The 72089-nt window shown below is 42.4% G+C and overlaps 1 protein-coding gene across 2 annotated transcripts; it reads right to left on the minus strand.

Annotated features, from left to right (window-relative positions):
- Window positions 1–1051: 1051 nt before the first annotated feature.
- On the minus strand, window positions 1052–55629 carry PRIMA1 (proline rich membrane anchor 1). Of its 2 annotated transcripts, none has more exons than XM_067295622.1 (4): window positions 55481–55629; window positions 48658–48808; window positions 23057–23186; window positions 1052–1151 (listed from the first exon to the last, which is right to left on the minus strand). In XM_067295622.1, the coding sequence occupies exons 1-4, from the start codon at window positions 55571–55573 to the stop codon at window positions 1052–1054; spliced, it is 474 nt and encodes a 157-aa protein (XP_067151723.1). In that variant the 5' UTR covers window positions 55574–55629. The 2 variants fall into 2 exon arrangements, with proteins under 2 accessions (XP_067151723.1, XP_067151724.1); XM_067295623.1 differs by lacking the exon at window positions 1052–1151 and adding an exon at window positions 18877–18957.
- Between the last annotated feature and the right edge of the window lie 16460 nt (window positions 55630–72089).

Genomic DNA, 72089 nt, shown 5'->3' on the forward strand with positions numbered 1-72089 from the left:
ATGGTCCTCTAAGCCAGACCTAACGATGTCCTTGGTGGGTCAGTTCTGGAGACTCAATGCTTTCAAGAAACAACACCTATCAGTGAATGTAGAGGACTTCTTTTTCAAAGTGCTGCTAGTCCTTTCAACACAATTCCGCCCAAATAGTCACTTCAAAATGTAAACAAAATCTTTCCTGGAGGGGTCCCTGGCAAATCAGTGTGATGCAAACACAGAGAAATGTAGAATTTCATAAAGAAAAAAACTTGTTAAAGATAAAAAATAAAATGTGATGCTAAAAAGGAGGCTGATTATGAAGTAGTAATGTTCAAAGCACCTCTTAATATTATGTCTCTTTCATTAGCAATGCTAATTGCTAAGATCATATATCTTGATTTCTTTTGCCTGGAAAGTCTTCAGCCATGGAAATTGCATAGTCACGAGACTGCAGATGAATTTCCTGGGTTAAGTCACAAGTTCATGCAATTTTTGGTTGCTTGATGGCTTAACAGAAACCTTTTCCCCTTTTTTAATAACAAAATAATAGGAATGATAAGAATGAATGAACTAAGCATACAAAGCTGCTAGCTTGTAAGTGAAAGCACTGCACAGGCTGGAGAAGCATGTAGGCGGCAACTTCCACCCTTGAATCTCAGACCCACTTATAATAAGTTGCTGCCACTCTGGTAGATCACCTCTCCATCAAAAGATCCTATTTAAGCAGCTTTTGCTTAATCAATCCAAAATAAAAAGCGGGTGGAGAGGAGAAGAAGAAGAAGAAGTGGGAGTCATTGTGACGATGCTTTCAAGAGATGCAGCATGCAATGCTTATGCCTTTGTGAGGCCTTTTCTCCGGGTAGCCTACGTGGGCAAGTTTATCCTCCCTTGGACAAGCAGCAGGCCTGAAGAGCAGCCTGCTTTTCTCTTTTGAATCACTGATGCGGACGCTATTTCTGAAATGAAGTCCTTGGCCACAGAGCGCCTTTCGTTTCCTTAGTTCACCCACCTTGCATACTTTGTGTGTGTGCTTTTAAAGTTTAACACCTCCTGTGTCTTGAAGGGCTTTCAGGAATTATACAACTGCATTGTTATCAACTGTTTTGTTGTTCTGGGAGGAGGTCATTGCATATTCAGCTCGACTGGTTCCGTTCTCCTCTTTTCTCAGTGGTTTCCTTGGATGATCACAGGTTTGATGGTGTATAGGTGGGGTGGGGGAAAAGAAAGGACAAAGATAAATATCTTCTTTATCAATATAGTTTAAAAACAAGGACATTTAAGATGTCCTATAAGATTGAACTTTTCCACTCTATTTCTTTCTTTCTGAACACAGGTCAAATCAGGAGTTAAATTTTTTCATTCCTCATGATCTGCCTAGAGCATGTGGGTTCTGGTACTGAGGCCACATCATAGTCTGTTGATTTCTCCATGCCACTCAGAGCAACAGAGTGGGTTTTGAATCAGATGAAGGTTGCTGGAATGAGAACTCTGTTGTCTGGGCGCTGGTATGGTCCTGGCTCTACTACCACCTCCATACCTGGCATGAAGGGAGCCACCCAAGGCTTAGACAGCAGTTCAGTTCTTTTGGTGGTCCTAGGCCTCTCTCTTCCAAGTGCCACATAATTCAAACTGCAATGAGGGCGAATCATGTCCACTGAGGACCCAACTCACATCATAAAACCACCATGTTCAGTCACTAGGAGCAGGACTCATCTGATCAAATATAGATATGTACAGTTGTGATGACCACCCCGAGCTCCCTTTACAGTTAGTGGAGAGAAACAAGTAATTTTAAAACATGAATCAGATCTACTTAAAGTGGATACTTAAAATAAGTCAAATGCATTGTGCCCAAGGCATTCCTATTTCTTTTTATTGTCCTTAAAGGAAGTCCAATTTAGTAGCTCAGACATAAAGGTCCATGTTGTAGATGTCTGAGTTAGCTAAAACAATATGCTCAGTGACTGGAAACACAGTGCCTGCTGTGATCTACCGGTCCCCCAACACCAACCATAGAAGCATCCCCTTTTTTTTTTGTTTAGTAGCCACTGTCACCATTTGGTGACGCAGTCCAGACCCTTCAATAGTAACTGTGAGGCAATTCAGGAAATGCCCAGCAAGTTTATAAAACTAACAAGAATCTGCAAATCACTGAGCAAATGCATCTTATTTGGTATTTTAAAGTGACTCTGAAGAGAGGAACCTGAGCACAAATCCTGTAAAATACCATGTTATATCATTTAAGTGTATCCCTCACAACTTCTTTCCTCAAAAGTGGTATGATCTTTATTTAAAGCTGAAGCTTTGCATATAGTAAGAGCAAAAAACTTCGTGTTTTCCATACAGGTATTTCATATAGATGTTGGACCCAGATGTTAGTGCCTTGAGTTTAAGGTGCTTCTAAGGGCAAAAAGAGGACTAGATAAACAAATGTAATATAACAGTCAATCTAGGCTATTGTTTTTGACACAGTTTAATAAAAAAATAGCAATTAATACAAAAATAGTTAATGACATTTAATTTCAGCAGAGAAAAGCATTAGTGAAAGATTTATGGAGTATAAGAAGATAAATGTGTTTTGACTGTAATCACAAAGAGAATACTTCTCATTGTGATATCTTACATCCCTCTTCAGCTGGTAAGACTTAAGGCTTGTTAATATTAACTGTGATTCCAGCTGTTAGAGAACAGAAATGGAATTGGAAGGGAAGACTAAAAAGCTTTGCTGAACTCTTTTTGAGCAGTTAACATGCTGTGCCTGTCAGTATCTGACATAACTTCCTGCAGCTCTGTCTTTCATGACATTATAAAGCATCCATCCACCTCACCACATCTCTGACAAGAGGAATGGAGAATCTGATGGCAACATTTCTTGTCTCGTTTCTTCCTAGAGAAGAAAACTGTTGTGACTGTCTTTAAACTTCCTGTTTTCAAAATTCTGTGAATGGTCAACAAGTGAGAAAGTTTTGGAGGTTCCTAGTTTCTATCTTTTCCATCTCCTGCTTACCCCTTCTTTCAATATTTTGGTGTCCAATGTCTTTCTGCTCCTCTCCAGCTCCATTTTCTGTCCCTGTCTAGCCTTGATCTTCTTTCTTCACTTTAAAAAGTGCCTTCGTCTCATTTTTATTTACATTTTTTTCTATAAGAGTTTTCAAGAATGACTTCTTTATTCCTCCTGAAACTCTGCCTTTTTTCCTTTCTTCTCCCTTTTTGCTTTGTTTTCTCTTCCCCAAGAACACGTTTTCTCTTGTCACATCCCTAGGTTTGTCTCCCAGCATGAAGCCAGCATGCCATCTCACTGGGAGTTTCAGAGACTCACTTACAGTGGTGAGATCTCTCTGGAGACACTGCTGGAGAGGTAGCCAGTGATATCCTACAACCAGTACTAGATATGCATTGAAAGTGTATTTTTTCAGAGCTTGAAAACAGTGGAATGGAGATTTTATCAGGGTTCTGCTGGCTCTCTGCATCCCTGAGATCCTCTTCTGTCTTATCAGCTGCTCAGGGTTAGAGTTAGTAAAACAGAGCAACTACTTTCTTGGGACTCAGTGAAATGCCAGTTGGAGGCATTTATTTATTTGATTTTGGCAGACACTAAAGTTCAGTCTTGAGGAATGCTCCGTTTAACTCCTTCACTCAGTTTATTTCCAAGTGGATGACAGACATGGATTTTGGGTCAAACTTGCCTCTCTCTTATACCATTTAAATCACTGGCTTGATGGAGGTTTATGCACTTATCACAATGATTAAAATTGACCTATGTATTTAGATATGCAAAGTCATTTTGGTCTGTTGAAATTTTTAAACTGCCCTTTTGTGTTAGGGCACTAGCTCTTTTTGTGTCACTACCTCTGTGTGTCACTAGCTCTTTTTTCTCTCAGATTTTAACTTTGTTGAGATCCAAATATACATGTTTTTCCTCTTACACACCAAGGGGAACTCTTTTATCCCATTTTGTGACTGATAAGCTAGGTAATGCATGATCTTCTTACATGTAACACTCTAAGCCCCCTTTCAGAAGTAGTGCAGCCTTGTATTCATACGTTTCCATTCCAGTGTTACTCTTCATTAGTAAGATGGATGTTTCAAATTAGTGAGGAAATAAGCAGGGAATAAACATTCATGTCTGTGATATACTCACTTGGTGGCAGGCGAAACAGGCTGTTCACTAACAAGTGATTTGCATTGCTTTACAGTATGATTTTCTACACATTGTGCTTTGATGTTTAGCAAACAGACTGGTGCATTCTTCATGCAAAACGTCTGCAAATGAAAGGTACATGCAACTCTGCATAGCTTAGTACACGCCTGAAATGATGTTTCAGAGTCCATAATGACCTCTCCATCATGTATGCATTAATTTGCATGTATCCTACAATCAAGAAAGCATCAAATAGCCATTTAATAGCGCACTTCACATGTTAAGCTTCAATTTCAGATCAAGTTCTGATCACATTACACGATAAATCTTATTTGTCAAAGAAGTTCATGCTGGTTCTGTACCAGCTCTCTGCAGAGTCCTGTGTAAAGGTCAATGTAACAATGCACATTAAACAGAATTTGTATGTTCTGTCTTTAGAAGATTTCTTAAAGAAAATGAAGTTTTGGGCCCTTGATCACATTGAGTCACGAAAATCAGTTGGTATGTTTGACAAAGCCCTCCCTGTCAGCTTTTGCTGTTGGTGTAAATTTGGCATAGCCCTACTGTCAGAAATGCAGTTCTGCTCGTAGAGAACAAAGGGGGGGTCTCAAATGATTTGTCTCACATTTACACATTTAAAAAAAATCTCTTTATATGACTTTCTAAACAAAATCAGACAAAAGCTGAGAGGATTGTTCATTTAATCAATCAATTATTATGCCTTGTTACTCAAGGCTTATTAAAGCTTTGAGGAGGAGAAGACTACCTAGAAATGGGAATAAAAATTTGTTCAGATTATTAAATAGTAAGAGGGTTTAAAAGACACAACCCAGCCCCATGCAACATTCACATTCTTCCAGTTGCTTTGAAGAGAGAAGTTAGAATCAAAATATGACTTTTTCTGACTAGCTTGAACTTTGAGAAGCCCCTTTCCTAAGCACCTGCCTCTGTAGCAGTGTCACTGCTCAGCATCATGCCCATGACCAGCAGCCAGGAAGGGAGAAGCAGCTGAAGGTGGGACCCAGGGAAACCCAGCCTGGGAAGAGGGGGTGACCTTGTGCTGGCAGCAGAGAAACAAAGGGATCTTAAATTCACCTCCTTCTGGGGTTCAGATACCTTACTCAGCACTGCCAGGAGACGCCTGCCTCCACTTGCAATTTGCTGCCCTGATTTTTCTTCTGGGGGAAATACCTATCTCATTTCTTACAAAATAGGAAGAGAAAGTGTCATTTTTCTTTCAAAATGCAGTTAGAGGAGAAAATGCCACTTTGTTCTCCCTTTCATCAGTTGTTAGAGGAAATGCCCAGGATTCAGAAGACTGTGGCTGAACACTGTTCTTTCCTGAACAGTGGATACAAAATTGTAAACTGTACTTAAAGTTATCTGCAAAATTAAAAAAAAAAAAAAAACAGACTTGATGGTATTTTAAGTGTACCAGTATTAATTGCTAGTGATTTCTTTGACATTGAAAGCTACCAGGCACCTTTATATTGCCTTTGTATAGCAGGAACTGAGCCAAGTAGGCAGAGGGGGCCCTTGATCAGGCCCTGAAAGGAAATTTCACAGTGAGAGGGAGGCAAAGAATTGAGCGTTCCCTGAAGTGACAGAAAGCCAGGATGCAGCAGAGCCATGTCAGGACTGAACCGTGACATCTGCGAGCTCAAGGCCACCTGCTCTTGATGAAGGAGGAAGACGGACTGTGATAAGTAAGCAGGTGGTCTGATGAATGAAAAATCCTTCTGGTTTCTCAATCTTTCCATTAAGGTGTTTTTAGTAACATCTAAAGAACTTATCTATCCTTCAAAGCAGTTTTGCCTTGAGGTAGCTGTTATTATGAACAAAGTTACTACCGATTTCTACTAATGTAAATGCAGAAAACCTCACTTTTGTATTTCACAGCACAAGTCTATGCTATTGGAAAAGATAAATAAGAGAGCTGTTCTGTTGCCAAGCTTGTTTATAAGCTGAAAGCTGAAGCCTTGGTTTGTGTGTCTCTCCTGTGTTTGCAATGACATGTTTTTGCTTTGAGGAACATGCTGCCGACTGCCCATCAGCATCTGTGTGTGTTACCTGCCTCTCACCAAGACAGAGTGACAGCAGGGAAGTGGCAGTATCAGGAAGACAAAGAAGTATCACTTATACATGCAATGACTTCGAAGATATTCTCCACCACTAACATACTGATGATACTTCAGTAGTTAGCAACAGATAAAAAACAAATGATTTTCAGTAAAACTGGGTCTCATATGATACACCCATTTACTGTCTGTCTATCCTGATGTGCCTTCAGTATACAGTAGAAATATCCAAGTTACCATGTACCGGTAGAGAACCAATGGCAGCAACATCCTCCTGGGTTATAGAAGTTGTTCAAGAAACAGGGTAAATATTTGGTAAATATATTTTCACTTAACTTCATTACTCTCTGGTTAGGCTGTTATCAATACCTGTAGTAACTATGTTTAGAGGTCTTGAAGCCTTCTATCCTGGAAGCCCAGAGAAGATGATATATAGGCTATAGTCACATTCTAAAAGCATCTTTATTTAGCAGATACAGGATAGGAATGGAAGAATACATTTTGTAATGTTATTCAGTGATGTTACAATTAGTGGATCATTTCTCTCTGTGACCTGAATGCTTATACAAATGTAAAGAAAATGAAGGGAGGATGTTTACATCTCAGTAATGTGAGTGTTCATCAAACAACAGTTTGATGCATCTGGACATTAGCCATTGGAGGCGAATCAGTTCCTGGGACAGCAACTTATCAGAGATGCAAACTTGCTTTCTAAGACTGGTTTGTGAACAGGACCCATCCTAGAGAGGCTCAGTGCACTGAAGACAGTTGTTGTCTAGGCCACAGCCATCAAACTTTGTGTGCAGCCTCCCACTGCAAGCCCTGCTCGGGGACTGACCTGAGCTGGCTAGTCTGGCATTATGGCCCACGCATACAGGCTCATGTTTCAAAATCAAAGGAAGGGAAAATTCTCTGGAAATATTTTTCAGGCTCATGGAAACAGAGTCACATTCTGAATTTTCCTTTTGACTGTCTCACAGGGATCAGAAAAATTTCATCTGGGTATTTTTTATTTGAAAATGTAAAGACAGAAATTAAAGAAGAAACACTAAGGATGCAAATTCTTTGAAACCTTAATTTTTCTCTGTTAAATTAGTTAACAGCCATATGTAGACCATCAATCTGTCCAGAAAACAAGCAGCGTACTATTCATTACTAGTAGGAAGAGGTTACTGGCTCAGCTACCTCCCACATACAAAGCACATGTTTTACAGTTATAATAAAAAGTAGCTCCATCTGGACAAGTTTCAGCTACACATTCACTACTGTTCAACTGTTTGTCAAAGACCAGAATTCAATATTCTGAATCTCCCAAGGCTTTTACATGTATTCCCTGTAATTCTGTTTCCAGTCTAGTAAGTTAGGTAGACCTACATCTAAAAGACAAACAAACTGTCTTGCCCCAATATTTATTATCTCACTATGTGACCTTTTTGACTTATTCTTCCAAACTAGAAGCGGTTTGGAAGAGTAGGATAACACAGATGTTATTACCTGCACAGTTTGAAAGCAATATGTACACTGGATTACTTTCTATTCTAGACTTTTGTGGAGGTTTCCTTCCTTTAGCTGCATTGCCCCTTTGCTTTTTATCAAAAAAGCTAGGTGCCTCCTCTGAATCAGAAAATGCCTTTCTTTCCCTAGGGCCTGTTGAATACTTCAGTCTTAGCCAACAATCTTCGATGGTGGGTTGATAGATCAGATTTGCAGGAGGAAGGCAGCACAGTTTTAACATCTTCAGACCTTCTCTGTTTCTCATATGCAGAGAAGGGGGGGAGATTTGCATAAGTGCATGTGCTAGAACCATTATGAAAAATGGGAAAATCTCTTTCAGAGCACTGCAAGTTGTATTTCATCTCACATTTCAATAGGCTTTGATCTAGCCTCAGGATACCATCTCCTAAGTAGTTTCTTTTATTCAGGCTGAAGCCAGAAGCCTTGTTCGCAGGGGTATTTTCAAGACTGCAATTTACAGCTAACTCAGCTCTCCTCACAGCCATTTTTAGCTGACCAATTTCTGGAATATATCTGAGCAGGTTCTGCAGCATGTGGGCAATTTCCATTTTGGGATGTTTCACACTTTCCTGTGATAGTCAAATCCCCCTCGCTGTGCGCAGATTGACAATCTAGCCTTTGCTGAGTGTTTCTCTCAGGGGATGAAATATTCCATACAGAGCCACGCCACAGCCGTTCATCAGCATTTACAGGTTCTCTGAGCTTGTGTGTTCAGAGTGCAAGATGTGAGGGGCAGATCTCTTTCTGTACAGATGCATCTACCCCAGCCTGCTGAAAACACTTTGGGTATATCTTAAGGGAGGATTTAGCCTGTTCAGATTGCAAGTAATGGCAATAGATTGCTGAGCCATATGTGAAATTGAAGAAGTGGAGTTTAGTCTTCATTTATTTTAAGCAGTGAAAAGTCAGAGTAATTCCACAAACTTTAGTGGACTTTAGCAGGATTTATTCCAATGTAACAAAGCAAGATCTGTCCCTGGGAGACTAAGATAATGCAATCACACTTCCTACTAGGCCTTCAATTAAACCAATTTCATAATTATGCTCCTTACTTATCCCCTATACAAAACCAATCTTACAGAAGGGAGGCAGTTTTATTATCATAATACTGGACTATTAACCATTGTAATTGATAAAAACACCTTCAGTAACCCTGTGTGTCACACCCCATTCTTTGCACTCCCTATAATAATCTTTAAAAGGTTTTATTGACTGGAGGAATATGATTGATAGCTGATGTTATGCATCGGGTGTTTTCAGTGCAGAATACATCTTTGATACATTTTGATGACAAAAGGAAAAAAACTGAATGGGCCTAATGTAAAAAATGAGCTCATTTTGCTGGCCTTTTGGCCTGGCAAAAAGCCATTAAAAGAAAGGGATCAGCATTCTCTGCTAAGGAAGCAGTGGCAATGAATCTAATTAGTAATACGTGTGGAATGAAGGCACCCTTCTGCTAACAAAACTGAAACACACCCACAGGAGTGAAACCCTGAAATCTGAAGACACTCCAACCCACAATGTTATCCGTCAGCAATTTGAAAGATGGGGGATGACACTTACCTCCTTGGAAGGAAAGTTGCTGTGATGGATTAGTCGGGTACCATAGGTTATACTCCCAGTTCTGCCATGGGGTCCTGATCTCAGGGCTATCCAAGGACAACACTTCAAGCCTGGGGCTGAGCCTGTGCTTCTCATGTGGCCTTACACAGGTGCAAACTTTGACAGCCTCTGAAGCATGACAGAGGAGAAAGCTGGAGCTTTAGCTGCTGCTGTGCTTGACTATGTCTCTAGCTGCAGCATGTGGAGGATGGCCATGGCTATGCCTAGCAGAGTGTGCCGAGTGACTGCAGTGCCTGTGGGAATGGGGTGGCTGCTGATGAGCCAGGTGTGCTGCCTCTCCTTGAATGCCTGCCCTGCCACAGGCCAATATAGATACATGTGTGGAGCTCGGTTCCTGGCACACAATGATCTGCCAAGCAATGTAGAAACAGCCTGGCATTATCCATATGTGTGTAGTGCCTAGGTGACAGAGAGGGCTCTATTGCATGAGGCAATATCTGCCCTAACTAGTCTATAATTTAAACACAGAAACCACCTCGAATTTCTGTCCTAATTTCTTTTGGAAGACAATAAAAGAGGTTGAATTATTTAGTGTAATGAAAAGAAAGAGGAGATGGGATTGGTCTCAAGGAACACCAGAAAAGGAAAAGGGCTATTGAAAGAAACAGACTGAAACAACTGGACATGGACAAATTTAGTCTGGAGATCAGAACAAGGTTCCTTATTCTCAGAAGAATAATGGTTTGCTGGAGGAGGGAGCAGGGAGAGTAGGAAAGCTACACAGTTTCAAGAAGGTTGACATGTTTATGAAAGGGATCAAATGCCACAGTGACTACAATATCAGGGGACAGACAGGTTGATCCAAGGGACTTGTTACAGTCTCATATTACTAAGCTGTCTAAGCTGTCAAACTGAAGAATCAAAGAAGAAATACGGACTGCTTCAGGGAACAGAAACAATCACTCTTATATGAGAAATCATTTCAGCAAAGTTGAAGTACAGCCATAGTTTCACTGGGATTGATTCTCAGTGATCAAGACAAAACCTAAGATCACATCTCAGACATGGGTGAGTTGCTCAGCCACACCACCTGGGTCTGAGTGACAGCTAGGAATAGGTAACAGCTCAATAATGAAGGCAGTAACCCTTCCTGCTTTGCTTTTTTCCATTTCATGCAGCTCAGAAGGGGGAACAGAGTAGCATTTTCTGGAGCCCACCTATGAATATCCTCCAGAAAGACCAGCACACATTGGATACATTACTGCAGCACTGGTATGCTGCTGGCATCTCACTAATATCAAAGTCATGGGGTGCATGCAATGATGGACAAAAATTTAATCCTGCCCCCCAGATTGGATTGTGTGCACCCTCCACACTTTTGAGCCCAAAAGTTGAATGTATATGCATGTTTGGTCCTTCACTCTCTGTGACCCACACAAAACTGAGACGTACACATTCTCACAAGTGCCGGCATGAAGGCAGCAAACACTCTCCTCTGCTTTTCTGTCACTCATTGGAACAGTAAAACAAAAATATGAATGAAAGCTAAAACTAAGATCTTTTTTCTCTTAACCCCATAAAATTCTCCAGTCTTTTTGGAACAGATTGAACTACAACTATCACTATTCAGTACTTTCTATCTTCAAAGTGCTTAACAAACATTTATTAAGGAAACCTGGAGAAACATGCTTTTCAAGCACCTAACTCTATCAGTACTAATGAAGACCTTGCTCGCTTTATGCAGAAAAGACATCTGAACATATACATTGAACAAGGCGTAAGAACTACCTAACTCTTTCTGCTAAGCTGCAGTGAGGCTAGTAAAAGATATTTATAAACTATTACTTAGCTGGGCTCCCAGTTAGAAGTTGCCTTACAAAAGTATGTCTATATTGGAGGGGAAAACAGAGGAGAGAAAGATGCAAGAATCCTGTACCACATCTGCAAACTGGCTGGCCATTGCCCAGTGCTCTGGGTCAGTGTGGCCATCATTACCAGAAAAACATGGGGTTGTAATAATAAGGTGGCAGAGAGAGTTGATGAGCAAGGGCTACTCTTCACCACACTCTCACCATTTCTGAAGGCCAATCTGTCTCTGACCAGCCAAATGGCTGTAGATATTGCCATCCTAGGCATTGGGCTTCTCATCCGCCAAAAAAAGTTGATCTTTTAGGCTATTTTGTGCTCAGCTCTTTTTCCGCATGTAGATAACTACCTTGCTATTTGATCCCTTGCAAACACAGGCAACAGCTTGAATGATGGAGGTGATACAGACAGAAGAGCAAGGCTCCTGTTTAAATACTAATGGCTACTTTCTCTGCAGATGAACCAAAATTCTCTGCAGATTTTCCCTTATAGATATGTCTTTTACAAAAGAGTGTCTGCACCAAAAATTAATGCAAGGAACAGAGAAGAAAAACAAAATTTGTAAGATAAACTGGTCTTTGCAACTATGTGGATCACTTTGCATTTCAGGCAATCTATCCCTGCCACCAGCTGGTGTAACACTGCTGACTTCTAAGGAGCTACTTATGCATTTCACCAGTAACCAAGAAAAGTCTGCAGAGGCAGATCCTGCTCTTTGCAGGATCGATGCAACCCCATTTAAGTCAGCGTGGAGTGTGGTATTGACTGCACATGGTGGTCCCAGCCTCCCCACGCTCCAGGCATGCAACTGGGCAAATCCATACAAAGGACAGAGCAACCAGCAAGTCCTGCACGCCTTTATGTCTACACACAGATTTGTTTTTGTGCAATTTGGGAACTGAGCTTAGGCAGTTGTAACTGGGGACAATTTCTGAGGAAGAACTTGAATTCAGCCAGGCTCCATACTCAGAAGGACATAGGGGTCCCCAAGGTTCAGAGCAACTGAAGGGAAAAGCCAGGTTAGCCTTCAGCTACTGTTGCTTGGGAGTGTTAATATCTTTCATGTTTCATGCAACTCAAAAAGCAGACACCAGAGAAGGAATTCTCCATTTCCCCATCTGGAGCATCTTCACACGGTTGGTTTATGGCAAAGGCCAGAATGAGGAATGATCCTATTTTCCCATTCTTGCCAGTTTTCTGGCTTGCATACAGTTGTGATCAGACTCTTCACTTCTTTCTGTTAGTGCTTTACTCCATCACCTGGCATTTGTTTAGAGTTTGGATGTTGTGATACTATTAGGACAGCAGATCTCCACAAATACCCCTGACATGGCTATTTAGCAAACAGCTCTCTGAGTCAGACAAAGTGGAAGCCTTGTTCTCCAGCCCTACAATACCAGTGGGGGTAGCCACATGCACACTGACGGAGGTAACACCCAAGCAAAAGCGAGGTAAGCAAGTGGCAAAGCAGGACCACTACTAGCAGATGCTGGCTTTTCCCACCCCCAGCTCTGCCCACGCTGACCTACAGTGTGTCTTGCCTTCTCGGCAAGGCTCTCTTCCGAGCCGGGAGCTATGTGCTGCTTAGCAACCTAGAAGCATTATAAATATTTAGCAGTAAGTACCGGGGGGGCAGGGAGGGAAGGACAGAAGCAGCAGAAATAAGACCATGCAATCACACAAGTGGCTGTAGTACAGCTTCAAGGGTTTTGAGGGTGGGTCCAAGCAACTGTAAGTACAGCTGTGGTGTGACCAAGGAATGACGTAGCTCTGCATGGCAGAAACCTTTCCTGCAACCTTTGTGCCCTGGCCACTGTGGCTGAGTGGCAACGAAGACCACAGCAAGGCAGCAGGGCTTATAGTGTGACCTTCCTTCTGAGCAGCATGGATCACAGAAGCACAGCATAGTTGGGACTGGAAGGGACCTCTGGAGATCATTTGGTCCAACCTCCCTACTCAAGCAGGGTCAGCTAAAAGTCTGCCTAGGACCAAATCCAGTTGAGTTTTGAATATCTCCAAGGATGTGCTCTTTACACCCTTCCATCAGATATTTATAAACATTGGCAAGATCCTCCCTGAGCCTTCTCTTCTCCAGGCTGAATGGTCCCAGCTCTCTCAGCCTCTCCTCATATGAGAGATGCTCCAGTTCCTTTATCATCTTTGTGGCCCTTTGATGGACTCACTCCAGTATGTCCATGTTTTTCTTGTACTGGGGAGCCCAGATTCCCCAACGTCCCCATGTCTGTTGGTGTGGACAAGACCCCAAGCCTTTATAAACACCCTTTTGTTTCAGCAAAACATGTATACCAAGTTGTGACTAATTAGATAAAGGTGTGAAGCTAGTGCACATACATTACAGTGGGAAATAACACTATAGGGATCAGATATCTGTTTATGTCTGGCTGAGATTCCCTGCACAGGATGTAATGCACCCTACCACAGTGCCTGCAGTTCCTTGAGCTTTAACAGACAGCACCGTGCAAAGACTCTGAGCCCAACAGAGCGGCCAGGTTAAGGTTGGAAATCACTGGAGTTCTGGAGGTTCACCATTCTTGGGCCTCTCTTAGAGCCTTTCATCAATCAGCAGTGGTGACTTGGCCCTGTTGCCCTTGTAAGTACGGTTAGGGGTAACTAAATGGGACATGAAGAAAGTCAATATACCTATTCAGAAGAAAAAGCAGGGTAATGGAGAGGAATCAGGCCCATACTCTTCTGGCTTCCTCATTCTAATTTTCAGATTTTTCAAGCTTCTGCAAATCCACCGTGTCATCTGAACCCACTGGGAGCTGCAATTGTGTAGCCCCTGGAGAAATCAAGCTCAACTGATTTTACTCCAGATGCACTGGAAAACCTCCATGGAATGGAAAAGGGAGCAATAAAAGCACCTGGCAGGTTCCTATGGGGTTCAGTTTGTGCAAGGGGAATTTCTGGATGATACAGAGTTGGAGTAATTGATCTCCCTGCCACCCCAATACAATGAGTACGATTTCCTCTGAGACATAAAAGAGATTGTCCTGGGTGTCCCAGGGGTGCTGCTGGTGGATTCTTGCAGGCCATAACAAAAGCAGTCCTAAGACTAGATACTACAGATAATCATGATGAAAGCTTTCTTCAAATATCCCTACAAACTATGCTGGGTACATCTCAGTCACAGCTGTGGATTTTCACCAGCAGAGTCAGCCACAAGTGCCATCATGTCAGCTTGCAAAAAGTAAGACTTTTTGGCTTAAAAAATAAATGAATTTCTGACAAACAAAACTTTATTTCTTTGCCTTGTGAGGTTTTGAATATATAGGAGTCTTGAGTTTAAAGTCAGTTTTTAGATTTGTAGGTGAAGAGAACAGATGAGTAAACTAAAAACTGATTTTAAACCCAAGACTGATATTCAGATTACTTCAGAAGTTAGGACTTCAAAAAAACCACCATGCAATAAAAAACTCACAGTAAAATTGCTCAAATTGGCAATTGCCCTATTGATTTCAAAGCTTTCGTATCAGCCTGTATCTTCTAGTTCTGCTAGGGTAAATCAGGAATAACTATTGAAGCCAATAGAATCAGAGTAGCATGAGGATTATATTCTGGCATGAGTCCGTAAAACCCACCCCGACTATCACAGGATTGCACTGAGACAATAACTGTAGAATACTTCAATTTATTACCCAAGTTCTGCCAATTCAACATAGTATCCTCACTGCCAGTAGAAAACAGAGAAAAATAGCAGGTTCATTTGTGCTGACAATGAAAAGTTAATTGATCACAGGATTGACCATAATGCTCTACAGACTTCTGTTAGCATCTTCATTAATACATCACAAACTAGGAGTGAATAAGTGAAAGCGATCTATAAGAGAGTATTCTGTGAAACACTTGGGTATTTGTTTAATATGTTAGAGGCAAAAGCATTTGTCAGGCTTCTAGTGTTCCTGGTTATGAGGAAAAATGTGATACTTTATCCACTTATGACAGCAAACTTTCTCCCTAGTGGAATGTGACTTTGGTATAATTTAAAGGAGACAAACAGAGGAGGAATCCTCCCCTGTAATAGTTTTGCAAAGATGCGGTGATTATAAAAATCCCAGACTGACAGCCCTGGAGAACAGAGCCTTCTGCTTATCTGCAGAGCCACACACTGCGTGGAAACAGCCACGCAAACCTGCCTGCACAAAACTGCCAATGTGGCTTGGCTCAGCCATCTCTCAGGGCAAAATGATATTTTACACCCCTTACTCATCAGTCCGTGATCTATCAAATGAACCTGCTAACAAGTGGCAGCAATACTTTTCATATCCTACTCACTTGTCTGTCTAATTCAAAAATTAGGCCAACCATCTTTCATCTTGATGCACCCAAAAAATGTTGGACTTCACCAATTTTTAGTCCTCCTGTGCAAAATCCCCAGTGATGCCACTGAATCAGCAGAATGAATATAGCAGGGCTCTGGCAACTTCAGTGGGCTTGGATCAAGTTTCAAAGCTGTTCAACAGCTTGTCTTGTATATACTCCCCTGGAAATCATTGCACAACTAATACCCAGATTTTAGGGCTGATTGGAAGAACAGTTGATTTTCCTTTTACTAGTTCTCAGTTTTCATCAAACAGGGCTGCATTTACTTTAATAAGCAGTGAAAGCTTTGAAAGAACACAAGAAATTCAACAAGAACTCATTTCTTCATAGGTAAAAAAATGACATCTCATGCAGCAAGGAAGATTGGCTGCTCAGAGTATTTAATTTGTGTTTAGTAGATCATCTGCAAGCCACATTCCCAGGATGGGAGTAAAGTCACAGGGAGGTGGTTAGGCATGCAGGCTGAGCAACCCATGGGGGCCACTGGGCTTTGATCAGCAGATGCAGAGTGCCTGGCTGGGCATGCTCAGTGGAGTGGATGCAGATAAACATCAACATGTAGCCAGTGGAAAAGGTAATCACACAGAATTTTTCCCCAGGTTTTCAAAAGGCAGTCCTACTTTATCTACTGAGTAGTTACTGTCTTTCCAGCCATCTTCTGAGAATTAAAGCACCATTTTTGTGCAAAGCCTCCTAATGTTTCAGGGAGATAAAAGAGAGGTTAGCAGTCCCAAATCATCTTGACCTGTGTGTCATATTCACTTTAAAACAATTAAGTAAATTTAGGCCAATGTTTTGTTTTATCTCTGCACACACACTCCTTGCTAGGTAGTTAGGGCCCTGGAGAAAACACAGGACATTTGACTTCATACAATACCATGAGACCATGCCATGGATATCAATCCAGCTATGGCAGTGGTCTTCAGGCTATTATAAAGTGCTTTGAAATTGGAAAGCATTGTGTTCTTGCAATTAGTAATGATGCTGGACTAGACTGTGCATGACCTCTGTGCTTCTGGTAAGAGATGGCCACACAGAGGTGTAGTTCTTGTTCTTCAGATGAATGAGGGCTACAAAATGGGGTGGGGAGAAATGCAGGGCCATGGTCTGCCGAGTGGGACATACCCCTTGCACCTTGGGATGCATTCTTCCATGTGTAGTGCCTCATCACAGTCCTCTCTCCCACTTTTTGTCAAAAAAATACCACTGTGTCTTCCCTTATAGGCACCCTGCCTCATTTTGTTAACGAAAATCAACTTCCTAAACAGTGCTCCTGCTACTGAAACTAGACCTTGCAATATATGGAGTCCATAAATCATACAACTAATGCTGAATACCCTAGAAAATACTGAGGAATGAATTTCGAGACAGTTTACATCTGACCTGCCATTTTATTTCAATGCAATCTTTTCTTCTACTTAAATATTATTTGAAGGTGAACTCAGCAGCTATTTAAGGAAGTGCATATGCAGGCATTTATAGTACCCTTCTCACAGGCTGTGGGACACATACAAAACTGTTGTGCCTTGACAAAGTTAGAATAGTGAGCAAAAGGTACATCATGTGAAACATAGCCATCATCAGCCTTTCTTTGCTGACTTAGCAAGCAGGCTCTTTCTCAGCAAGCCCTGTGATATACAGCTGAGAACACAGTTATCCATCCTATTGAAAATCCTGCAGAGACAAGGAATAGCATCCCTAGGCAAAATGGGCTGCTTACAGGTCACCTCGGACCATATGGATGTGCTGGAGGTATTTAATACAGATTCTTCAGATGTTGGAAAACCATTCCAGGTGCCTCCTACCAGCCTCTGTACCTCGAGCATCACCTGGCATGGAGACTTGGATGCTCAGCTCTACTACTGCCTTCATGGTTTGGGAGATGGCTTCAGTATCTTAATTTTATACAGGGATCCAGAGGCTGGGTCCCCTGCCCCCCACTTTTATGGAAATATCCTACTCCCCTCATAATAAGACTCCAATGTGCCAGTGAGCTACAGAAATAGGATTACATAATGCAGGTCCCTCTCTCCCCTATTTCAGCTGTTTATTGACCAAACAACTCTCGTTAATCCTCTTTACTGTGTTTACTCCCCACTTCCCTCCAGTCTTACTGTCTTACTATGACTGAGGTGCTTACATTATAAGGGGATGTTGAGAAAAGCTTAAGAGACAGCTACCTCCAGAGGTGATTAAAATGAATAGAGCTCCACTGATTTTTTTTTTTTTTTTTGAAGCTACACTGATTTACACCAGCTGAAGGTCTGTTAAGGCTGCTTACCTTCACAGTTCACTTGCCTGAGTCCAGTCCACAAACCATGTAATGCTGGAATGATCCAGCTTCTTCCAGTCTACGCTAATTTATGAATTGTTCTCGGACAATCTGCTTCTACTTTTTGGCCACAGTTTTCTGGGCAAAGAGAAAGAACAGCAGGTTTTTGCAGAGAGAGAGAAATGCTAGAGAAATACCTGAAGGTATTCTAGGTTTTGAACTGATTATTCACTTGCTCATTTAGACATGCTATTTGTTACAGAAATCTCTGGCTGTGGGATCACTTTCCTAACCTGCAAAGGAGCAGAGAACTCCCACTGCTTATTATGGATCTGAGTACTACCTATCATTATGCCTGTCCTAGAAATCCTCGAATGAAAGGTGTCACAGATGATGTTTGCTGTTGATACAAAGTGCCACACGTTTGGCCAATCTTTAAAATTTTCCTAATGTGCCATGAAAAAGTTTCCTATGAGAAAATTCACATTTTTAGAAAGAGTAATGTAGCCTTATGTCACCAAGACCAGAGAAAATAGCTGATAGTTTCTCAAGACATTTCAGTATGTACAGCATCTTTTCCACTGCAAAACTGAGGGTGTTATCACCATGCATATAACCACACTGCAGCACAAGATAACATCACATGTGATCTTTTCCAGTGCTTGATTTATGCAACAACACAGCTCGGCAGCAGGTCTGCCAGCCCTGGCGTGCCAGTCACGCGGTGTCTAATGCTACACACTCCTGCGATGCACGCAGTAAGTTTAGAGGTGGCTCTTCTTCCTTTGAAGAACTGTCCCGTATGTATCTTCCCGAGTGTTTTACCTGTCTGACAGTGCTGATTGATTGACAGTGCTGGTTGACACATTTTGGTATTTGGATCAAAAAGCACAGGAATGGTTTACAGGATTTCTTATGACCATTTCATGCTGGTAGAACTTGAACATTTCCCATGGAGATGCAGAGATGATGATAACAGCAGGCTACTTTGGCTCTAGTAATTATTTTACACATGGAAGCACCAATCCACTAGGTTGTATTTTTGAAAAAAAGGCTTAGTGCCAAAAACAGGTGATATACTGAAGTTTTAGCTTTTGCAGAGGAAAACAAACAAACAACATCAGGAAACAGTTTTTATACAGATTCAATAAAAATACAGTTGAGTTATGATACCTCGAGGACAGTCACTCCCTCTCTTCCTGCTACAAAAAAGAAGACATGAGAGAGTTTGATCAGGTCTGGTCCTTTGAAACCAGTAAATGAGATTTTAACTTAAGCACAATAGGATTTTTCTTCTTTTTTTTTCTACTTTAAATTTGATTCTTATAAAAGTGAGGGATTAATACAACAGATCCAAGCTCTGCGCAAATAAATCTCTGCCTGCACTTTCCTGCTAAAACTTTTAACTCTTTCTACACTCTACAACCAGATAACTGCTGTTATTTCAGTCCTTAGTGTCCCTTTAGTGCATATATTGCTAATTAAGGCAAGTCAAATGCTTTAAGTAAACAGGATATAGATATCATTGATGTTCAGACTATAAAAACCACTTTGTTTGGAAGACTAACAAGCTGTGAAATCAAGTTATCTCAGTAAGGTTCTTTGCAATAGTCTCTTGTAATACTTGTGGATTTGTCACTGTGAGATAAATACCATATACATCTGTACTATATATTAATTCTGATTGGATTATACCAGTTTTACCCATAGATATACCTTACAAGGAACTGATGTTTAGTATGCTCTTAATATTTTATTTTGACCTATCTTTTTTTTAGCTGATGAGCTGGCGAGAATTTTCAAATGTTGTTCCTGTTACACCAAACAAGATATGAGCCATCTGCTACTGGCAAGCCAGTTTTTACACTTACTGGCACTACAAGATTTTGTTGCACCCACGGGCTCCCATGAGAATGAGGGTTTCCAAATGTGATGACATGGATCTCCTTCCCCTGCTCCCCCAAGAAGCAGTAAAAAAATCCTGTCTAAAAAGTCTGTAAGATGATACTCTCATGCAAGATTTTAAAGAATGTATGCTTGGATAATAATTCTTGCCACTTTCATATTTACATTGCTCAACAAATAGTAGGTGATGAATCTCAATGATATCCCTGAGATGTAGGCAAATGGTTTTATATCTGTTTCACAGAAGAGGAAACTGAGGGAGAAAGGGCTCTGGGGGTGAGTTTGTGCTGGTCGTTGTGAACAGTCCTTTCCTCAGTATACTCTGTACACGATGACAGGGAATAGAGGCTGTGCCACCCCTAGAAACTTTCAGACATGCTTGAAATGGCATAAGAAATAAGGGATGAAGATGAGAGCATAGCTCTGGCTGCCTCCACACTAGGTGTGCTCTGCACTCGGCTGGGTTGTCACTGCTCCCTGCGTCACTTACAGAGTCATGCCTTTAGGTGCCCGGGAGTCTGCTCCTCCTCCCCACAACTGGTGCAGTTCAGCTGTGAGAGCCAATGGCATTGTTGTGCTCCTGTCCCTCACCCAGAGCTAAAGAAAGAGTCTGGTTTCTACATCGAGGCAAGCAGTGCGTGCCTTTCCTTGGACACAAGAGGGTTGTGCCACACCGAGGTTACAACCTGAGCTAGACATGGGGTGGAGGACAGCAGGCGGCATCTGGAATGGCTCAATGGGAAGACTCTGAGAGGATGGGTGTGTTATAAGGAAGCAGATAACTTGCTGCCCCTGAGCTGGGAGCCAGATTTTTTGGAGATGTTGCAATGAAAGAGGTCCCACTTCCAGGAGACGCACAGAGAAACAGAGTTCGGAAGAAGGACTGCAGAGCTGAGCAGGTGGACACAGGTGTGAGAAAGGCCGAGTGCAATTCCCCAGCTTGGGGGATAGCCACAGGCAGGGAACATGCTGGAATGAAACTTGGCTTCAGTATCACCTAGATTAATTCCCTTACTCTTTCTCTAGACAGGCCTAACTCTCAGCAAAAAACACAGTGAAGGATTTCTCAGACTATCCAAAACCTATTCAGCTCAACAGTGCATGATAATACTCTGTGTCAAAGGCAGAGATTTTTCTCTTGTGAGGTATTTTGCCTTATTTCTAGGGTTTATCAATAGATATTCCTTACAACGGATCAAGGAACCTGAACTATTGAGGAATGCTGCCAAGCACTTTAGGGCATCCATTTAACAAAGCTATTTTAGAAAGGACTCATTGATGAAAAGAAATACTCTAGTTACTCTGCAAAAATATAATTAGTAAGATTTTCTTTTATATCTATCCATCCTACCTCTAAGTAGTTTTCAGCTTAGCATTTGTCAGCAGTGCGAATGTCAACAAGAAGAAGATCTAAGAGGAATTTTCACTTCTCTGAGCCTAATGTCAGTTCAGCTGTTGACTTGTATGTTGATATTCACATTGTTGACAAATAATGGGTGTCTTCATCAAGTATCTGTATTACTCTTCACTGATAGGAAACACAAGATCCTTTGTTATGTGAACTCCCACAGACTTCTCAAGGCAGCTCTAAATTTGTCTGTTTAAATTTCTTTTCCATACTTCCCATCTACCAGCATCAGATAGCAGATCTGAAGAAATATTCTTTGCTAGGCACAAGTTGCCCTGGAGAATTACTGCTCCCATCAGCCTATTTTGCAGCCTTGGCAGAATTCATTCACTGCTTGGCATTAGGCAGACAAATGCAATAGCTGTTTTTGAAACATATACAACTTTCCATGTGGAATTGGACCAACCGCCTATGAACAGCTGATGTCAGATTAGGAACCACAGGTAAGAAATTTTGCATTAAATCAACAATCCAAATGGACTTTCAGTCATCCATAGATGATTCTTTCTGAAAGTTCCGTAGATAGAATGAAAGCTTTGCAATTCCTCAAAACTAATAAGCATTCATTTTAGCTAAACCAGAAGCAGAAAAGATACTTATGTAAATTTAATAAGAAATTAGTTACAGACTCCTGTCTTCTTGTTTGAATTATCCCTTTTTGATGCTCTTGGATATATTATCCTTCACATCCTGAGTAAGTTTTCAGACAACCACAAAGCATGTGCAATGGTCCACTATTGTGATAGCCCTGCTAGGGCTAATCAAAAATCTTGCATTTCTTTTTTATGGAAATATTTTTTTTGTGAAAGGTACTTTCCATTTTCTTTTTTTCCCCCAAAAAAATGTCAAAGCTGAAAAAACATAAATTAATCCAAATTGTGATTCAGATGTCACTGCACTATGTCATGAGAGTTGTGGATTGAATATTGTTCTACTTTGGGCTGGGTCACCCAGCTGCACTACAGCTCATGCCCATGACTCTGATGGTACACCATGGCAACTCCATAAAATCGTGATTGTTGGGTGTCTTTGAAGCTGTACTCAAGCCAATAGACGAGAAAAGAAACTCCATCCAACCCGACTACAACTCTCACATGATATTTTCTTTTCAAGATCAACGCTCTGGACTCACAGTTTAAGCCTTCATACAGAAATTTCCAAGTTTTGACTTTTTTCCAGAGAAGAATTGAAATATTCTTTAGACAAAGTGACGATTCTCCCTCACATTTTTCTAAGTAACTGAAATCAATACTTTCTAACTCCTTGAGGCTTATACAAGCACATATATCCAAAAGACAGTGGTAGATGAGCACATATATTGCAAGGACAGTGGCAGATGAGCTGAAATGGTTACTTCTCACAGTATTGTAGATAGCCTTCATATAGCTTTTAAATTAAAAGAAATAGGTTTTGAATTTGATTCTGTAGATGATCATTCTGAGCTGAGAATAAATTAGAATTAGAGTCTCCAAATGAAAAATTACACAAATTACCCTAGAGTTTGGGTTAAAAGGACTTGCATCAATTTGAAAAGCTATAATTAGTGATGCGCCTGGGCCAAAAATCTCACATCCATCACGTGTGAATTCTGAATACTGTCACACCAGCATGCAGGTCCATAACTAGATAGGAAAGTATCTCCTATCTCTTTACTGGGTCAGCCAAAGCCTATTGACATTCCCCAGCACGCTTGCAGCACTTTAACTTAGGGGAAGTTCATATTAATCTGAACATTGTGGCTCTGTCCCATTTATAGTTTTTCTCACCCTCTGGCCCATGGCTGTGCATTGAACTTCATCCTTTACACAGGCAGGAAAAGGTACATTAAGTGACTCTCCAATGAAAACACACATTGACTATAGGATGCCAATAGACTGCATTTTGCCTTTAGGATGCCTTTAAACAAAAACAAGATGTCAGCCAAGTCTCAGGTCAGCCTTTGAAGGATTCTATTGCCCTAAGCACTCTAAAAGCACCTGTAGTCTTACCTTTTTATGGCTTTGTAGCAAATGATGACAACTACAAAGAGGAACACTAGTGTGGTGCAGCATACTGCAATGATAATAACCAGGCCTGGCCACCAGGTCTCCTCAGTGGGGCAAAAGGTAGACTTGGGAGCTGTAAAAAGAATGTGGAAAACATACATGAGTTCTCCCAAATAGGCAGTTTATAATCAGATATGCTTCAGCCACCCAATGCAATAGCACTATCCCAGGGCCACAGATACATGCAAAGATGTTATTTCATGTTTAGGAGCATTTTTTTTTCCAGGCAATCAACTTCCCTCTGTTTGGTGCTAGATGCTTGTCATGGTCCCCAGACGACCACGTTCTCTGTGGTGCTGTCATCCGCAGCCTGCTGCTCAGAGTGAGGGAGAAAGGCTCAGCTCTGCTACCTGCAGGAAACCGTTCTTGCCTCCCTGATTGCCTTCTCCTGCTGCATCAGCTTTAGTTTTAGAGGGAGATGCCATGCTGATAAGTGTAGGCTTTCAACCCACATTAGGGGAGGTTTATTGGGGAAAAGCAGAAATGCCTACCAATCAGGTTTGTAGCTGCAATCACTTTAACCTTGGATCGAGGAAGGGGAATTCATTTTAAAAGAGCAGGAATTTTATTACATGCATTAATCGTTTTTAGAGGACTGTAATTGCCAAGCTTCTTTCCCATTACACTATCTTTGAATTGTATTTCTAACAGTGGAGAGATGTGTTACTCTTGAAAATATAGGCAATTATTATATTTTTCTTATTTAATAGAGGGCTAGAATTGTGTCTATAAGTACCACTCAAAGCAAGCACTATTTTGCATCAGAAGTAATGCCGGGGCCATTTAGTCCAAATCTTTCCTTCAGGGGCATATTCCTTCTCCCATTCTTTGAGGGGACACTTATTTACTGAAAGATGATCAGCAACAGGCAATGCCATGAGCAGTACCAGCATACTGCAGAGGAAGAAGAGACCACTGAATTCAATGTACACAACCACATAACCTTCATGAGAATGCATGTCTCCATATTTGGAGTCTAATAATGAATCAGTCAATGGGTATGTCTAAATCTCTGACTTCAGTTGAGTTCAGTTGAGGGGAGAGAATTAAATACAGCAAAAGACACTTTTTGAGTGTAGTTATTTGATCTGGTATATCCTTCTTATTATACACATCACAAACAAGTTAAAATATGTTATCACCCCTATAACATTTATTGTGAGCTGACTTCCCCTGTTCCTCCTATGTTTGATGTTTAGGATGAGAAATACACATACTCTGTTAGGTAAAACTTTGAAGTTCAAAATTGCTGAGATAAGATTTTTTCCAGTGACATGGTCCATAGAAGAATTGGTGGTATTCATCCTAGGAAATCTGCAGCAGTACCTTAGCAAAAGACTAGGTGAAGAACTAGAGGTGCATCGAAGAAGCAATCAAAATAATAAAGCCAGCAGCTTGATAATTTACTAGATAGGTCATCTTTCGGTATCACAGAGAAAGTGCTGCCTTTCTCACACGCATCAGCCTTCAATACACGCTATCACTATATCACTTGCCTAGCAAATTTTGCCTTCTATTCATTATGCATATATTGACTGTGAGGGATGTGGGTGGGGTTTTGGGTTTTTTTTTGTTGTTTTTTTGCTCAATGAGAGAGAAAAATGAAGCTGAAAAATTAAGTGACTTGAAGAGCTAATGGTTCCTGGCTCCTTTTCTGACAATGAGTCCACTCCCAGTCCATCTCAGCAACTGAATTTCTACTTTATTATTGTGTTAGCTGCAGAGTCAATTTTTATTAGGTGGTGTAACTATTTATTGCATTATGATATGAGGTGATTTTAAGATATTTTCTAAATGATTTCAATATTGTTATTTTATAGCATTACAGAACAGAGGGCATTTCAAAGATGACAAACTGTTTCCATGAAGAAGCATACAGTGTCAGGGCCAACTCTGTGTTCCTGGTGTTGCCCTGACAAGCACAGATAGTTCCAATGAAATCAAAGGAAACACATGCATCAGCAGATGCCACACAAAACTAGATGAGATCTTCCAAAATGTGGCTGGTGAGGACATCCTTATCCAGTTCCTGCTCTTCCTGCAAGGCAGGTTCAACCAAACTAGTCCTACACCAAACTGAGATGATGATACTGGTTTGCTCCTTGGCATAACAAATGAGGATGATGGATGTCAGAAAAAGGGTATAAAGCAAGGCTTGTCACATGCCTATGTAGCACAGGTTTCTCGACAGTTTATTATAGTATTTTTATATGGAAAAAAAAAGCCCAGAAAAATGTGGGATAAAATATTGAGTATTACTGCTAACAGTGAACCTCTATGTAGTTATTAATGACACTAGAATAAGAACTGCTGATGTGGAAGAGACCATTAATTTATCTGGTTTGGTTACTTTCCCCACTGAACTGAACCAGGCACTTAAAAAGAAACACAAGAAATCATGCTGAACACTATCAAAGAATGTTTTTTAGTGGCTAGTGGGTTTCTATAACTTTAAAAATTCTTTTCTATTTCTAACACTTTATTACAGTGCTAGGTAATCTTGTTTTCCTTAGAAATGCCCACTCTTTTTCCACTAAGCTTCTGGTTGTGGTGCTATTTTCTGCCTTTCTCAGTCATGCATTCACTAGCCTTCATTACTGTGGTGTTTCTATGTCTTTAGCGCATTTCTCCTCAAAATTACTTTCTGAGGGAGAGCAGGACTGCCTTTAATCCCTTGCGCTGATGGGAAGTCGAGGCAGGGAGATGCCTGGCCTGCTTGGATGGCACAGAGCCTGGAGCGAGGCATGGTTGCCTCCTTCATACCACCTCTTTCAAATCTATCATAAAACCCCCAAGGTATATATTATGAGAGGGGAGGGGAGGGCGTCACTGGCCATAGGGCGTCCCTTCATCGTCACCTTGGGGCTACTGAGAGCTGAGAGTTGCCAGCCCGGCCACGGCGTTTGCTCCAAGGGCACCTAGTGCTGGTCTCATGCAAACAACTTCAACTGTTCAAAGTGTGGCCACCTCTTGATTTGACTCATTCCTATCTGATCTTCGTTAATCTCAAAATTAGCTAAATAGAAGAAGTGACTTTCACAGTGCAAAGTGTCTTGAGGAAATTGTGCTTTTGCTTTTAAGCCCTGAAAAGTCATTCTGCATGTTGAAACCAACTTTCTTTATAGACACATCAATATCAATCAGTCCTTGATGTTAGATGGGTACAAGATCCATCCTCTGTGACCCTGATCATCACTTGTGGGCAGCGACTGTCCTCCTTATGCAACACACAATCCATTGGGTAGAAGGTGCTAGGGAAGTGTGATATTTTAAAACAGATAAGCAAGTTGAGCTGAGCAATCGTGGCCTGTCATCCTGACAGAAATCCTGACAAAATAGTGAAGATCTGATTCAATTAATAAAGTATTAAAAGAAGGTAACTGATGCTAATGAGCATAGGTTTAGGAAAACATGTCTTGTCAAACTCACTAGCTATTTTCTGAGGAAATTACTGGTTTTGTAAATAGCTGTATTAGTGTTGGTGTAATAACCTTAGACTTCAGTATGACATTTGACTTAATTCCACATGATGTCGAGGTTATGAAACTATAATACCACACATGAAATAAATGAAAAGCTAGAGAACTGGTATGTCTCTAAATCTAACTGTAAACAGAAAGTCCCTGCTGAGAGAACGTGTTTAAATGAACGAGAAGAAAATATAAGGTCATGGCTACCAGTAGTGACTGTTGATGACTCAGAAAGGCAGAGAGAGGCCCTTACAAGGTTCCTGCCCACTCTCTGCCAGGTCTCCCTGTGGATGGCCTCTACCACTTGCTGCCTGACCGCTGGTGGCTTGGTGGGGGGCACCTCCTGCTTCTCCAGTAACCTTACACGTGGCACAGAGACCAGGGCCTGCAAGCACGGTCCTGTTTGTGGACCACCACAGCCAGGGAAGTGCAGAGAAAACATCAGGGCATGTGGCATCAGCAAGAGTGGCACAAATGCCCAGGGCTACCTCTTGCCTCCTCTCTGCTCTGGACAGCGAGCCCTTTCTCCAGTCCCAGCTAGAGCAACCAATCTTCTCCCCCTCCCTATTTACCTGCCCCTCGTTTTAGCAGACGTGCATGTGTGTAAGAGGATGTAATGACTAGAAGTGGAGATTGGGCATATTTAGATTATATATAAGGTAGTTTTTGTCTCTAAGGATAAATATCCATTGAAGGAGTCTGTCAACTATGGTGGAGTATTTCACCGAAAAACTTAGTTCAAGGTATACTGTTTGTTTGCTTTTCCTAAAAGATGTCAAAATTCAGCCACAGAAATTAGACTCAAAATAAGAATTAACTGAAGAAAATGCTATGTCTCTGGTCTGTCCATGTAAGCACAATGCCTTTTTTTAGTGGACTTAAAACTTATTAAGTACAAATCTTGGTAAGATATACTTGTAGAGAGCCAGCGCCTTCACCTATTCAAAACAGCACAAAGCCTAATAAAATCAATAGACCCCTTTCAGACCTACAGTGAGTGGCTGGATCCAACTTATTGAAAACAAATTCATGAAAAATTGCATTTAGGGCAAAGGCATCCTACAAACTATTTAAGTACCATGGAAATCTCACACACTTTCTTTCTTTGACTAAGCAAACTTTGAAGCCTCAGCATAAGGACGTATTTCAAACCACAGCTCCAATTCTAATGTTAGCAGGTATCTGTACTCACTTGGATTTAGTCAGAAATGTGCATACCAGAAAAGATTAGCTCAACTACAGAGATCTTCCCTGAATGTCCAGGCACAAAAATAGAGGTTGTGTCACTGGAAAGGAAGTTTCCATAAGATCACAAAGAATATTCTAATTTCTTTTTAGCAAATCTCAGAGTGGATTACTCTCAAAATTGCCCTGAACTGCTAAAAATAAAAAGGCATAAAACAGTGATGAAGCAATTTTTAATGGTATCTTCTGGATCATCATTCAATGGTTTTGTGTATGTTATAAAAATGTCACATGCTTGTACTGTCTGTAGCAGAATATAGAAATGGAACTAGGAATCCTTAGGTACATCCTCAGATTATCTTTAGTCGTCATGTGTGTATTTTAAAAAGCTTGGATTTTGGAATTCTAATATCCCTGTTATTTATTTAGGTTAGGGTTATTATTCACTATCACAATATTGACTATAGGCTAATTGCTCTTCACGTGGGAATGCCAGTACGTTAGAAAGCAACATCTCCAAGTCTTTCAGGAGAGAGTAAGTGCTGTTTCCACATGATGCTGTTTACTGTGATTATGCTGGGTTGAATCCGTGCTGCTGCACAACTGTCCAGGATTGGCAAGAGAGGCTAAAGGAGGAAGGCTCCCACTCAGGATGCCACTCGCTCCTTGCCTGTCTGGCCTCTCACCCTTCGCCCACCCCAGCAAAACAAGCCATGAGCCTGGGTCAGAAAATAGACATGGAGGCAGGGACCCATGCTCCCACACGGAGTCCCAGGGAGGTGTCTCTGGCTGAGGTCTGTGTCAGTCTGTTTATTGGCTTGGACCCAAGCAGCTGGTGTGTGCGCTGACATGATGTAGAAGGATGACAGTGACCCCTCTCACCTCTTTACATCAACAATAACTTCATGCCTAAAAAAGGAAGAAAGCTTTTAAGATAAATCAAAATGATTGTTGTTTTTTGTTATTTTTGTTCTTGCAGAAAGGTCAAGAGTGCTGGTGTAATCATCTTTATGAGACAGCTGCATGTTTTTAATACTGTGTACTCACAACAGGCTAAGCCTTGCCATCTTTATGCCTGCAGCACTCTCCTATTGTAGGGCTGTCCAAATCAGCCATACTCTTTTAATTAGCACACTTGAAAGTAAAGTTGGATTGTATTTTGAAAGGCAGGTTCATATTCCAAGGGCCTGAAGTGTTTTGTTAGTCCTGAAAGTTAAAAGGAACTGTGGATGCAGGCACACTAGGTGTTACTGCCAACTTATAGGTATGTCACGTATATATGCCATATTTTAGAAAGACCTGTAGATCTGCTGGCTAAGGCAGCCTTTGGGATTTTAGTCTCATCTTCACTCTGCATTTGAGTATATTATGTGAACTTTGATTTGTTCACATAATTTGTCCGGACATTGACATCTCCATTTGTAAAACAGGGAGAAGCCACTCATCCCTACAGTCATTATCACACTGGGATATAGGAACAACTTCAGCTTGGAGAGGTTTAGCTGTGATTACAGATGTCAAGGTACATGAAAAGACTCCCAGAACAATCCATGAATAGTTAAACATGGAGATGGAGTTTGAACATGTAGAAATTTGGATCTCTTCACATCAAGGCGTTTCATCCAGGAATAGAGGAAGGAATAGAGGGGTTCAATGAATCCTCTGAACAATGTGAAACAACTCAGGTTGTGGCAGGAGAAACCTTACAGTAACGGTCACACACACACACAGATCCCTAAACTTGGACAAATGTTTCCCAGAACACCGCTGCCTTCAGCAGGATTACTCCTGTGCCGAATTTAGCCCCTGTGGAAATCAAAGCAGCAGACTCCAGGTGTCATGTGTCACCAGCCCATGGGTGGATCTGCATCTTGATCCTGCAGCCTCTCACAAACATGGTGAGTCTGACGCTGCAGCTCGGGCAGCTCCAGGTTTCCCAGAGAGGGTCTGTGCTTTCACAAGGGTGAACCAGAATGATTTTTTACTCCATGGCCATGTAATTTCAAGGATACCCCCTCTATAGTGCAGCCATCTGTGTCCTTCCGGGTGAGCCCTGCTGCCTTGATGCAGTGACTTCATCTACACTTCTTTCTTACAAAGGGGAGCCTTGAATAGGCAGCAGTTGTGGTCAGTTGACTTTCCATTTTTTCAGTGTATTTAATTCTGCACATAAAATTGATCTTTTTCATCCTATGCTCATATTTGTTTAAAAACTCTGTAATCCCCTGGCTACTTAATTTGGCCATATTATGATTCGAAGACAGTGAATGCTACGCTTTTCTGTTAGGTTTCCTGTTATTTATGGATTGAGCTTCCTCTAAATGTCCAAAACTTAAAGAAGGGCGGGTAAGGGAGTTTGCCCTGGAACAGAGAATTGAGAGGGGACGTAATATCTTTAAAGACATAAAATACTGCAAAAGAGAGGATGGGAATAAACCAGCCAGTGGGGACAGGAGAAGGAATAAGTTGCTAAAATTACAGTAGAGGAGATTAAAGGTAGACATTAAGAGGGAAAACTTTCTAAAAGTAAACAGGGATGGCTGAGGTATAAATTGCCAGGAGGCAAATGGATAGAGTAGGTGGCCTCCTGTGGTCCACTCCAGCCCTGTTTACTGTGGGCCTGAGATGTTCTAACAGAGCTGACCTTCGTGCTTTAAATGAACACCCAGATATCTTTTCTTGTTCATTGCTTTGGTTATTTGTTGACCCTTTTCCAAAGCAACTTATTCAGATAGCTACACACTGAGTCCCAGTTTGCAGATCCTGTTTGTATATATGCAACAAGATATGCATGGATATGTGTTCAGTCAACCACCCAGTGTGCTGTTAGCACATAATGCACACCAAGTCAGTCTTCTAAACTCACCAGCCAGGGCTGGAGAATATCATCATAGTATTTAGCTTGTCACTCCTTCCTGAGTTTGTCAATAGGTTTAAATCACAGATTGCTGAGCTAAATTCAGTCTTGGCTATATTCCATTATGGTGAGTGGTCTTGTCCTGGAGACAGTCTGGTGTGATGAGTACAGGTGTAATCTAAGTGACAGTATACCTGAGAAAGTTCAAGTGAGCTCAGATTAGGATGGTATCTGTTTGATCCAAAATTCATTGGATACTGAATGGATCTTGATGGGCTCGGGATCTGTTTCTCTGAAAAAAATTGTGATGCGTAAAAGATGAAAAATAGGAGAGCCTCTATCACAAAATCCCATGATGCCTGCTTCCTTTTTGAGAAAGCCAGTTTCAGTGCTGAGTCTGAGATCTGATATCCACTTACACGTAAGCTCCCTCACACCCTCCAGCACTGCAAATTAATCTCAAGGGGAGTGCCAATTCACTTAGTTGCAAATGAGAATGAAGCCTTGGGCAGCTAAGAAAAAAGGCCAAAGCCCAAATTCACCCAAATCACCCCAATCACCCAAAAGTGCTCAGCTGGTGTAAAATGGTAGAAGTCTACCAAGTCACGAGATTCACGCCAGCTGAGGACCTTGTCCCAGCATGCACATGGTGCAGTTTGTAAGTGCCACTCCTGATTTTGCAGTAGGTCAGACTCCCAGACCCTTCGAAGTTCAAGACTATTCAGATGCAGATTTTATTATCTAGCCTAGGGCAATGCTATGATATCTGTGAGTCAGTGTCAAGCATTCTGTGCTTGTTTACCGTACTTCATTACATAGGAACAGTTACAGATGTGTTTGGACAATTCATGTAATAGGAATATGCTGTGTGTACCCAGGGCTGCTCACAGGGAAAGGCAGCCAGCATGGAAAAAAATAAATCCTTCACAAAGAGTGTTCTAATGAAATTTGTGACATTGTTAGACTTTGATACAAATATAGACCTTCAGCTGTTATTTTTAAAAAGCATTTCAGGAACAGGCGTATATGTGTCCCCTTTGAACATATCCATCAAAACTGTTGGATTCACGGGGAAAATTTTCCCGGGAGGATGAGGGCAGAGAAGGCTGACTGGGGAGATGGACGTGCCTTAGTGCCCTGTCCCCTTGCCCGTGCTGCCAGGGCAGAAAGCAGTGCGGTGTCAGGCAGCGCCGCGGCTGCTCCTCGGGGCTGCTCAGCCTCGTGCCTGCTCCGACCCCCGGGGGCTGAGCGGAAACTCGAGCTCACATTCACACTGCAGCCACAGCTGGCCCCAGAAGGCACTGCTCAAAGTTGGTAATAACGTACAAAGACAGGCTTACAGAAGGAGTGATTTCCATCTTCCCTTGGCAGATGAACAAGAGGCTTGTCAAACTGTTCGGTTTCTGAGTACACAGGGAGAGAAACTCCCTCGTGTGTCTGTATATACACACATGCATACATGCATATAAAGGATATATGTATGATAAATATATATTTTTATATGTATAAAATACATATTTTTATATGCATGTATATAAATTAAACTGCTGCCAATGGTTTTCCTACATGTGTTTATATTCTGGAAAACTCTGAAGAATTAATTAGTAAGTTTTGTTGACAGGATATGTGAGAAACCCTACCTACTCTTTTCTTCTTCTCCCTTTCCCTGCACTTATGATTTCTTACACTGGCTGAACATGTGAAGGCAAACATTCACATTTTCAGCACTTCCATACCTGTCTAAAACAATCCATTTTGAAGATACAGGAGCTAGAAGATATGAACGAATGTACTTCGCTGTCTCCCTGGCAGGTCCAAAAATCACCTCATCAGCTTCCCTTCACATTTCTTGCCTGCAAACAGCACACCAGGCCATGCTTGTGCAGCCAAAGGGGAGATGTGGGATCACGTCAGATTGAATGCCAAAGGCAGCACTGGCACCCACACAGGGCTAGGAGGCTGGGCCAGCCCTTCCTGACTGGCAGGTTATGTCCTCAGAGACAAGTTGCAAATGGCCATCCGTTACTCTGCCTTCAGGCTGTATAGTAAACTCTGAGTAATGAATATGAACGGGTTCAGAGAGAGGTAAGTAGAGGCATTCCCAGCTTTAGGATATGCCAGGTCCAAGACAGGAGAACTCAGAGATAGTCAGAGCTAGACCATGTGTGTCAGGAGCAGCACCTGGCACCAATTCCAATGGTATGCAAACAAAATTAAACCTTGAAGAACTATAACCTGGACCTGGCCACATCTTCAGTGGGGCAACTTCTTTGTCCCACAGCGGGCCCGGTCATAGCAAGCCCATCCAGGAGGTGGCCAGCGGGCTCTGTGCTCTGATTGCCCAGCCTCCTGGCCCCCGACAGCATGCACGGTCTTGGCCCTGGGGAGAAACACAATGGCATAGAGGAGATCCAGTGCAGTGTAGACCAGACCGCCTTTGAGGAGAAAGACTGTGCTATGTGTTCCTCTGCTACACCACAGTATGCTTGCAAGTATCTGGCACAACGCTGTTTGCCCTTGTTGTGTAGGGCACAACTCTGGGGGCACGACCGCAACCCGTTGGCTGCTCAGCCCTCACTCCCTCTGAGGAACAGCATCAAAGCGAGCACCAAAAGAGAGCTCTGAACACTACCGCAGTATCAAGTAGACTAAATCCAGCAAATACAATAAAATATGAATTTCCCACAACACCTTTTTTCCTCAAATTGAAGGACACACTGCTGCCTGTACGGCAAGAGGTAGGGAAATGGGGCGCAGAATGGGCAGAAATCCAGACTTGCTAACAGCCCCCGTTGACTTGAGGGACGAGGCTGATACCGCAGGAATATAAAGCAGAAATCAATGACAACTTCAATAACAGATGAAGTCCACTTGGGGCAAGTTCATCTACCGTAAATCCAAACATCATGGAATGGATTTGGATTATAAAAATCCCCAAAGGGCAGTGAACTGGAATGCTTTTCTGTTTGGACCTGTTCCCTGAGATTCTGCCACAAAGAACAGGCACAAGAGGAAGATGCTGCTGAGTGTGGAAAAGACTGAAGAACCCCTTTAAACCAGTAATGTCCTGTGCTGCCATGCTTTCCTCTGGAGTGAGGCTGTAACTGGACAGGATGTGCAATAGACTGTCTTATAGAAAATAAGAACCACCTAAATTTGGAGCAAATTTCAATTCAGACCAAATCTGTGTCAATTTTCTTTCACTTTTTATTTTCTCACAGATCTGTGCCCTTCCTGTTGTTTGTGGACTTAGGGCCATTTCAGAGTCCCATGAGATACAACAACTACCCATGAGTTCAACTCCTGTGAGTTCAACAACTACTATTTAGGCAATAGTGGTATGCTCAGCAGAAAGCCTGTTCGATTTACTGCCTCCCTGGAATAGCTAGTTTAAATAATACCGGTGAAAATTAGCTATTCCTGAAGCAGATGATACTTCTGTTTATCACATTATGTTGCAGACAAATTATATCATGCAGCTGCTCTGTGCATATGTTCCTACTACAGTTTTAAGGGGGATACTGTGATCACTATGCAGTGGGAACTTCTGCTATAATAAAAACATGTGTGGGATGATGCTGGAGAAATTCCCTCCCCTGCAGTTTTTACACTGTAGATGCCGTTTTTCTGCACTCTTAGTCCCTGCCACCCTTTTAATTCTCTTTCCCCTTTCTAAAAATACTTTCCTTCTGAAATAAGAAACATGCTTGGTTATGGAGAACAGAGTTTGCAAGAGGTATAGGAAAGGGGCAGCTCTGAAGGAGTTTTCCAGAGGTCACGGATGATATAAGAGCATGTGGGTCACTGTAAGAAATATGACTGCAACCACTGGTGGAAAGACCTGAGCCTGGTTATAGCCAGTGAAGAAGAGAGGAGTTGAGTGGGGAGTTTTAAGTGCTGTGCTTAAGGTCTAAGCTTTAGAGGTTATTGAACCTGCACATATTTAGGTTTTGGTTTTGTGGCAGATTTCACTAAAGCCCCATGTTGCTGTGCTGTCTTGTTAGGTCTCATGTGGCTGCTTTTCCCAGGCAGATTTTAAAGTCTTTTAGATAATTAAGATGTCGTTAATACCAAAATAAAAAATAACACCAAAGGAAAGCATTAGTAGCCCTGGCATAGATGAAGCACACTGTGAAGAAGTGGCTTGCCCAAAGTCGCTGCAGCTCAGTGAAAAAGCCAGGAAACAGAAATCTTTTGATTCCTGGCCAGTCCTACACTCCGGATCACGTTGCCTCCTCCTTGGTAGTGAGATGCAAATGCTGGATTTAGCCACAACTACCGTACAGGACTAGAAGCAGCAAACTGCCTTGCTGGCTTCCAGCGTAGCTGCCAGGTCTCCGACCCAAACAGGCACCCTGGTGCCATGCTGGGAGCCTCACGTAGCCTAGACCTACTGACAAAAATGATGTAGGATCTCAGAGAGTGTGCAGGAAGGGCTGATGCTAAGCCTGTAGGATAACTCGTATTGGTTTTAGCATTGCTGCAGAGGAAGAATGGTATTTCGGTTCAGAGCCCTACATGCTTATGAAAGGAGGAGGATGCAGGCAGCAGAGGAGTCAGAGGAATATCAAAAAGGTAGAGAGGGAAAGTCTGTGCTCTGGACAACTGGCAGGCTGAGGGCCAGGTCTGCTGGCCTTAATCCTATTAGGTTGTTGGTGAAGATGATGGGATCAGCCAGAATTGAGGTATGACCTGTAAAAGGAGCAAAACATGGTTTCAACTGCCAAGGTTTTTTGGAGGAGAACGGGGTTGGCGAGTGCAGAGGGAGAGAGTCTGTTCTCTACAGAATGATCTGGGGAAGCAGTAGCATTTCAAGGCCTTGTGGAAAAAAGGCTTTTAAGGAGATTACATCATAGCTAGTTTCTGTGTTAGAGCTCCACTCTGGCATTTATCTTTACAATGGATGCTCACGTCAGCTGCTGCCCTCTGATCTTACTGGGTCACATGTTTTCTAACAAGCAGTCTCCCAATGAGACACTGTTTAGCCATCTGATTCTCCCTCAGCAAAAGGGCAGAATTGTCTTTATCCTGATTAAATCACACACTATTGGTTTCTGTCCCAAGCAAATTAGAATTGAAGTCCACGGCTTGCAAGCCAGCCTCCTCCTTGCAAAATTGCAGTCACTCTGGAAAGCCTCACGGGCACTATTGCATTTCCCCACTCTGCACAACCTGAGTCAGTGCCAGACTGTGCAGCACAGAGGGGAATGAACCCCCCTGCTACTCCTAGCCCTGCCTTGCTGTGCAATCAGTCATTCAGCAAATGTTGCCATACGTGGTGGCCTGCTTTTCAAAATGCTGAAAACCCAGCAGCTTCCTAGGAGTCAATCAGATTAGTGGGTATCTAGTGCCTCTAAAAAACAGGTCACAAATGCCTGAAAATTTGCTTTTAAATTAGTATTCAGGAATTTATTTTAAAAGGTGACCTGATTTTCAGAGGTTCTGAGCACTCAGAAAGTCAGAATGTTTTAACTTGGGTGCTTGGATACAGATATAGAAGCTTAACTTTAATCTTCTGAGTTTTATGATACAGACTTTAACCTCTCTTTACTTAGGCAGAGTGTCACTGTGGGTAAAGGACAGAAATTCCTCTAAGAGCAGTGGGTTCCAGGCTCAGTCCTCCCCCTTGTTCCTTTGGTCGTTTTGAAAAGGTTTTCATCCTCTGCCTCTGCTCCTCCTTTAGAATGGGGACTGTAGTCCCAGCTTTCAAATGGTTGCATGGTTTAGGGATAAAAAGTGCAACATAAGGCTGCATGTTATCACTATTGTTATTCCTTATCTACTTCTGTAATAGGGTAAATAGTTCTCACCTTATGATGTATTTCATCGATATTTCTACTACAGCTAGCTGCATTTCCTTGACTTTCCCCATCAACTACCTATTCAAGCAAGCACAACAGCTAGGCAACGGTCTAAGACAGAACAACAATAACACAGTAGTGACCTGAGGACAGTAATTCTTAGTTCTTTTGAACAGTAGGACCACTGAGAGACAGACATGTGCCAGCACAGTACCATCCACTTCATTGCGCAAATACACAGTCTGACACTTCAGTGGCAAGCGGTGCACTCAGAGAGCATGGGCCATTCTTCAGAATGGAAAATCAGTGCACAGGATTATCCTACCGTCCTGGCACACTGGGGGACCCAGGCACAGTACCGCAGTGGAGAAAAGAGACCTGGAAACACCAAAACTTCGTGCTAGGTCTGCCTTTGCCATTTTGGTGCTTTGCTACCTGAAAACATATTAGCATATTGCCACATCAGTATTCAACAAATACACACACGCGCACACACGCAAACACACATACATATAATTATGTGTATATGACTCTCCCCCATTCTCTTTTTGGTGGCACAGATTTCCTAGACATGGTCTAAAAATGGGTAAGATACACAGAAGGGAATGAAGTCCCAATACTTTTTCGGGATAAATTTAACACTTGTAATAGGTGTCAAACTGACAGCCTTGCAAACTGAGCAGATACTGCCGATTTTCCCCAGTTCCCTGTTAATGTCCCAAATACACCTGAGAGGCGATGGCTTTTGTGAGCAGGCTGGTCAGTCTCCCTGCCATGTGAAGTCCTGGCTTCCACGCTGTGTCTCTTAACAGGGTTAAAAAAACAGAGCTGTCAGTTTTAGTGTTTTCTGTGCAGGCCCCCTGCCCACTGGGACTTGCAGCAAAAGCTGCAGAGCTCAATACATGCAGAAGCAATTTCAGCACATGCAGTGACTTTTTAGGAGGAGGCTCACTGCTACAAATCAAATATGTAGGACCTTTTTCAAGCTTTCAAACTTTGTGGGAAAGGGGCTACCCTTCTTTGCAGGCTTACAGCACCGGGCCCAGTGGCATTTAACATAAGACAATAGTAGGGACTAGTGGAAGCAGCAAGGGTTCATCTCCAAACTGGAACTCACTGGGGAAAGGAGGTGCATTTTCCTACAGAGCTTTCCTCTTCCACCACGCATCCAAGATTACCCCCAGATCTACCGCAGTAAAGTTTGTATGAAGGCAAACAAATGAGTCTTCTGGAATTTTTTTGCCTCCCCTAGTCAGCTAATTTTCTTTCAGGTGGTTTCAGAGGCTGTTTGGGGGCAGGGGGTGGCCTCATTGCCATCCCTGAGACAGACTCCCGCATGGGGCGATACAGCCACAGAGAGCATGTCATGGAGGAGCGACTGGCCAGGGAGCAGAGTCCGGGGGAGAAAATTGACCTCTTCCTCCCTGCATCCTCTCAGCATGACTTGCAGGCCACCACCTCCCTCAGCACAGCAGCGAGCAAGCACTCAGTGAAAAGCATATAGAAATCTCTGTCCTCTCCAAAATACGCTGGAGTGGGCCATGTCTTAGGATGCCTGCTGGGATTTAAGTGGTTTGAATATCTCATTAAGCACCTAGATGCATTTTTAGGTGCTCAAAAGCCCTTAAAAAGCCAGCTCTTACTTTTACTGAGCCTCAGGCACTCTTGCATAAAATCGGTGCCCCGCCAGGCACTGTGAAGGCAAGTACAGTTGAGCCTGAGAGCTCTTCAGATATTACTGTGGTGACACCCGTATGGACACTTTGAGTAAACGCAGTGATAGCCCTTCCAGGCTTTTAATCCCCAACTGGTGATACACGTTCCTTTGTCAGGAGTTTGGTGACGTTGAAACATCCTTGACAGAGGAGAAAAAAGGAACGACATAGCTATATTTTGTACCTACTCCTTACGGTGATGGCATGGCCATGGCTCTGCCCCTTTCTCCCAGCAGGGTGCATGCCTTCTCCTCCTTCTCGCTGCCCACCCATGCAGCCTGCTCTGCAGCGCCCAGGGCAACACGAAACAGCTGGTCTGTTCTGCAGCAATTACTGTTCACTTTCAAGTCTAATAATAATGATAATAATAATCCTTAGTACTTGCCGTCCACTAGTCTCAAAGCTAAAGTTTACAGAGGTGGACAACTAACTCTATTTCATACATGATAATACTGAGTCACTGACAGGTTAGCTGACTTTCTTGGGATGTCCCAACAGGTTGGTGGCAGGGAGAGAAGCAGCACCCTGGGCTTTCTTGTTGCCATCCCCTGCAGAGTGGGCAAGACATCTCCTTTGCAGGAGTCACAGTAGGTCACAGTGAAGTCTTCTGAAAGCTTATTTGTCTCTCAGCTCTTGCAGTTAATAGTCCTTCAAAGGAGGGATGACATAGGCTGAAATTCAAACAGCTGAAATGCAATTTTGGAAGTCTAAGCTGCTACACTGATGACCAGACTTTTGCCAGTGAATGATTAATGAGCTACCTCAGGGCTGGCAGATTTAATTCCACAGAAAGATGGCAGATCTGCAAAACTTCTTCAGGCTGAGCAATATGCACGAGTGGTTCCCCAGAACTGACCACTGGGGCTATGAAATGTGAATAAAATTCAATGCTACTTTTACACTTAAGATATTACCTCTTAGATACTTAGCAGCTTTTTAAAGAGCTTGGGAACCTCCAGATAAAAGCAAAGATTAGACAAGCCTCACAGCTTGGAGCTGAAACTTCCTCAAAATTAGTGCCTTCAGGGAATGCAGATATAAAACCAGATTCAGCCAATTGGAGACTGATTTTCCCAACACAGACAGGGAATGCTTGGAAATACTGGGAGTATTTTCCTAATGTGTTTGTAGCAGCAAGTACAAGGCACTGGTTTGTGTCCATCTCTGAAAAATTAATGGTTTATGTGTTGGGCATTCAGACACTATGTGGAGAGGGTGAGTATAATTAGACATATACATTAGATTGAAGACCTCAGATGAATTTAAAGAATTTATTCTACAAAAAAAGTCATCTAGACAAGAACTAACAATCTGTACCTGAATGTATGTCTGAGTTTTAGGGAGCAACCAGTTGACTATGTAACAATACTTCTGTTAGTGTACAGCATCTATATAAACATAATCCTTCTGTTTGATATTGGTTAGTTTATTCTTTGAATCACTTCAACGGCTTGGTTCTTGCTGGAAGTAAGGGCTATATCTATCATTTCAAAAATGTCCCTAAGGAGACCAATCAATAATTCCCATGTTTAGTGAACTTGAGTTCCTTTTCCAAATTGTATTCAGGTTCCACTTAAAGTCATTTTTGTACACTTTATTTAAGGGAAATATAACTAAAATTGATGACCTGCCTAGGATAAAATGGAACTGAAATGTAAAATCCTTTCCAAACCAGGGGTAAATTTAATACTAATAAAATAAAATTCCATTTATCAACTGATAGATTCTCATGCAGTGTCTATAAAAGACAGAATACTTGCATCATGTTAACAGAACAAGTCATTTCAGCATGCCAAATGCCCAATAGAAAGCCCTTGTTCTCCACTTAGAGTACATTTGTAACTCTCTGAAAGCTAAAAGACAGGGCAGAACCTATCTTGCAGTAGCAAAGACAAACAAATCAGGTGGCTATTCGCATCTTCCTCAGGCTTTACGCAGAAGTCTGAACCTGCAAAGGTATGTGAGCTTTTGCAGAGATGCTGCTCGCGCTCACTCCCTACAGGAGCCTGCAACACTCGACAGCCAGAACGGTGGAATCAAGCCCAGTACAGCTGAGACAGAGCACCTGCAGCTTGATGGGTCAAACTAAGAGTTAAACCAAACCTTCCCTTTGCTCCACTGAGAGTCATGGGATAAGATTATACATTGCTTCCAAATGGATAGAAAAAAGTCCAGTGATGATTCATTAGCATTTACTCCACTAGCCTCCTGGTAAAAGTCCAGTTTAATAGCAGCATTTGACAAGGAACAGATGATGTGTAAAATATTTCTAACCAATGAACTGATGAAATACCAGATCCATTTAAAAGATAATCTTCAAAAATGTAAAGCAATTCACTTTAATAACAATTAGGTATTCATGATTTGCTAGTATATATATGTAGTTATAATGTGATATAATTTACTAGTGGAAATGTTAAATTAACTCTCATAATTACTAATGATCATTTTTGCCAGTAGTATCAGTTGTTAACATATGTTTATATTATATTAATGGACACTATGTATTCACTTTAGGATAACATCCCAAGTGTCCAAATTGCTACTTTCTTGATCTGCTATACACTGACTTAAAAATTACCCATAAGTTGCAATTATACAGGCACTGCAACACCTTTTTGCTGTGTTTATAACTAAGACAATGCACAAAACTATTACAAGAATATACATTTCTATGAGCTGTTTTACCAAGGCCAGCTCCTTAGTTTTTGCTGCTAGGATAGCCTGTGCCAATTAAGAGTCTTCTACTGGCTTGTCAAGATGAGGCACATCTCATTTCTGCCATGGGCAGGGCAACCTAAGAATTACTTGTAAATCAGCAGCCTGTGACTCATCAGTAACTTCAGTGAAGATTTGTATCTTCTTAGTCAGTGAAACGATAGTCATGTACAAATGGACTGCCATCCATGCAGGGAATTAATGTCCTAGCTTAGCCAAATCCCTTTGCTAAAAAAATAAATCAAGCTGTTGGAGTACACATCTCAAAGCCAAAAGGACTGTTCCACTGCAGAATCAGTTTAATATCTAATGCTTCTTGTTTCAAAATTAGACAATACTTTTAATCTATAGAACTCCCACTGCAATGCAAAATCTGGCCTGAGGCTCTTACTTTTAAATACTTGAAAAAGTATGAATGGGTGCATTTTCAAGAGACTGGATTTTTCCATATTATGGATTTATTACTGCATGAAAGATTCAAAACAAACCTGCAGGGTCCCAGATAGGGGGAAGATTCATCACTTGCCTAAACAGAAAATAGTCTTGACAAAACATTTCAGAATTTACTGTGTTGAGAAACTCTGAACTAGGAAAGAAATGGGCACTGGGATTGACAGCTGGATCTAACCAATGTTTTACAAAGATAGACAGTTTACAACAGCCTGATATGAGGAGATGTTATGTACACGATTCATAGAAGAATTGTGGCATGAAAATATTAGCATGAACCCTGACCAGTCTTACCTGCTTTCTATTCACTAATCCAGTCTCTAGACTTACTATAACATCTGCAATGTCCAAACTATTTCAAACTTCATTTTTGATTGCAGCTTAAGAAATCTCACTCTAAATATTTTTCTCATTTTGACTAGGAGGTAAGGACTTGCAACTTTTATTCCTACACCAAAAATAACTGAGCTACATTTAAAAATGTTAGGATTTTGAAGGATTTATGTCTTTAATGATGAAAACACAGGTGCCTGCAGTGTTGGGCAGGGAATCTTGTCATTGCATTTATGACTTAGGTGTGTGAATTTTGCCTAAATCCCATACGGGATGCTTAACGATCTGGTTCACTGTGCTGAGGGAGACAGTAGTGTCTGTGATGTGAAAACAACATGACAGGGACCTAGACTAGCATCTGCATGTGCCATCACCCGTGACTCCAGGTTCTTGGGTTGAATTTCAATTTAGATTTAAAAGCCTTGATTTCCTGCTGCCAATTCTTGGAGTCACAATTCCCAGTAAAATGCAAGTGTATCTGGGAGAAGTCAAGAAGTTAATTTTGATTTTACTTTGTAATTTATAAACAATACTCTCACACAAGACTGTAATTCACAGTATAACAGCTGTGTTACCAAAACTGAAAGGATTTCCCAATTTCAGCATTCTGCTTGCATTTAAAAATCACTGTCTAGACCAGACTTGTGCTAAAACAATATTGTCTCACATTAACTGTCATTACCATAAATTTCTTGACGTAGGAGTTTATGTGCTCCCCCTCCCCTTCTGGTGCTACTGTAATTCTCTTCTGTTACTACTCAGTTTTAGTAGGAGCTATGTTGTATGAAGTATGGAGGAAAATGTCTTCCCCCATTATAAAACACAAACAGCCCTCCTGCATTTGCTTCTGATTCCTCTGGGCTTCAGCGTTTTGGAGAAGTCAATCCAAGACTCCTCATGTGTGCCCAGATATCTCAAAACTACTTACAACTGCTGCCGCCAGCAGAATGAGGGTCAGTAAGGGCTGGTACTACCAACAAAGCACTTAAGGGCACAGTCACATTTTCAGCAGCTGTTTAGATAGGTGTAAACCACCCACGAGATTAAAAGCCTCCCCAAAGGAAAACTTAAAGCCAAAGCTGTCTGGAAAACATGGCCCATATTGCAGGAGCTACACCAGGCTGCCCTCAACAAATTCTTTGGCTTGTCATGTTTGAAGACGTGGTGTCCTCCAGGAAGATTTCAATTCAGTTTTGCAAACACAACCTCCTTTCAACTCCTGGAGGACAATCATAGGCTTCTGCCAAGGCCCAAGGTCCTCTAGAGTAGCACACCAGTGTCTGTACTTGTGCAGTGCACAAGGTGATGTGGTGAGTGCCAGGCTTGCCCTCAGCTCTCCTGCTTGATTGGTCATTCAGAGGCAGATTTCAGTGATGGCTCCAGCTCACCTCTGGATCCATGATGGGTCACCATACCCATTCTGCCACCGGGAGTTAGGTGACAGAAAACCTAAGGAGAAGCCCTTTCTTATTCTTTTATGTACCAGTGCCTTGAGGTTTTTATTTCTATGACAAATTCCCATGGTGAAAGGCTATACTGTTAATGGTCAACAAGCCAAATTTGAAAATTTTAGTTGCATTAAAACCTCCTCAAACTTTAAGAAGTTTCACTGTTACCATACTTCAGACTCTTGCCTGCATACAGACATTGTGACCATCTGTCCTGATAGATCCAAATGTCCCTAGCCTTCCTACAGACACTGAAGGAACCTTGCTAGCTTTCTGAAATTAAGCTGTACATTTGTGCTGATAAAGTTGCCAAAAAAGTTGCTCCCTTCCTGCAGTTGATCATTTTTGTTTTGGCATTTTCACTAGCCCAAATCATTAGTTAATTAGATGCATTATCTACAAAGATAAAGGAAAAGATTTGACCTTGAAAAACAAAATAGTACAATTACAGCCTGGAGATTAGAGTCCTCTGGAGTGACGTCATTTGTTTTGGCTTTGCACTGACTTGATTTTATTATTATCTCAACTGAGAGCTCAGGGCAAACTTTCTCTGAGTTCAGGAGCTGTAAAGAGCTAACTGTTTATATATATGTGCAAGTATCCAATGAATCAAAGGCAGGTTCACATATTCGGACTCAGCTGTACTATATTACAAGCTTATAATGACCTGAGATAAACACTTTTAAAAAAGTTTCTCCCTCCAAATTTCAACGGCACCAATGTTTGACTGGACATGTTCATCATCCAGACAGAGGTGATGATGTGGACTCCCCACCCCTTGCAGGAGTTGGGTAGAGCAGAGATGGCAAATGTTGCCAACCAGCAAGTGAGGAGTTCATGCTGAATGTCCTTTCCCTGCCTTGTGCCATCTTAAGAAAGTCAGTTCTGGACTGTTTTTTCCTCAAACTTTATACAGGATAAAACTGACACTGACTGCACTAAGTATTTGCTTCTACTTGGACTTCTGGCTTTAATCCTTTCCCATTTCGAAAGCCTAACTTCTACTTCCAGAGCCTCAAATGAAGTCCAGTCTTCTTTGCAGTGCCCATGGAGAATTCTGCATGCTCACAAAGTGTTTAAGGGTTGACAACAGCAGTATTTTAGATTTTGAAGGGTCAACATCATCTGAACTAGCTTAATCTCTTGGATCTGTGAAACAGCACTAGAAACACTGTCTAAACATGTACTCCATTCACCTTGCCTTAGTCTTGGCTGAAATCCAAAGACAAGGAGGAAAGCAGATGTAGGGAAAAAGAAACAGTTAATTGAAGGCCACATTCTGAGCATCTCTAGGTCTTTGAGGTCGTTACAGCCATGTCTAGGGAATATGTTGAATTTCACTGGAAGTTTATACTTTATTTGCTACCAGCATCTAAGTTTAGCTGACCCCTCAGAGTCTCATGAGCTTTCCTGTCACTACATCAACTGCATCAACCAGCAGTTTTCTAGGCGTAGGTTAAAGAGCAGGCCGCCACTTGTATAAGGACAGTTGCAGCAGAAACATTAACACACCCCCCGACCATCTGGAGGAATTGTAGCTGGCTCAGGCAGCATGTCTCCTGATGGTCCCAATCAGGTTGTCACACAGTCACCAACTCCCCAGTTACTTCTTTTACCAGTTGGAACCCCTAGCCTTGAAGGCCCTTAGTAAGGTACAGACCTGTACTGAATGAGACAACATTACTGCACTGGAACGCTAATCAACTGCACCTGGAATGAAGCTCAGATAATTCCAGCTGAAACATTCCTGGTGAGGATCCAGGTGTTCCCAATTTACAGAAGGACACAAGGCTGAACTCAAACCTAACAATATTTAGAGAACCATCACCCAAATGGATCAGCTTCACTGTTCCTAACCTTCACCTAGACTCCAAAAAGAAGATGGATTTACTGGGACACATCAGGACACTTAGCACTGAGGATGCAGGGGTGCTGTGCCATCCCACATGAGATAGCTTTGGTGGTGTGTTTGTGCAGTTCCCATAGCCAGTGCAGGGCAATGGGTCCTGGCTGGGCTGCTGCCAGGCTGTGTGGAATCATCTGATGATCAATGTGGAGCGGATGCAGCGAAGGCAAGAATGTGGGTTGGGAAGGGACACCGGAAACATCAGCATTATGTGTGAAGGCATTATAAACATGGGAAAAGGAGGCCTGGGATCATGGTTGAAGAAGGAGAACAAAAACAGTTTGTGTTTTCTTTCTTGAGGCCTGGAGTCTGGGTGGCAGAGGGATTCTCTGAATTCACCAGCCTATAATTTTGTTACACATATTTGGAAATATGTGGGTTAAATGATCTACTTTCATTTCCCATATTCATGTTGTTGAATGAATGATACGTCTCCTCAGGGTACACTGAGACACTTCCAAGGACTGGAAAGTTGGTGTTTCCTCCCACCCTTCATTTATTTGAACTGACTGCTGAGTTCTGTGTGATCCTATTCATTTTCTATGAAGGAAATTAGCTAATCATCCATCAGAGTAAACACTATATTTACCAGTAATTGTACTTTAATTCTGGAATTCTTAATATTTAACAGATTTATACAAAATTTATCTGGAGGAAGCAGAGGTGAAGATTTGTCACTGGATCTACCTGTTGATACTGAAATGTCTAAAGAGATATGAAATGCAGTGTAAATGTCCCTGAAAGTCCTCACAGTCCCCTTAAGCACAATAAAGGCCATTTGGAGATTGATTCAGTTGCTCATATACAGTTATTTAGTGCCATTCCATACATCCCGGTGGGATCTGCAATACATTCGGTTGGGATTGGGGACACTAAGAGCATCCTGTGCTTTTCCAAAGCAGCAGCTGAAGACCAGACAGGACATATCAAAGGGCACTAGATGGGTTCATTTAGCAGATAATTGGGCTGTCAGTGTCTGCAGTGACTGGATGGACTGGAATTTTATATCTTTTGGCTTTCACCATTAGGTGTAAGCCACAATAGTGTTTTAAAAGGAAGTAGAGATGATCTAACCACCAGCAGCTATCAGTTTGAATGGAAAAAGAGCTTTTAAGGACTGTGCTTAGCAGGCTGAAGACTTTTTGTGGCTGACAAAGATCTCTGAGAGCAATGCCAGCATCTTTTCAAAGTGCCTCATGGTGCAGACACTGTGCCTTGTAAAGGCAAAAAACTTGCAGATACCTGGGCTGCTGCTTTTCACTGAGGTCTTTCCAGTACTTAACTTTAATCGCTTAAAAAGTGCAAAGTGCAAGTCTAGCATCAACTACTTAATAATAGCTTGACCTGTCCCTTTACTGTGCTCTCCCCCGAAAACTGTTTAAAAGCAATGTCCATAACATCAATATTTGACAAGGAGGCTTGTTCATTCTCACAAGGAAAGGGATTGCTGTACACATGGGTTAAATCACTGTGCCTAGACAGCTGATAATAATGAAAGCATCTTTCAAGATGAGGCACTTGATTGCTACTTTAAAGCTTACTGGTGAAAGGAATGTGTAATCTCTTTTTTTATTGCATTTGAAATGAAATAGCTTGTTTAAATATTAGTCATCTGGATTTATATAGCTCATTTTTAGAACTGGGTTAGCACCTGGCAATCAAGCCTGAGTAAGCATCGGGCTACCCCAGTCGTAGGCCCTAGACTCACAATTTGATTTCTCTTTCCTCCTTTGCAACATGTGACAGACTTTTTCAAATATAATTTCCTTCCCACTTCACAGTAGACACATCAGTACACTCACACCAGCTGCCTGACGGCAGACAGAAAGCCTCCTGCGGCCTGGCAAGGGGAAAGCAGCACTGCAGCCACTTTTCTCCTGCCTTTGCAGGTCAGCAGCAGGGCTTGTCCCAGTGCTAACACTGCTCTGCCGCTTCTGCTGTGAGCAAGAGCAGTTCCCTCAGACACAACAGGGTAGCCCAGGTGCAAGAAAACAGAGTTGCAATGTATTTCATTTTCTGAATATTAGAGGAAGATGAAGGGAATTTTCAATATTACTGTCCATAATATTTTCCTGAGTGTTGAAGGAGATGTTTCTGCTGTTAAAAACCTTGATCTCTGCTTTTTCAGCTGTCATTGTAGTTCCTTTCCCAAGTGTTTCCAACCACTGTTTTTTCTGCCTTTGTCTTAAACTCCTGTAGCGTGGCACAAATTCAAAGCGCACTCCTGGCAGAAGACACGCTGCAAAATTCTGCCTGGCCTCTGCCAGTCTCAAAACTCTGCAGAAACCTTCCTCATGTCTGCTGCACATCTGGGGATGGAGCTGATAAACAGCCAAATGATGCTACCTAATGATTTCATTTCTCCTGGGGGAAGTGCTGAGAAGGATAATAGATATACTTTGCAACAGTGTTCCCAGCAGAGTTTATCTAAGCAAGGAGAAGAATTAATAGGCAGCCTTTTAGGGAAAGACAAATTTGCGGAAATATAAAAATGGTAAGGAGATTTCCTGAGAAACAGAACACCTGGGAACTAAAAGTATCTGAACAGAGTTTGGCTGTGCCCCGGCACCCAGCCAGTGCGCGTGCTGCTGGCGAGGCCGATTGCGCTGCTGAGGGGCTCTGCCTACGTGTCCACTGTCACAGCTATGCGAGGCGACTCTCCGCAGCCCAGAAAGGATTCACGCATCAGGATTCACGTAAATACTGACTGGAAGGAAACTCTGAAGATCAGCTAGTCCAGCCTTTGGCTCGGAGCAGCACGGTTGCCAGCACCAGATTGGGACAGCTGTGACTTTGTCTAGCTGTGTCTTGAAGCCCTCAAAGGGCAGAGACCCCGCAGCCTCTCCAGGCAGCCTTGCCTATGCTGCCCTCCCCTCCCCAGGGCAATTCGGCTTGGGCAAGTCAATAAGTACCCAGGGCAAGAGTGGAGCATGCAGAGGTAGCCAACAGGAAACAGGCTCAGGTTATGCCTGAACTGGTGCCTGATGTGGGGCTGCATAGCTGGAAGTTAGGAAGAACTGGGCAATCTGAATATGGCTAGGAGCACTGTTCCTTAGCTGATACATACACTAGTAAGAAAACTGCTCGCTTTCCATTGACTCTTAATATGTCCCTGAATTTTGTTACAGTTTTAAGCAAATTAAAACAGTGAACCTGACTGACCACTATAGTAAATCAGTATAGCTCCAGTGCCTTGAAGAGAGCCCAAACTGCAGGTTTGTCTAGGCAAAGTGTTTGACTTTTTGTCTACTTATAAATTAATTTGGCTTGGACCACATGGACATCCAAGCTGCATACCCTGCTAAACAGGAGGTTATGTAAATCAAGGGGAAGCATAGCACCATCTGTGTGGGTGAATGGGAGTGGAAAGAAAGCATTTCTGAGGGCTAGGACGTTACGGAATCATTTAAAGCCAAGTAATCATATATAATATAATGAAAGGAGGGAATTTCTCTGGCTTTCCTCCAACAGCCAAGCATTATTCATTGATCAGAAAACAGATTTCCATCTCTTCTGAGAACATTTCTTCCATTTGCTAAGTAGAAAATGACAAATGAGCTAACTGTGCCCTCTCCCACATTCTTTCTCCTTCCATCTGTCCAGGCATCCCCATCACTTCACCCTCCCTCAGCACACTGCAGCCATACCAGTGTCTACTTACTTGGGACCACTAGCAACCTCGGGGGTGGCGGAGGTGGAGGAGGCGGTGGTAACGGCGGAGGTGGTCTACACTGGCAAATTTGCTGGCAGCTCTCTGTGACTTTCTCTGCTACAGGCTTGGAACATGACTTCTGGGGCTCGCCCTGAGTGATCTGTGAAGAAACAAGTCATTGTGTGAGCAGCAGAACCAGGGAAAACTGATTTTCCATAAACACGTTTCTTGGACTTGCGTTCCTGAGTGGCACCTCTGACACCTGATGCAAACTGAGCTCACACCACAGCCTGTTCCTCAGCGAGGCCACTAAAAGTGTCTCTTCCCTACATGGTCTCTTTTTTTTTTTTCTTCTACTTAACACCGTATCTTCAAGACTTCTTTCCCTCTGTCAAATCTGGTTGAAATTGGCCAGCTGGTTTCAGAGTTATTATGTGGTAGGGAGAAGGCGGGTACTGGCAGACAATATGATTACGTAAACCTTCTTTCCTTAGGAAACCCATCTAACAGTATGCATTATTCACAGGGTTGCTGCTGCAAGCCAAAGAGAGATAATAAAGATAACAAGACATTTAGGGTTAGGATTACATTCATTTTCCTTATGGCAGAATGCAAAGCCAGACAAGATCTCTCCTCTGTATTGTCAGCCTGTCTTTGGTGTTCAGAGAGCATTTTGGTGAGTGTTTCAGTACCCACTAGGACAAGAGCCCACATTTTGCTCATCTGAGGACCATATAAATGATATGGTCAAAATGGAAATGCCACAGACTGTGACTTGTAACCTCTCTAGCGTGCAGTGTAGGTTAGTAATAAAGCTGAAGATGAGGCATTGAAAAACCCGAGAGTAGGTGTCACTGGGCACTGGACAATGATTTAGCCAGTACTGGTCATGACAAGCAGCATCTATTAACAGCATATTTTTCTTACCGTCAATAATATTTACACGACTAGGGATTTAAGGAATATTCAGTAACTGTAAGATTTCTAATCTTATGCTATGAAATAGAGTAAGCTGAAAAAGAAAAGGAAATTTGGTGAATGTTGCAGGAACTTCTAACTGGTGTTAACTTCAGAGGTCTCTAAGCCAGCTCTTTCTGAATGAACTGAGACTCATACAGAAAATACAGGATACTGTTTTAAGGATACAAAGCCTAAAAGATTAGGAAGCGCATTATCTAACAAGCATTTTGAATTTAGGATTAGGAGACCACCCGGGACAGACCCATGTCTGACTATAGCTAAGGGAATTCAAGCGAGCATTCAACTGTTGTCTTGAACTGGGATAGTCTGCTGTATTTTGGTTTTAGGAGGGTTACTGTCCTAATAGTTTCTGTCTATCACATCTTTTTCTTTAATTAGCTCTTATCCCTAAGAAGACAAACTGCTTGTTCCAAAAAGGATGTGCTTACAGCAGCCTTTCTGACCTGTTTTAGGCAGGTCTCTTCCACCTCCCTGCCAATCCCCAAGGCTGCCCTTGATCACCTTCTCCCCCTCCTTTCTTCTGCCCAACCTCTTTCCCCAGCATCTTTGGCCCCTTCCCCTGCCAGTCTTAAGCACGCAAAGTTCATCTCCTTTTTCCTTTCCCACCCCAACCTCCCAGCCTACAGTACGGCCAGTAAGCTTCTCCCTGTTGCACAACCCACAGCTTGGGACCAAGGGCACCATGCTGCTGCTTGGCTGTAGGAAAGTTGCACACATTCAATTCATGTATTTCTGGCCAGAAAGAAAGACATGGCTAATTAAAACAACATCACTGCATGAAGGACATGTTCACATGCATAGCCAGTTTCTAAATGCAGAAGGATACATTACTCTGGTCCTGGGGAAATGGAAGTAGGGCTTTGTTGATTAACTATTTTAAGGAGGGAAGAAAGGAATGGAAAAGGCTACGCATAGCTGAGTTGGAAGAAAGGCTTGGCACAGCCCAAGTCAGAAGGCTCAGTTCTTTAAACAGCTTGTCAAAATCTATTACCAAACATAAAGAAAAACAAATTCAGCACAAGTGATTTCCAACTTTCCCCTTTACCATCAGGTAACAGTAAGAGGATGGTTAAAGACCATCCCAGACAGCTTCCCAGAACTTGCACAAACTCTCTGAATGCTTTAATGAATCAGAGTGACTTTGCTTTATAATCGTTCATGGCTGGTAATAAATCTGTCTACTAAGTAGTTTTGTTTTGTTTTTTTAAGTAAGTGATCACAATCAGCAGAATATCTTCCATACCATTTTAGCTCTTCCACCACTGTTAATGTAATATGTTATTGTGCTGATTCTTTCAGCAGGAGCCCTTCAGCTACAGTGCCAGCTCAGTGTGCTGGCAGTGACAGTCACCTGGGGTATCTCCTGGGTCAGACTAGTGCGATAACATTCACAGTCCTCACAGAGGAAGCAGGACAATATCTCTCCACTGGCCCCTGGAAGCTAATCAGGAAGCAACTACTAATGCCTAATTATCATCCCCTGCCTGGTGCTCCAGTCGTTGAATCCTACAGATCACTACAATCACTTGGGAGCCAGAGAAGTGGGAGAGAGCACAGACAGGGAAGAATAACATTGAACAGACTTGGAGCCAACTTCATCTGCAGACCAGAAGCAGCTTTGTGTATACATGTCTGAACACGGTGCTGGTAAGGAAAAGCTACATTGACTTATTGCTCTAACTTAATATCAACCAGGACCAAAATGCTTGGTCTGTCTTTTTTTAGAACTATTGACTGCTTTTAAATCCCTGGAGGCTCTCCTACCTTGGGCTGGTAATAGAATGTCCTCAAAAACTGGTGGATATTTTTCTCAATTACTTTACAGACAAGATTAACCCTATACATGCCCAGCCACTCTCTACTCATGCACTTTTTAAATATTATTTCTAAAAGAAGTTGCTTTGTCTCTCAATATCAGTCTGATCCTTTATCAAGATTCCCCATGCTAACTTTGAAATAGGAAAGAACTGACATTCAACAGAGTAGGCTTTGTCACCTATTTGTTTCCCTACTGTTGTCCCTCAGTAAAATGGTTGTTAGAAAATAGTGTAAGGAACGCAGGCATTACCTGGCCAAATGGTTGTCTTAGAGGATTAGTTTAAAAGAACAAAGATGTTGGAGATTAGCTGAAATCTGGCAGAAGAAGGAAAGACATGAATCGAGGTTGAGGGTCTTGAGGAGGAGAGAAATAGTCAAGGACTACAAGAAGATTAACTAATAAGATAGTAGCAAGTAGCAAGATAGAATTAAGAAAAAGAGAGAGGACATTTGGCTCATTTTCAAGAAAAAAAAATCCCACTGTTGATGCCTATTAGTCTTCTGAAAGGAAAGAAGGCTATTACTTGTGTCTTCTAAAGGTAAGCAGAACAAATCACTAGAAAATATGCTTTAGGGAACACTCGTGCTCTGGCAAAGGATGATGAAATAAATTACTCCATGTTTCTTTTCTACTGTCTGCAACTGAAGGTAAGCTGCCTCTACAGGAGATGGCAGGAGAAAAAAAGGCATGTTGACAGAGCCTAATCTTTCTTTGGACAATTCTGCTAATTAGAGTCCAACCTCAAACTTTACTACTTGCTCATTTTGCCAGACATTAACACAGCCCCGGAATGGCTTCAGCAGCACTTTGCAGATAAGGATTAATCAAACACCCGCTGGGCTGCCCGTCAGTTCGAAGCCCTGAGATTGCCTCAGCAAGGCGTCATCTCTGGAGATCTATGGAATAGGGCTTGTTCCCTAGTTGTTATTTCTGCGCTGCTCAGTCATTCTTCCAGTTGTTGGAAGTGCAGTTAACATCTGTCTCCTTGGCCTATCTAAAACTTGATTTTTTTGTTTGGCATGAGGCTTTCTTAACACATTCAGCAGTTTGCCAGATTGGACATACATGTTGCCTGGACTTAGAGGTGATGCATTTTTCTCCCCTCTGAAAATAGGGAGAGAGTTGACGTTATGGATTTGTGCATTTGATGTGAACATGTTTTGTAAAAAGGGCAAATGTTTTTTAATATTCATGCAAATGCAAATCTGATCTGCAGATATCCAGGGAAAATCAAACAAAAAGTGATACTGTTGATTTCCTTTTGTATTCCTGCAGCTGAAGTTCATATCTATGACATATTTCTCTTTAATCCAAGATTTCCTGTAGAAACAGTGGTCCTTGTCCTGCTTGGCATAGAGTGGAAGAATAAACCTGCATGTGGTCAGAGCTGTTTAGGATTTCAGCGGAGTCCCATGGGGTTGCGGCAGTCCATGAACATGCTCTACAGTGCAGGACGGATCCAAGAGCTGGCAATAGAGGATTAATACAGTCCCCAGAGGGTGGCCCTCTTGTAACTTTCTGAATCAAGTAAAAGGAGGAAAGCTTGAAAAGAAAAGTGCAATTGACTGAAAAAGCACAGAGATCTCTGAAAGCCTGCTGATGTGGCAGGAGCTTTGTTCCTTGGAAGCAGTCTACACAGATGAGATCTCAACACTGCTGCTGAAATCCAGAATGGCTCTGCATAATTCACAGCAGAGTTAATCCGGATCCGTGTTTATGAAACCATAAAAAATGTGATCCCACTACTTATCATGACACTTGCTGTTTGTTTTTAAATATGTCAAAAGCCTCAGATAGATAGAATTGTCTCTTCCTTCTTGTCATTGTGCTGGCTCCTTCACTAATAAAAAGATTGTGTGTTTTATTTTTAAATAAGACAAATGCTTCTCCTCTGATTAGTGTCTGACTGATTCTCTTAAGTGTCTCAAGGTAGGACCTGAGGAGGGAATGGAGGGATGTGGGTGGGAAGGCTGTTGCACATCTAAGCCATGGTATGGCAGAATGGGTGAAGAGGAGCTGGGGGAAGAAGAGACATGAGAAAACATGATGGCTGCCATGGATGGAGCAGAGATGGGGGACCAACATGATGGGACATTAGTGGATTAGTTGAGGAAAGTATGGCTTGGAAGACTTTGAAGATAAGAGCAAAGATTATGACTCAACGTGGAAAAGAGGAGTCAAGGGAGGGATTTAATGATGAGGGAAATTTGGCCGCAGCAACAGGGAGGGCTGGTGTGCCTGTGAAGGTGTGCAGTGCTGGCAATCACTGCCAGAAAGCCTGGGCATGAAGAGGGTGACACCATCCCTACAGGGCCTGCAAAAGCAGGGAACTGTGTGGACAGAAAGAAATGGGCTGATTTGAAAAACACTGCAGGAGAAAAGGCAGCAGGGATTCAATATGGGCTCGCTAAGATATGCCTGGACTACAGAGATTCATTAGCTGTGTTTAACCATGGCTGTATCTCACTGCAGACACTAGACTAGTCCAGACCTCTCCTTTCCATTTGTATATGCTGCTGGGATCCTTATATACATTCTAGCTGTGGAACAGGCTGGCAGAAAGCTTGAATATGAGGAGATTTATTGTTTGGCCTTACATAGAACAGTAGGGGACAACACAATTATAGATGAAGAATGAGGCAACAAAACTCCTAAATTATTGCAAGGAAAGGCTGGGCACCCTGGCTTTCACATTTTCCAGAGCCTCTTTCAGTTCTTATAAGTGTACTTATTTTTGAAAGATCAGCTTAGATCACCCGAGTAGTTTGCTGGAAAGATGTTTATGCAAGTTTTTTTTTTTTTTTGACTGCTTGATTGACTGACTGATTACAGGGTAGAGGTTTCAAGAAGCATCTCTTTTTACACACTTGCATTTCCCTTAAAAATACACAGTTACAATTTTAACTCATACTTAGCTACCTGAATACTTGAGCAGGACAGCAGGAGGGTAGTGCTGGCATAGATTTTTATGACGGGGCATGGCTTAAAGGAAGTTGTTTTTGCTGTATTTCTGTTCATTTTAATCTGTAAGAAGCACAGATCCTCTCTGTCACTCATAACAAGAGACAAGATGCTAAAACAAACAACATCTCTGTTTAATCTTTTGGGAGTCACTAAGTTTGGAACAAGGAGTAAAAGACGTGGAGTCTCCCCTATGTTTTCGCCAAGCAAGAAACTGCAATTGTTCAGTTTTAAACAGCACTTGGCTAGCTCATATATCACTCCTCTGAAGACATATATTATAAATAAACTTTAAACTATCAAAGTGACACATTTGAGTTCAGCTTTGCCGCTGTTCTGATTCTCTGAACTGGATGGGCACTCTCCCTCTCAGCACAGTAATTTCTCTCAGTCCATCTGCATAAAGGTTGCTGGTCGTCCCACATTACAATCAAGGTCAAACCACATAACGGCACTGACAGAAAGCTGATTCAGCCTTTTCCCTAGAAAATCCTCAATTCACAATCAGCATCCGAAACCCACGGCAAAACATTAGCAAAATTAGACTTTCAGAGCTCGGCTCAGTGCATTGCTTGCTCTGTACATCTTGCCACCTACAGCAAATACACTTACAACCCTCTTGTCGTCAGCACGCTAAGGAAGTCCACTATTCTTAGCTCGGGGAGACCAAACCGAAAAGCAAGTTCTGCGGTCGCGGGGCTCGCATCCATGTGTTGATCGCTTAGGCGCCCAGCGCAGCGAGCGCAAACAACGCGAATCGCGCCCGCAGGATCGGCCGCTCCCCGCACCGGGGGGCCGCCCGCCTCACCGCCGCCGCGGGGGGAGGCCGCGGGCCCTTTCCGCGGCGTGCCGGCGCGGGGCACCACGCGTGGCGGCGCCGAGGCACACGCGTGCCCGCGTGCGCGGCACACGCGCGCCCCCGGCCCGGGCGCCCCCGGCCCCGCGCTCCCCACCGCGCCCCCGGGGAGCGGAGCCCGCGGCCGCCCCCGCGGAGCTGCCCTGGCTCCGCGCGGCCGCGCGGGGCCCCTCGGCGGCGCCGGCCCGGTGGCGCCGGGGCCGGGCGGGCCCTACCTGGATGGAGCCCCAGAGCGGGTGCAGGGCACAGTGCAGCAGCAGGGAGGGCCAGCAGCAGCGGAGCAGCCCCAGCAGCTCCCGCAGCAGCATCCCTCCTGGGCGGGCGGGCTCCGGGCGACCTGGGGACTGAGCGGAGAGAGCCGGCAGCCGCGGCGTTGGCTCGCACCCATCCCCGGAGCGCGACTGTCCCAACTTTAATTCTGGAGGGGAGGGAGGGAAAGAGGGAGGGAAAGAGGGAGGGAGGCAGGGAGATGGGCGGGTGGGGAGGGAAAAGGGTGGTCGGGAAAACCCAGCGCCCCGCAAGCGCCGGCTCTCCTCAGCGGGAGGACGTGCACCCACCCCCGGCCCTCCCCTCGCCTCGCCTCGCCTCGCCTCGCCTCGCCGCCCTCCCGCCGCTCCCCTCCCCGGGCACAGCGGCAGAGGCCGGGATGCTCCGCGCCCGCCGCGGCGGCAGCCGGCCCGCAGCGGGGCGCCCCGGCCCGGGCTCGGAGCCTGCGGCGGGCGGGCGCTGCGGCCGCTCCCTCCCGGGCCGGGCCGGGGGCGGCCGGCGGAAAAAGTTTGGAGCCGGCCGCGGGGGGAGAGGGGCCGGGGCGGCGGGGGCGGCTGCCAGCGCAGCCCGGGGTCGCCGCTGCCCGCCGCCGCCGCTGCTGCAGTGATTTTTCAAGCCCACTGTGCGCTTGGCACTCGGCTCCCCTCGGCTCTCCCTCCGCCGCCGGTTTCCCCCCGCGGGGCTGAGCCGGGGCGCCGCGGCCCCGGGGCAGCCCTCGCCGCCGCCGCCGGTACCGGCGAAAAAAGCGAGCCGCGAGGGCGCCCGCGGGAGGGTCTGACACGGGGCCCCGCGTCCCTCCCAGCAGCCTGCGGCGCGGTGTCCCGGAGGACCCGCAGCCCCAGATTTCCACCAGGCGCTTTTTCCCCCAGCGTGACGCTTGCCCTGTAATAGGCGCGACTTGTCGGCTCTGTTTCCCCAGCCCGGTGTCTGGAGGCATGTGACATTCATGCTTCTTTGTGGTAATGAAGCACCCTGAAATATGCAACAGCGCTTGCAGGGAAGTGGATAAAGAATCCCTTACTATAAAGGCACCGCGTTCTTGCCTCTTTGCAAAGAGGAAACAGTGCAGAAAACCAAAGATGAAGACGGGTTTGTTTTCAGTGAAGCAGCTAATGAGCAAAACCACTGTTCTGTGAATGGTGGCCATTGCTGCAAGTTGGATTTGTTGTATATGAAAACGCTAATACAGATCCTTTGCTGGGTGAACGGCACAGGGGTCCTATTTTCAGTGCTTTGAATGAAATAAACAAATGAGTTCAAACAAAATGTTGGGCCCACACTTTATATTTCATACTCAGAGATAAATGATTCTGGGATACTGATTTTAGTCTGTATCTATATTTCTGGCACCCACTCAGCCAAGTTAAGCAAAACTGTTTCATAAAAATCTGCTCAGTGAAGCAGGAATTAAAATATGTGAATCCTTGTTCCAAAAAAAAGGGCTAAAATTCTCTTTTCACACCACCATTACCCCAACATAACTCCATTCATTGCTGTCCTGACTGGCACTGGTTTAAATGTGAGGACAATCAGGCCCAGCAATATCTTGCAAATGTGAACAACATACTGAAATTTAACAGAGTTACACCTGAGTTGTACTTGGCCCATTGTGGCTATGCATTTATTTGTAAACCCCATCGCATGGGTTTGTAAGGGCATAGTACAGAGAGACAGAGACATTATGACCTTGGGTACAGGCAGTAATTGTACAGCAAATATATTTTCTGTAATGATGCTGAAAAAGATGAAGTCCTTTTCTGTCAGTCTACTGTGTAAAATACAGTGCTTAATATATTGTGCTCGTTCAATTATAGTTTTACTGAGCTGGAGTCACAAGAGACAGCAAAGCTTTTCAGGCTTTCTGGTGATTTCCTGAAGGTATTTCAGCACTTGGTCACAGTACAGAACATAATAAATTGCACCATCTGTATACGTTGTTCTTGGTTCCTGACAGAATGAGAGATAAGGCTTTAGGCGTTGTACGCCAAAAAAAATGCAACACAGATTTCTTTTCTTTCAGTGTTTACAATGACTTAATGTCAAAAGAACTGTAGATTTTCCTGCCATTAGCAACTGCCCAAGTTCCAGTCTCTAAGTGTTGTTCCTTTGGATCAAAGTCAAACTGGGGGTCGGAGGACCCAGGGCCAAACTCCACTTGCAGTTGCGCAGAAGCAAGTGCAATGCAGGATATTGTTGCAATGTAAATAAGAGCAGAGTTTGGCCCAGGTAGTTGACATCTTTTATGTTTTGGACTGATAAGGGGCAGCTCCCTTAGCAAAATGACTGGGCTGCAGATGCATTAAATTCAGGCTCCAGCCCTGGCCCCAGTCATGCTGTCCGCATGCAGGAGTATTTCCCATTAAACTGAATGGCTGAAGAAAGTGCTGAACATGAGTCCTGTTCTTGTCCACATGGTACCAGTGCTTTTCATTAATTTCATTGATTTCTGTTCTGTAGTTCCTATGGAGAGAAAGTAAGACTCCAGGAATATTTCCCACTTATAAGAAGGATAAACAATATGGTGCTTATAAAACTGCAGGCTCTAAATCAATGACAGACTTTATATATGTTTTGCTTAATAGCATGTTATGTGTTTTGTAGCAGCAGGGTGGATGCAAGGAAGTACATGATGATTTTTCTGTAGCAGTCACACTACTTAAATGTTGAGATGGACATTGGCAACAGGTTTGATTGCTGAACCAGAACCACACTTTCCTGAGCTGTAATCCTATTTCTAACCATGATTCCCTGTGTTACCTTGAACATATTTTTTAAATTATCTGCACCAGTTTTCTCACCTGTTAAAACGGCATGTCCAAATCTAGCTACTTGAAGGCTGTGGTGTGTTTGGTGGCTGAGGTAGCGAAGGGGTCCCGACTTCCAAGGCGTATTTAGCACATCACAGAAATCAAAAGCACTGCCTGATTCTTTGCTCGTGTGAGCAATACACGAGCCTAGGTTATGGCTTAGGGCTCTGGAGATGACAAGCGCTTTATAAGTACTAAGTGCCACTGCTCATAAAAAAAACTTAAGCTATTTGAAAGGATTTTTTTTTTTTTTTCAGAAAAAGGCTACGCAAGCAATATCATTCAAGTGGTCTCTGAAAAATTTAACACACATCAACACTCAACAGAATAATGGCCATTATTATTTTTCCTTTCATATTTGGTTTGATTATCAAAGAGGAGATTAGTTTATCTCGTTTGCTCTTTTTTTAACAAATCTTGATAATAAGAACAATTATGATTAACACTCCAATACAGTGACTACTCAGGAAACATTATAAGGACTGCAGCACTGATTAGCTGTACAAGCAAACATTATCCATACTCCTTTAATCTAAGTAGCCTTAATGGTTATAATGAACTCTAAGAGGCTATTTTGATGCTATAGACTGAGTTTACAATAGGTATTCAAGTGTTCAGAGGACCTAGGAGAAGGTTCTATTCCAAGCTGACTTGTCGAAACTTCATTAAAATCAATAGATTTTCACCAATCTGACTTTAGGCAGAATTTGTTCCTACCTCTTCTGATACATTCAAATTGGCTTCTAGCTGGAGTCAGAAGCAAAGGAAGTGATGGAGATGACTTCTCAGGATGGGGCTTTGTGGTCAGTCAGGCCTTGGAAGAATCCATTTAAGCCTTTTTTGCTAATGACATTTCTGGATGTAAGTCAACGAGCTCAAGAAGAGTTTTAGACCTGGTGAAACACTAGCCAAAACAGAAACAGAAAACATTTCAGCACTGTGAATTCAAAGCCTCCTGCTGTCTCTCTCAGTTCTCATTCCTAGTGTTGATCCTAAAATACCATCAACAGACTGGTAAATTCACATTATTGCCTTACTTTGAACATTTGATCATACTGAAAATATTACTATTGATGTTCTTTTAAAAATATTTTTTATTGCTCCATCTATGTAAAGCAGTGCTTTCAACATGTGAAAAGCAAATTTATTGTCCGTAAATTTAAATTCTCTACATGGGAATCTACAACCTGTAGGGGAGTCTTTAGACATCCACAAACTAATAAAGGTCACAACATTAGCAAAAGCAGTGGAGGAATTTGCAGTTCTCCAGACACTGTCTTAGGTAATTTTCAGGGGGTGAAGGGTTGGGTTTGCTCTTGTTGATCCCAAGTATTTTACTCAATACAGAATAACCCTAAGACAATGTAATTGTGTTTACACATATAAATAACAGACTTGATTTTAGAAGACTTGATCGTTCAGTTTTTCTGTGATTCTAGTTTAGTGGAAAAAGATTCCCAGCCAAAACACATCTAGAATAAATTGTTAACACAACTGTTTTTTTTTTATTTTTATTTTTGATATATTGAATAACTCAAGTTAATCAAATACTGGAAGTGGATTTTAAGTTTTAAAGCATTCAGGGCTCTTCAAGTTTTCTCCTAGATAAATATGGGCTACTGTCCTATAACTAGAAACTAAAGACAAAGTGTCTCCTTTCCATTGGTATAGATCAGGAATACCTTCATCAAGATCAATGGATCTATGTCAGTTCAAAGGAGGAGTGAAGTAGGAGCAACATATAAGACTGCATCATGTAATCTTTAGGTTGTGTTCCAGCACCTTAAATTATAGGACACTGCAGATTTGTATTCATGACCAGAAATGACCTCTGTTATGACTATACATCATGTAAGCCTGTTCTTGCCTTTTCAGTTTTCTAGCTCTAAAATGCTGCATTCGGTGATAAACAGGCCTCCTGCTTACTCACTTTTGATAGTTTGTTACGATTTGTTTTCTTCAGCAAATGGATTTGCTCAGCAGCATCACTGATCTTTATTCATAAATGTAAGGAAAAATGTGTGGAATTATATATTAAAAGTGTCTGGGAAAGTCCCAGATGTGAGGAAGGCCTTGTATGCCCCAAATATGTCTGTTTTTTCCAGCTATATCAATAGGTCTTATAACACCTTACTTCCCCTTACAGGTATTACCTTCTTAGTCCATTATGGCTATTATAATGAAGTCCGTACATTCTGAAAAAATTTCAGTTTGCAGGATTCACCTCAGTGCCATATCAATTCTTACACTCTGTGTTTATTACTGCTTAGGTTTCATCTGTTTTTACAGCCATTTGCAGATGTTTTACAGAAGATTATATGCTTGTTATTTAAACAGGCAAAAGATTGCATGAAGACATTTCCTTCACATTTACTCTTGGATTCCATTTCACTCTCTTGCAGGTCTGATGTAAAACACAGGGCTGGTTATACAGTTTTAGGTGGAATTCCTCATCAGCTTTAATGTGGAATCCAGTACAATTGTCTAATACTTTATGGCCTGTAGCTGCTCCACTGGAAAATATCTGATCAGATGATAATTATTCGTCAAACTTTAGTAAGCCCTAGAATACCTCTGCTTATTCCATGCAACTATTAAGGATGTGTTTCTCTACTACCCTTGAGGTAGTAGAGTAACTATAGTAGAGTAACTATAATTGCCCAGACTACTATGGAAATGGATAGATGACAAGGATGAGGGTGAACAAACTTACAAGAGTGTAAATATTTCCAGTGGAAGGGCAAGGACTGAATTACAATTTCTAGAGAAAACTGTCAGCGTGACTTCTTTTTAACTCCTCCTGCATGTAGGAACCTCCGAATATTTTGGTTAAGGTGCTAAAGGCACTGATCTGATTAAAAGAAAGCTGAAGTCAAGTTTTGTGAAATCTTTTTTTGATTGTCTCTTTAGTGAACACCAAGAGTCAGAATCTTCCCCCAAACTATGAGTCCAAGAGTTTCTATTCTCAGCCTAAATATGACTGAATTGCTCTGGTGACTAAAACCTTTGTCTGTAGGTCCATAGGCTGGACAATGTTTAATCAAAAAATGTTTTAAATATGGTCCTTTTGATAGAAAATAGATTTCTCTTTCTGCCCTGTATCTCTCTCACCTGTTACCTCTATTTTTAATCTGAAAAATTAGGAATGAGATTTTAAAAAGCTGCCAGTCTGCAGATCTCAGGGGAGGGTTGTCCAATCTGTAACTGTGGCTGGGACCACCCTGACCACCTGTCTTCCAAAACAGAGGCTGCTCGGGCAAGGCACTTGGGTGAGATGCTGAGGAGCAGCGTACAAAATCCTCTGGGGAAGCACAGCGAAAGAGATCAGGGTTGGCTCATATCTTCTGCATTTTAATGCAGACCTTTGTCCTGAGGTCAGGAGAGTGCCCAGAAATAATCCAAGAACTTCTCAGGCAGGATTGCTCCAAACACAACTTAGCAGGAGAAACAGTGGCCAGCAAAGCAGAGCTATAACACACCCAGAGTGTCCCTGTCTCCCTGCATGTGAGCCCACCATTTACACAGGAGGCAGGAGCACAATGTGCTGCCTGATTGATTCCAGTCCTTAAGGGGTTTTGATGATAGGAGAAACTGCAAGAAAAGCTTGAATAATGTATGAAATTATTCAATAATTAATAAAAGTCATCAGAAACACTCTACTGAAAACCAGCTTTGCAAATAGTTTCTCACCATTCTTTTTCTTTTTCCTTATTATGTTGGTCGGTGGGATTCATCTGTAATTTGATGACAGCAGTCCCTCCATTTTGATTTAGCACCTATCTGGCTATGTTTGTGTATGGGAGAATAGGTGTGAGGACTTCATTTACGGCCAGGAAATTGCCATTTCCGTTACAGGTGAGTGGAAAGCGATCAAAATCTGCCACGCAAAGCCAAGCAGATGACTTGGCAAGCAAGTGCCTAACATGGGTGAAGGAAGGAGGGAGTGACTGCATTCACTGAAGACTGCTGAGCAACAAAATGCCACTGCGTTCATCAGTTGCAAGCAAAAGCTGAGGAAGGAAAGGATAGAAAGATGGTCTCAGTGGTCTGCCTCCCTCAGTTCTTCTACTGCTAGGGCACACCAGACCTGTATCTTTTTGGAGAGGGCACTGATTGTGAAAATCCTGTGCAAATCCTGCACTACCCCATAGTGTAAGGAGAACTGAGAGGAATATCACAGAGGGGAAGAGGAGAGGGGAAGAGGAGTGTACGCCTACCCATGTGTAGGTGTACACATGGACAGTAGCTGAAAGGAGAAAACAAAGTGACTTTATAATGATGAGTTTTTTTGAAATGTGTGCCCCATACTTACATTCACTATTCCCCATCCCACCTACCCTGTAAGCTACATCAGGAAGATTTTGAGACACTTGGATGTAGACATGAAGGGGCAGCATGTACCCAGGGAAGAGCAGAAGCATGCTCTTATGTGAACTGCTGAAGTAAAACTAGTTTCTGGTTTTAATTTTTTCAGATACATGTACAGCCATGGTTTGAATGTGCTCATAAACAGCCTGCCCCAGGGAATCCCGTCCCTGGTGACTTCCCTTCCCTTCCCATCAGCTACCATGTCAGCTGCTGCCCTGGGAGCCTGGTTTGGGGCCTCCTCTGCAGAGAAACCTTATCAAGAGCATTCACACCAGGCTATAGCAAACATACAAACCTACACCCCTTCAGGCAGCCAACATGGGGACTTTTTATCATTTAGCAAAACAAGGCCTAAATTCTGCCAAACTAAATTCTGCTCAAGCATGGTGAGTTGCACCTGACCTTGGTTTCAGGAGGAATCATGAGGGTGGTATTAATTGTAACTAAACACTAGTAGAAACACACCCTGAGTTAATTTTGTTTTTCTTTTCTCACCCATAAGCTCCATGGTGGATTTCTGTAAAAATTCATTATACCATTACACCATTATATATGTCCATTATATTCTTTAACAATATATCCAAATGCAGCATCCATTTTGGTGAGGTGAGGTGTGATTTAGTGTCACAACTTGACATTTGTTAATAGCAGGGAAAGAAATATGAGGTTGTGCCCATGTCTAACACAGAATTTTGGTGAATATTTTATATTGGCCAAGGTTAAAAGTTAAGAGCCAGACCGAACAGCTCTGACTCTAATGAGACCATCTGTCTCATAACAAGAGCTATTGATTGGTTACTAGACATAGCTAATAGGAGAATATTACAAAGACACCACTGGCAGCAGAGCTCACCATTTTGATCTGCTGCAGTTGGATAGCACTGGGGTTAATGGAGAGTATCTCTACAACATTCGGACACTAAGAACCAAACTCTGCCCTGGGACAAACACTGATGGCTCCCAGTGGCATTACTGATAGCAATTCCCAGTTCTCCCAACCGGTTTCCATTTGGTCTATAATGCAGGCCTTTCCTTTAAAGATTAATTCAGAATTATTCAATACATCTCTTCTCTCCTGAAAATATATTACAGATCTGTCTGCAGCCAGGAAGGAAGATCCATCAGTTTGTCAATGGCTTCTAGGCTTCTACAGGTTGTCACAGCTCTGTAAGTCTTTTGCATCATCTATGTCTGATGTCACCACAAGGAATGTGCTCCAATCTGGTTGGCCACTGTCATCATTTCTTAGATTCTGCAGGTCCCTATTTATCTCAAGAAAGAGGAGAAAGACACCTGAATAGGTGCCTAAGCTTTCCAGCATGCAGATATACTTGGATCTGCCTGTTGTCCATAGACGGTAGGTTAATCCAGTGCCTGGCAAGATGGGGTTACCTTGTTAGAGAAGGGGTGGCGAACAGCATCTGAGCACAGGGCTCTTTGTAGTGTTGACTGACTCTTTATCAGAAACGAAAGCAAAAACAAAAACTCCACCCACATGCTGCCTGAAACACCTTGTAACCTTCCTTGTGCAAAAAAGAGCCTAACAAATAGCTCTTTCAACTATGGCTCAGAATCGCTTCCCTGTCAAAATCTTATTTAAATACATATGTAGCTATTAGATCTCCCCTTACTAAGCCCATCAACATCAGCAGGCATTTATCAGTCTGCAGTTTCAACACACTGATAATCGGGGTTTTGCTCTGAACCAGGCAATGGAGTTAGATTTTATTGCATTCTAAAAAATGTATCTCCCACAAATAAAATCTCAGTTCCCATCTTCAGCTTTCTAAAATGATATTGCTGTATTCTGATTATTGGAAACGTTCAAATCCCAAGTCTGTCCATTTTTCCTACTTCATCTTAACAAATGCATGTACTAGATAGAAGAAAAAAACCCTCTTTTTACAGGACTAGACTGAATCAACCTGACTGTATGTAGTTGTTCCTGCTGAAGAACATACTTCAAACTACAAACCTTGGAGTACTCTTCAGCTTGCAGTCTGCATGCAGCTCACTAACAGTTTGAGAGCTCTCGCCAGGTCCCAGGAAGACAGCAGTTAAGATGCCTGTGTCCATGTCTCTGAATGCTGGTGCCAGCACTCTGTTCCAGGCAGCTTCAGTTGTGCTCTCTCCTGCTCTAAACTTCAGAGGTGCCTCGTGGCCAAGAAGCAGACAATCATCTTTATCTTCAAGAAACACAGTTTTCCACCATCCCTGCTCAGGCTTTGTGAAAATGGGATGAAAGAAAGTGCTGCAAAATTACTGTGCACTCTTTGAAGAAAGATTGTTTCTTCCTGTGATGAGTGACAGACGATTGCCCCATGAGTGTTCCCGCTGATACTCATAATGTTCACCTAATTTTTTAATGGACTTTTCATCCTCTTAAAGTGTTCACAACATATTTATTTGATGCTTACCTGTAGACACTGTGATATAATCAAAGAGAAGTAGGTTGAGCCTAGTTTTAAGTTCCCTATCACTGGATGTTTTTAAGGATATTAAAATTGCATCTGTCAGGATCAACAGAGGCTGAACCTGCTTGGAGACAAGAAGATGGACTGGATCCATCTTTGTCAGTCCTTTTTGATCCCCAGACCACCAAGGATCACCTTGTGCCATGTTTTTGCAATGGTTTTCATTTCAAAGTAGGCTAGGTGTTGAATGTTATTGCTTTTATCTTTTCTGATTTTTGCTTGTTAGTTAGTGCACATCTGTGGAGAAGGAGGGGGAAGAGTGTGTATGATCTTTTTTTAAGTTTGCAGTTTTCCTTTCCGTCTCCTTCTGATGTTTTGGAACCCCCCAGGAGTCACTGTTTTCTTGGGGAACCTTGCCATCCATTTCTCTGACTGTATGGTTCTGCAGTGGAGGGAGAAAACAGCTGTGCAAGGTGTTATTAAGAGATAATTGAGGCAACGTTACCTGATCTTTGCTCGTGATCATATGTAATAGCTTACCCAGGTGCAGTGCCCTCCTAACACACACACACAGCCTCAGAAGCATTCGTTGGCAACATTTGCCCCCAGGAGATAATGATAGACAGCCACACTATCACTGTGGTACTACTTACAACGCTTATGTGACCTCACACTGCTCATCTGTCCCTGGGTTTGAAGATCCAATCTTATTTTAATGACTGCCAGGACTGTATTAACACTTCCTATGTCCCTTAGCTTTTTCATTATTTTAATTCCCAAGTGCATCTCCCTCCCACTAGCTGCTGATTCAAAGTGAAATGTACCCAAAGCCCCCTTGTGAGACTGATGTTATTTTGCATTCCTCTCAGTGCCTCCTAAGCACTCTGAGATCCTCCTATGAAAGTCATTACATAAATGCAAAGCATTGTATTGTTAGAACTTTAAATCATGACAGATTTTGAATACATATTTTTTGTGACTCAGTCATGAAGAACTACAATTTGCATATAATATTTTCCTGTATTCAATATACCTTCCTTCTCATTTAATCCTTCTGACTCGTGCTGCTGTAATAACTCTAAACCTAAATTACAGAAGCAACTGTGGATCACCTTGCTGCTAACTTGGTGATGAGTAATCTTGATATACCTACAGGCAAGAATAGCTGACAATTGTTTGTAATAAGCAGGGAGGAAACCTATAATCAGAGGAAATATTTCTCTGTTTATGAACATCTCCATCCCTTTTGCTTTCTTCATATCCAGAGCTATAGTAGGCATTCTGTATATCTGTCTGAAATGAATATTATTTCTTTGTGCTTATTACAGCAGAGCCTGGGGATGGTCTTGTATTGGGGCTTCATGTGATAAGGCACTGGGCAAATACCAAGTAATATGCAGTGCTGTCCCAGTGCACCTAGTCTTAAAGAACAGAACAGGCAATCAGTGAGGGGGTATAAAATGCAAGAATTAATGGAATTGGTAAGTGATTCTCTGTCTTTAAAGTATCTTCTTTTGCAAAGGACCACTTCATCTGTCTTGGAAACACCATGCTGCCTATCTAGCCAGCTCCTTAGCTGCTCTTTTCTGGTTTCCATTAAATAAATCTGCCAGGTGAGAGTGACAGTCCTCCAGACTCCCAGATGAGGGACAGGGTTTGCAGTGCAGCATGTGTGCCTCTAGAGAACTGTTCAGTAAACTGAAATACAGGGTCCAGTTCTGCACACCTGTCCCAGCAGTATAGGAATGCAATGCTGCCATGGTATACTGGATATTGCAGGCAGGGGTCTGTTTCCTTCATGGCTTTCAGAAAGGGACCTGACCAGAGTTAGGACCTACCTGACCAGGAAAAGCCCTGTTTCTGCCATGCTGCTTTCCATAATACAACCCCTCTGCCCTTTTAAAAGTCTTTGCGATGTGTCCTCTTAATGGGAGGGAAAATACGTTCTTGAAGACAGTATACCCTATCACTTCTTTCATTATTTTTTTTTTCAGGTGGAATGATTTCTTGCTTGGGAAAATGAATGTTTGTACTCAAGTGAAAGGCCTTTGCTTGCAGCAAAGCTGTTTTATCAGAATACTGTTTTTCCCCTTCTCTTATCCTGCACTTGCATATATTCCTGCAATGCTCATTTTTGCTGGAATAATCTGGCATTAGCTATGCTGACAATCCCACACAGAGCTACTTGGCTACGAGCTGGTTTGGGTTCCAGAGCAAACAGACTGGTTCTCTTCCCCTTTTTTCCTCCTCTTTTGCCCTAGTGGTCACCCCATGCTGATTCTCACCCTACCCCCTGCCTGACACACTTTTCCCTGCTCCGCTCCCTTGCTGGTGTGGGTGGTACAGCTGGGCAGTGGCTCCAGAGTCCCAGGGCAATTGCTCCTGCCCCTGCACTGGTTTTGATGGGCTTTGGCAGCACTGTTAAAATGTGCATTATTCCTTTTCTCTCCTATTTTGTGATGTTGGAGCATGATAAGTGCTCAGCTAATACAGGTCTCGTCCTTCTCATCTTTTCGAATGTAACTCAGTCATAAGGCTTCTTCCCAAGTACTGCTGCCTCACATGAGCAGTTAATGGATTCCATTTCCCTGTTTGATTCTGGAAGCTGAACTCACCACTGCCAAACATGGAAAATAAACCACCACACAGCTGCAGAAAGACAATTAATTGCCACAGAATGATTTCTCCTTTGCTGGAAGACTACAAACTCTCTGGACGCATTTTTGTACCCTAGCTTCAGTGGGATAACTTGAGCCTACACCTGCTTGTGTAGGCTTTCAGGCACCTCAACCTTTGCTGACATCCTCTACCTGCCACAGGTTAAACGCATTTTTGTAACTAGCTCAGGTGCCCCCTCCCCCCCCCCAAAAAAGACTGATTCTCTTTTCCTCTGAAAAAGTTTTACACTTATTTCTCTTCTCTAACTTAATAAATTTATAGTAGATTTGATCTGATTCGAGGGGAGAATGCACAAATACAAAATCAGACTGTTCTGGTGAGATCCAGTAGAGCCTGCAGGCCTCTGAGGGATGGGAAGATCTCCACCAGCAGCAACTGGCACATTGCATGGCTGCGTGGGGACCTTCAGGGAAGGGGGAACAGTTCTGCCCAAAAGCTTTCTCCAATCTGCTGATCATTTGCTCTCATGTACGTTTTTATTTGAGTGCACTATTTCTTGTTTGAGCCAAGGGTGAGGTTTGGCCTTTTTTGGACACTCATTCAGGCTTCCTTTACATTTGTTCAAATTGTGTGCATCCATCCTGTCCATCAATGTATCGCCTTGCTTTCCACAAAGGTAATAAACTCCTATGCCCTTAAACGCTTTGGTCCATAACTTCCCTCACATAAATATGCTCATTAACTTTTCTACAAGATGACTTGCATGAGGAAAATGACATATGTGCTCACTGGTAGGAAGATAAGAGTCTGAGGTAATTGGATTAGCCGTAATAGAAAAATGGGTGAGCTGCAGGAATGGAATTCACCCAGGACAGATTTGGAGCATAGAATATCTGAGTGCTGCAAATCTGGTAGCAAATGAGGCTCATTCGGATGTCAGTCCAATAGGGTTTATGAATGTTTATCTAACACTGAACTTGTGTATCATCTATAGGACTTAGGAGGCCATGCACCTACAGATAAATACATACAGTATTCTTTGATGGAAAGAAACCCTGGTCAATACATTTATTCAGGCTGAGAAAACTATAAGAATTTCACCATAGTTGGTAATCTAGTAAAAAAATGGTCACCCCAAAATTCTGAAATATCAATATATTCTACATTACTTCTCTTTGTTTTACCTTTAGCCTCCAAATCTGAAAAAAATTCCTTGTTCTTCCATGCCATCCCATTGACATCAGTGGGAGGCACTGGCTGTAAGTTCCTCTGTCCAAATTGGCCAGCCTGAAAAGAACAGCACTGACCTTTAACCCAAAAAGGAGATTTAGAACCAGTTATTTACAGAAGATTTAAATAATGAAATTCTCCCCAAAGACTGGCTGCAAAAAGATAGAACTAGGATAACTCACACATACCATATACACACCCATGACTCATACATGTCAAACAGGCAAAGTGGACTCACTCAGTTCTGTTGAACTGTGAGGACTGATAGTACCTTGTGTTAAAATTTAAAGCCTCTGCTAAGTTCTCCATGTCCCCCTTCCTTCTCTCCAATGACTTGCTTGTGTACCTTATTGGTGACAAAAAGTTCAGTTTTTCTACTGATCTCCTTTCTGGACTGGAGATAATTATTCTCTGCAGTGATCTCCAGGATCTGCACTTGGCTCATGGAGATGTGCAGATCCATGTCCAAACTGTCTAAGGTGACCTGAGAGTCTGTTCTCCAGGGCCTCTCCACTGCTGACCCCTGCCAGCTCTGTCATGATGTCTGCCCAGGGCTGCATTCCCTGTGATGTAGCTGTTGTTTTCAAAGTGTCTTTATTCTGTTTCACTTTCATTCAATTTATAGTTGTCTCTAATAGTTGAGATTAATGTGGATTTTATTTTATGAGTGAATACGGAGTTTATTTGCAGGTTATTTATTGCTCCAGCCACAGAGAAGAGATAAATCATTTTCAGAAGAAAATGTCCTGTTGTTTGCTATGGGCTCATTAAATTTGTCTAAACATTTAAAAAGTTCCCATTTAATTTCTGCCTGGAGTTAATTCCCATGAAACTAGGACTGAGAAGTAAAAGTGCAGTAAGCAATATATAGGACACGCAGTATCTTCAGAAACCAGCTTATGCTCCCTCCTCTTGGGTTTATTAAAAAACTCTATCTGTGCAGGGTTATGTATCCGTTTTCTTTCAAAACAATCTACTTCTTATATTAGAAGATAAACACACCTGATCAGCCCCCCATATGTTTTACAAGCCCAGCAATGTGTCAAGCTCAAAATGCTGCTGCCCCTGGATTACCAAAGAGAGCAGCAATAAGATTCTCTTGAAAAGACTCTCAAACTTCTTCTGTTCAGGTTTTCTACCCCCCTGCCACCTCTTTTCAGGATTGCTCACCCCTTACTTCTTTCCACAAGCTCTTAATACCCTCTTCTAAGTAACAAATATCTACTCACCTCAGCAAGTCCTCAGAACTCCCTATATTTCTTTCAAATAGGCTCAGTGGAGACAAATATAGCATGTCCACAGCACCCTCTTGTATGAGATAAGAGCTATATATTGATATAATAATTATATATTAACATGGTGATGTACTTATTTATATAAAACTCTCCTAAAAATGGTTCTCCACATATAAGGATCAAGATTTTCACAGACAGCTAATGATTTTGAGCAACACTGTTGAGTGCCCAGTCTAAGGCAACATACAGGTATCTGAGCACCAGAAAGGGCTGAGAAATTTCTCTCTGAAAATCAGGCCTCTTCAAGCACTCAAAGCTTCAGATATCCAAACTAACAGAGCGCCTGGAGGATCTTAGTCCTCTTAAATTCACTGTATTTAATTTTGTTTTCTAACCGCACATGGACATCAGATGTACATGGCATTAAAAGATTTTGATAGAAACATATGCCGTTTTGCATAATAAATTATTTTTCGTTGTACTCTAAGAAAAACGGTCAGGCACTTGACAGTTTTGGAGGGAAATCTGGAAAAAACAGAAGAGTTAGCTGATAAATGTTTTGAAATATCAGTGTTTAAGGTCCTGATCCTTGAAAAACTTCAATGCATGCTTAACTTTATGCACTTAATGTTAAAATTATTAAAACTTTGGGATATATCCCAATACGGTGATTAGCCCATTCACCAAAAAAATTTTTATGAACATCATTTATGTTTTGTGTCTTAGACCAGTTCTTTACCAGTCTGACTAATTACATTTTCAGATTATTTTCCTCCACATGTATGACTCCACCTATTTCTCTGTTTCAACATCATCTGTGAGGTAGCTAGATGTACGTTGACATATTAGTCTGGCTTTGCCATAGGAGACTATTTTTGGACTTGCTGTATAGTAAAATCTTAATTTTGTTCTCTATTATCAACCAATCTATTCCTTGTACCTGTGCTGTACTCAGTTCTGGCACCCAGTTAGAAATGCACCTTGTGTCAGAAACTAATGTGCTGTGTTACCTTGTTCAGTAAATGTAGTAAGAGACCCAACTCTGGCTCATCCAGAAGAGCAACTTCATCCCCTACCTGTATGCTCATCTGTGTGTTTTGCTTTTGTACTTCTTTGTGGTCTGTACTGACTACAACATGTTTTCATGTAAAAAATAGTTGCCTTTACTGTGTACACAGCATCCAAAAAGTCCATAGAGCTGTTGTTACACTTATTAGACTTTCTATTAGATTGCTAAGTAAGCACAAGTTTTCAAGTAACCTTAACGCATCACTCTTCTTTGTCAGCAAAATGCAATGGAAACCTGATGGTCTTTTTATTTCCTAAATTTGTCATGTCTCCAACCTTGGGTATTGAAATATTGGAAAAAACCGGATGTTTATTTTCAGACATCCATTCATTCAACTGCTTTTGACAAATATGCCAAAATGTTATGTATGATTTTGCTTTCAGCTTCTCATGGAAAAAACTGCCTGTTCCAAGGGACCTGTTGGATCAAATTAAATAACCATTAGATGAGGGGTTTGTTTCATTGTCATTTAGCAAAGCAGAGCCAACTTCTTTTGCAGATCAGAAGAATAAGAATCAATCCTCTGCTTACCCCAGCACGGTGCCCATTCACATGCCTGGGTATTTATGCACGGTATATATGCATGCTAAGAATAGAAGGCTGTAACCCTATTGTTCTGTACATATACATTTGAGATGTATATAATCTCAGCCTCTCTGCACTTAGCAGAACCACTGGAGAAGTCTGCTAGTTTACCATATAGGACAAATAGCTAAATGTGGGGCTGATTGCAGTGATAAACATCAAAGTTGGAAGTCTCTCATGTGCTTACAGTAAAGGCCAGGAGAGAAAGACCCCCTTCTAAAACAAAACAA

The sequence above is a fragment of the Apteryx mantelli genome, chromosome 4, assembly GCF_036417845.1.
Source record: "Apteryx mantelli isolate bAptMan1 chromosome 4, bAptMan1.hap1, whole genome shotgun sequence".
In the NCBI taxonomy this organism is placed as follows: domain Eukaryota; kingdom Metazoa; phylum Chordata; class Aves; order Apterygiformes; family Apterygidae; genus Apteryx; species Apteryx mantelli.

Bases quoted from the DNA above. Each gene is read 5' to 3' on its own strand.
- PRIMA1 (XM_067295622.1), bottom strand. From the start codon at position 55,573: ATGCTGCTGCGGGAGCTGCTGGGGCTGCTCCGCTGCTGCTGGCCCTCC. The intron at 48,809-55,480 runs GTAGGGCCCGCC...GTTTCTTCACAG, and splicing joins CGCTCTGGGGCTCCATCCAG to ATCACTCAGGGCGAGCCCCA. The intron at 1,152-23,056 runs GTAAGACTACAG...TGATCATCCAAG, and splicing joins TGCTACAAAGCCATAAAAAG to GAAACCACTGAGAAAAGAGG.